Genomic DNA, 72,089 nt, shown 5'->3' with positions numbered 1-72,089 from the left:
GAAGATTTCCACTTCCATCAAAATACATCCTCATACAGTATTGTTGTTGAAGTGTATAGTGATCTTCTGGTTCTGCTCATTTCACTCAGCAACAGTTGATTTAAGTCTCTCCAAGCCTCTCTGTATTCGTACTGCTAGTCATTTCTTACAGAGCAATAATATTACATAACCTTCATATACCATAATTTACCCAACCATTCTCCAATTAATGGACATCCATTCAACTTCCAGTTTCTAGCCACAACAAAAAGAGCTGCCCCAAACATTTTGGCACATACAGGTCCCTTTCCACTCTTTAGGATTTCTTTGGGATATAATCCCAATAACAGCAATGCTGGGTCAAAGGGTATGAACAGTTTGATAACTTTTTGGGCATAGTTTCAAATTGCTCTCCAGAATGGCTGGATTCTTTCACAACTCCACTAGCAATGTATTAGTGTCCCAGGTTTCCCACATCCTCTCCAACATTCATCCTTATTTGTTCCTGTCATCTTAGCCAATCTGACAGGTGTGTAGTGGTATCTCAGAGTTGTCTTAATTTGCATTTCTCTGATCAGTAATGATTTGGAACACTCTTTCATGTGAGTGGATATAGTTTCAATTTCTTCATCTGAAAATTGTCTGTTCATATCCTTTGACCATTTATCAATTGGAGAATGGTTCGGTTTCTTATAAATTAGGGTCAGTTCTATATATATTTTGGAAATGAGACCTTTGTCAGAACTTTTAACTTTAAAAATATTTTCCCAATTTGTTACTTCCCTTCTAATCTTGTTTGCATTAGTATTATTTGTACAGAAACTTTTTAGTTTGATGTAATCGAAATCTTCTATTTTGTGATCAATAATGATCTCTAGTTCTCCTCTGGTCATAAATTCCTTCCTCCTCCACAGGTCTGAGAGGTAGACTATCTTCTGTTCCTCTAATCTATTTATTATCTCCCTCTTTATGCCTAAATCATGGACCCATTTTGATCTTATCTTGGTATATGGTGTTAAGTGTGGATCCATATTTAATTTCTGCCATATTAATTTCCATTTTTCCCAACAGTTTTTTCCAAATAATGAATTTTTATCCCTAATATTGGTATCTTTGGATTTGTCAAAGATTAGATTGCTATAGATGTACCCTTTTTTGTCCTTTGTATCTAATCTCTTCCACTGATCGACTGGTCTGTTTCTTAGGAATACCAAATGTTTTTGGTGACTGCTGCTATATAATATACTTTTAGATCAGGTACACTTAGACCACCTTCCTCTGGGTTTTTTTTTTTCATTAGATCCCTTGCAATTCTCGACCTTTTATTCTTCCATATGAATTTTATTGTTATTTTTTCTAGGTCATTGAAATAGTTTCTTGGGAGTCTGATTGGTATAGCACTAAATAAATAGATTAGTTTGGGGAGTTTTGTCATCTTTATTATATTCGCTCGGCCTATCCAAGAGCACTGAATGTCTTTCCAATTATTTAAATCTGACGTTACTTTTGTGGCAAGTGTTTTGTAATTTTTCTCATATAATTCCTGACTTTTCTTTGGTAGATGGATTCCCAAATACTTTATACTCTCAACATTTGTTTGGAATGGAATTTCTCTTTGTATCTCTTGCTGTTGCATTTTGTTAGTGATATATAAAAATGCCGAGGATTTATGTGGATTTATTTTGTATCCTGCCACTTTGCTGAAATTTTGAATTATTTCTAATAGCTTTTTAGCAGAGTCTTTGGAGTTCTCTAAGTATACCATCATGTCATCTGCAAAAAGTGATAGTTTGATTTCGTCATTTCCTACTCTAATTCCTTGAATCTCTTTCTTGGCTCTTATTGCCGAGGCTAGCGTTTCTACTACTATATTGAATAGTAATGGTGATAGTGGGCAAACTTGTTTCACTCCTGATCTTACTGGGAAAGGTTGTAGTTTATTTCTATTGTATATTATGCTTACTGACGGTCTTAAATATATGCTCCTGATTATTCCAAGTAATAGTCCATTTATTCCTATACTCTCAAGAGTTTTTAGTAGGAATGGATGTTGGATTTTGTCAAATGCTTTTTCTGCATCTATTCAGATGATCATATGGTACTTATTAATTTTATTATTAATATGGTCAATTATATTAATAGTTTTCCTAATATTAAGCCAGCCCTGCATTCCTGTTATGAATCCTACTTGATCATAGTGTATTGTCCTAGGGATGATTTTCTGAAGTCTTTTTGCTAATATCTTATTTAAGATTTTAGTATCAATATTCATTAAGGAAATTGGTCTATAATTTTCTTTCTCAGTTTTCGCTCTACCTGGTTTAGGTATCAGTACCATGTCTGTGTCATAAAAGGAGTTTTGTAGGACTCCTTCATCCCCTATTTTTTCAAATAATTTATATAACATTGGGGCTAATTGTTCTTTAAATGTTTGATAGAATTCACATGTGAATCCATCTGGTCCTGGGGATTTTTTCCTGGGGAGTTGATTACTAGCTTGTTCTATTTCTTTTTCTGAAATGGCACTATTTAAGCAATTTATTTCCTCCTCTGTTAATCTAGGGAGCCTATATTTTTGGAGGAAGTCATCTACTTCAATTAAGTTATCAAATTTATTGGCATAAAGTTGGGCAAAGTAACTCCTTATTATTTCTCTAATTTCCTCTTCATTGGTGGAAAGATCCCCCTTTTCATTTGTAAGACTAACAATTTGATTTTCCTCTTTCTTTTTTCTGATCAGATTTACCAAAGGTTTATCTATTTTATTGGCTTTTTCATAAAACCAACTCTTGGTTTTATTTATTAATTCAATAGTTTTTTTTACTTTCAATATTATTGATTTCTCCTTTTAATTTTTGTATTTCAAGTTTAGTTTTTGTTTGGGGGTTTTTAATTTGGTCTTTTACTAGCCTTTTAAGTTGCAATCCCAATTCGTTAATCTTCTCTTTCTATATTTTCTTCAAATAAGCCTCTAAAGATATAAAATTTCCCCTTACTACTGCTTTAGCTGCATCCCACAGATATTGGTATGATATCTCATCATTGTCATTATCTTGGGTGAAATTATTAATTGTTTCTATAATTTGCTCTTTCACCCAGTCATTCTTTAAGATGAGATTATTCAGTTTTCAATTGCTTTTTGGTCTATTTATCCCTAACTTTTTACTGAATGTAGCTTTTATTGCATTTTGGTCTGAGAAGAAGGCATTTATTATTTCTGCCTTCCTACATTTAATTTTGAGATCTTTATGTCCTAATATATGGTCAATTTTTGTATAGGATCCATGAACTGCTGAGAATAAAGTATATTCCTTTCTATTGCCATTCAGTTTTCTCCAAAGTTCTATTATACCTAGTTTTTCTAATGTTCTATTTACTTTTTTAATTTCTTTCTTGTTTGTTTTGTGGTTTGATTTGTCTAAATCTGAGAGTGCTAGGTTGAGATCTCCAACTATTATGGTTTTACTGTCTATTTCTTCTTGCAACTCTCTTAACTTTTCTTTTAGAAAGTTAGATGCTATACCACTTGGTGCATATATGTTTAGTATCGATATGGCTTCATTATTTATGCTACCTTTCAGCAGTATATAGATTCCTTCCTTATTTCTTTTAATTAGATCAACTTCTGTTTTGCTTGATCTGAGATAAGGATGGCTACCCCTGTTTATTTGGCTTTACCTGAAGCAAAATACATTCTGCTCCAACCTTTTACCTTTACTCTGTATGTATCTCCCTGCTTTAAGTGTGTTTCCTATAAACAACATATTGTAGGGTTCAGATTTTTGATCCAATCTGCTATCTGTCTCCGTTTGATGGGATCGTTCATCCCATTCACATTTACAGTTAAAATTACTAATTCTGTATTTCCTGCCATCATATTATCCCTAGATTATGCTTTTTCCCTTGATCCCCCTGATCCCCCTCCCCAATATTTAATTTACAGACCTCCCTTGTGAAGCGCAACCCTCCCTTTTTTTTAGTATCCCTACCTCCCTCCAAGTCCCTTCACTTATTCTCCTTTTCCTTTTCCCTTTTCCTCTCCCCCCTTTTAATGAGGTGAAAGAAAATTCTTTGAAAAACAAATATGTTAATTATTTACTCTTTGAGCCTCTCCTGATGAGAGTAAGATTCACACAATGATTCTCCCCCTTACTAAATTCCCTCAGATAGGGTGTATTTTCTATGCCTCTTCCTGGGATGTAGTTTCCCTCTTTTTATCATTCCTTCCCCTTTTTCTGAAATGACCTCCTTCCCTTTACTACACCCCCCTTTTTTTCTTTTATATCAGTAAAATCAAATTATCCTTGAGTACTTTTTATATACCCACAACAGAGTTACAGTTCTCAAAGGTTCTGTGTACGTTTTTCTGTTTCTCTTCAGTCTTGTGGATGTAGATCAAATTTTTTGTTTAAGTCTGGTTTTTTTCTTAGAAACATATAGTATTCCTCTATTTTATTGAATGACCATCTTCTTCCATGGAAAAAGATGCTAAACTTAGCTGGGTAGTTCATTCTTGGTTGTAGTCCTTGATCTTTTGCGTTACGGAATATCAGGTTCCAGGCCCTTCTATCTTTTAATGTGGAGGCAGCCAGATCTTGAGTGACCCTTATTATGGCACCTTGGTATTTAAATTATTTTTTTCTAGCTGCTTGCAGGATTTTCTCCTTTGTGTAGTAATTCTGCAGCTTAGCCACTGTATTCTGTGATGTTCTTTTTAAGGGTCTATTTCAGAAGGAGTTCGATGAATTCTTTCCACATCTACTTTCCCTTCTGTTTCTATTATCTCTGGACAGTTCTCTTTGATATTTTCCTGTAAAATAGAATCTAGGCTCTTTTTTTGGTCATAGTTTTCGGGAAGTCCAATGATCCGCAGATTATCTCTACTAGATCTATTTTCCAGGTCTATAGATTTTCCCAGTAAGTATTTGACATTGTTCTCCAGCTTCTCATTTTTTTTTTTTGTTTGACTGATTCTTGTGTTCTCTGTGAATCATTCATTCCTATTTGTTCCATCCTGACTTTTAAGGAGTTCTTTTCTTCTTTCACAGTTTTTAGTTCTTTTTGTAAATGCCCAATTTCATTTTTAAATGAATTATTTTGCTCTATTTATTTTTTTTTCCATTTCCCTAATTTTTTTTGAGAATTATTTTCTTTTTCCAATTCAGAAATTCTATTTTCTTGAGACTTTTTTATCTTTTCCAATTCAGAAATCCTACTTTCCTGTGATTTTTTAACCTTTTCTAATTCATAAATTTTGTTTCCCTGCATCTCCTGTGAATTTTTTTATTTTTTCCAACTCCAACTTCAGGACGTTGTTATTCTCTATCATAGCTTCCCTTTCCTTTCCCCATTTTTTTTAAAACTCTCTTAACTTTTTAATAGTCTCTTCTAGGAGAGAGTTATGTGATGGGGGGACAGGAATCGTTCCCCTTTAGGTTGTTATCTGCTGAATCTTTGCTGTTAACTTCCTCGGGGTTGGATACCCGTTCTTTCTCTGTGTAGAAGGAATCTATGGTTTTTCTGGCTTTTTTGTTCATATTTAAAAAATCTTTTGGGGTCTGTCCCTGGGGTAGGAAATTATTTATTTACTTCTTTACCAGCTTCCTCCCAGACCGGATGGATGCAGCGGCTCTTGGGCCTGAGCTAAGATAGAGCTCTGGGAGAGAGTTCCCCACCCCCTCCCTGGAAGTGCCTCAGAGGTGACTAGCACTGCTGTGCCTTGAGGGCGTTGTGTTCTAGCGGCTTCCCTGACTTTTGAGATTGAAGTAAAGAAGGCACAAAGCCCAGCCTGTGCTTCCTGGTGGGGCGTGGATGTCTGCAGCAGGTGACGTGAAAAGCCCATGCGCTCAAACTGGAAGTGTCTGCCAGAAACCGTGGCCCCTAGTTCAAAGGTTCCACTTCTCTGCGACTTCTGGAGCTGAGTTCCACACCCTTCAGCTGAGCTAGGCAGTGTGTGTTGCCTTGGGCCCTATCTGCCCTTGTCAATCTCTTAACTAGTCTTAGGTGTGAGCTGAGGCCACACCCCCCAGTGCAGAGATCTGCTGAGTCACCCCCAGGACCTGGGAAAATCTAATCTATCTGAATTTTTAAAGTGTTTAGATTTCCCTTCTGAACTGCTATATTATAAGCAGAGAAGAGCTAACAGCCTGTGCCAGATTCCTTTATCTCAGTGGCTTCTCTGATCCCAGAGCCCTTCCCAGCACAATCGGCGCAGTATGCTAGCACCCAGCCGTCTGTGCTGGCCTCTCTTCTTCCTCCCCTGGGGACTGACCTTTTCTGTTGAAACTCCAGATTCTCTTCAGCTGGTAAGTCGTGCTTCCAGTCCTTGTGGTATCTATCAGTCCAGCGCTATTTCTGAGGCTGATTTATCTAATTGGTTGTGAGGGAGTAAGGACGTTCACAGAGTCGTGTGTTTCTTCTCCGCCATCTTGGCTCTGCCCCCAATAGAATAATTTTTAAAGGCTTGTCATTTTTCTTATTTATAATGAATTCAAATATTTTACATAAACACATAAATATATATATATGCATATATATATGTATATGACTCGTTAAGAAAACAAATTACATTTTACTATATCTAAATTTCATACTCGACATATTTGTTTTCCACTCATATTTGAAAACGCTAAATTTATTGGAAGAAGCAGAAAGTTGCAGATTGAGAGATTTTAAATTACACTGAATCTCTGTGAAAATTGACAGTGAAGTAGAATGTCGATAAACTTATACAGGAATATCAACTTCTTGAAAGACTTTTTGAAAATTATCCATATATTGTACAAAACAAAGAAGGCTAAGTCAGTATTTTTTTTATTATTATATCTTTTTTATTTACAAGATATATGTATGGGTTATTTTTTAGCATTGACAGTTGCAAAACCTTTTATTCCAACTTTTTTCCCTCCTTTACCCCACTGCCTCCCTCACATGATAGATTGACCAATAAATGTTAAATATGTTAAAGTATAAGTTAAATACAATATATGTATACATGTTCCATACAGTTATTTTGCTAAGTCAGTATTCTAATTAGAAATAAAATAAGGGGAAAAAAAAAGAAGTTTACTAAAGGTAATAAACAATCAAGTGATATAAGCATTTGATATCTAATTAGAAATAAAATAAGGAAAATACATTTACTAAAAGGAATAAGTAATTAAGTGACATAATCTAGGAAAACATAAACATAGAAAAGAAGAATATTTTATGCTTTAAAAGTATGGCTGTTATTATGTGAAAAGACTGTGTTGTGTGTGTGGAGAGGATAAGTGTGTGTATTTAGAGAGTGATCATGCTTGCAAACAAATGTCACTAAGCTTATATAGGTACAAATTTATAGAGGATATGAGAAAACTCTCCCTGAGATAATTTGAGACCTAGTCTATTTCAATAAATGCCTGTCTAATTAGCATAAGGCTCCAACATTTTTTTTTTCTATTGCATCTAGACCTTCCATTTTTTATAATGGCCAGGTCTAGATAAATGAACTATATATAATCAATCATTTGTCTAATAGGATATGAAAAAAGAGGATGATTATTACTTTAAAGATCTTTCCTTCGATTATTACATTTAGAAATAAATCACCCAAGTAGTTGAGGCAAAATGGCACAGTGTTAAGAAATGGTATGCCTGAATTCTCTTCCATACAACTATATAGCACTAAAAAATGCCCGAGACAAAAATATTGATTAAAAGTCCTTTGTTCAGCCAAGGGACAGGGAAGGAAACAAGTAGATCTACAAACACTATTCTTAAGTAGAGGCAGTAGTTCTTTGTGTGCAGAACATTCCAATATCTAGCTCTCAGGTACACTAAGATAAATGGAGGTTCCAGCATATGGACACATGATTGTTGGCAACTAATATCTTTGCTGCTTATTATAATGATGTGGGTCCCAAAACCAGGATAAGATGAGAAGGCCACCTATTAAATGGCAGCAGTGTTCCTGTTCAGGGATGTTCTGGGTAGTATACTAAAAAAAGAGGAAGTTAAAATTCAATAAGAGCAATGGTGTGGTTCAGACTCAAGGCACAAATCAGGGTTTCTATTCCAGAATATAGTTCTGCATTCAGAGAAATAAGCAGGTTAGGAATTCTAGACAAAAGGAGACCCTACAATTCAGCTACTTTGAACTAATATAGCTTTTTAGCATATCAACAAGACTGAATTCAATTTCCTGTTTTTCAGACCCAAAATGAAATTAGGAGCAAGTAGAGATTAAAATAAGGGCACAGCAATCAAGTTTTGCCTTGAATCACATCCTTCTGTGAGCAACAAATGCTTGTCAGTCATCAGTCTTTTTTTGATATTAACATCTTAATATTCAATACCATAATAAAGCAGCAATAGGGCCAATTAAGATTTTTCTACCAGAATGACTGCAGAACTGGCCCTAACATCAAGACAAAATTGAGTAGTCTGGAAAAAAGAAGTAAACAAATACAAAGGATCCCACAACAAAGAACAATTATGATGGCCAAAAAAATCTTCTGGTGACTTCATGAAGCAAAAAAGAAATATTACAATAAAGACAAAATACTGAAAGAAGAAAAAAAAAAGTTTAAAGTATTTTGTTACGGGGAAAAAATGACAAAGAAAAAACTCACTGACCTGGAAAATAGATGGAGAACAAATATTAGAAATCATTGCATTATCTGATTGTCATGACCAAAATAATGAATCTAGACATCATATTTCAAGAAAATTTAAAATAAAATTGCCAATATCTCTTAATACTAGGAGGCAAATTGGAAATAGAAAGGCATCCCTGTTCACTTTCTGAAATGGACTTGAAAATGAAAACTCCTATAAGTGAAATTAAGAGTTTTTACATCAAACAAAAAATTACACTATGAAGCCACCAAAACAAAAATTAGGTAACATGCAGCAACTGTCATAATCACCCATGATCTAGCAACTATTATTAAAAAAAAAAAAAAAAAAAAAACTCAAAGCACAGTACAATACAGGGCAAAGGATAATAGAGGATAGCCAGGAATGCATTTCTGTTTTCTCATCTGGGAATATCATTTTGGAATTCTTCTAACTTTCCTACCAGACCCTACCCACTCACTCTTTCCTTCTTTACTCATCTTTCTTTTTTTTTTTTTTACAACAATTAACATAATGCTCGGCTCATAGTAAATTAAAAAATGCTTATTGTCCTGCTAACCTGACCAAGTCAAATTGTATATAATGCTATATGGGAAAAAATAAACTTTATGTGATATTGAGGATGTGCAATTATTCCTGATGAAAACACCAGACCTGGGTATTAATTTTTAATTTTAAATAGTGGAGGGAGAAGAAATATAAAAAGGTAAAAATAATGAACAATTGTGAGCTAACAAAGAAAAACATACTTACATTCAAATCTAGGGAGATGATCCATATGTCCCCTTAGAATCTGTCATCAGCAAAAGTTATAAAGGCAGTCCTACTAGATAAGATCTGGAAGTTTTTCTTCCTGATAGCCTTAAGAAGAGAAATAAGGAAAAGAAATACACTGGAACTGGGGAGAAAAGAAAAAAAAATATTAGAGGAAATTGTTTCATATAATCAGGATATGAAAGTAGACATCTATATAAAGAAGAGGAACAGAGGAGCAACTGACATTTGAATCTTACATTTGAAATGATCAAAAATAAGAGAAAAACACAAACATAACTAGATAAAGACATATCTTTAACTCAGTATGTAAATAGCTGAGAAAGGAGAGAAGTGGGTAGATTTAATTTTAAAAGAATACTATTATTTGTCATAGGAAAATTTATTATAAGAAAAATAAATCTAAAGAGAATAAAACTTTAGTTCTTTGCTGTGTTAAACAATATGAGTCTGAGAGAATGCTATAAATTGGGGGATAGATGAATAAACTATGCCATATATGTAATATAATGCTATAATGCTGATCTCTTATCATCACAAAAAGTTCATCAGGATGAGATAACACAAAGGTCAGAAAATGTACTGACAGGTCAAAATACATGGAAGTAGCATTATTCTGAAAAAATGTCACTGCTCTGATTCAGTGTCTAGAGAGCCATACAAGATAAGCAGATCTAGGGAGAAGTGAAGTTTGAAAATTCTAGTATAGACAAATTTTCAGTCTAGTTATAAAGAACCAGAAAAGAGAGCTGTGACAGAACTAAGCAAAAGTCTTTTAATCATATATAGATTAAAAAAAAAAAAACATATAAACACTTTTAAGAACACAACTTTTGAATTTAATATGTCAGTTGTCTACTCTCTCTTCTTTTTTTTTCTTAATACACTTCATTTTTGGATGTCATTTACAGCAGATGTGTAAGTGTTAAATCTGACTGAAGGATGGACAAGCATGCAAGCTAGTGATTAGGAAAACCCATGGTTACATGGATGACATGAAATAGTAATAGCTTCATAAAGCCAAGGAGACAAGGCATAATATGAGGGCTGAAAAAAATGTAAAATGATAAGCTCATCTGAGTACATAAAAGAAAATTTTGAGAATCAAAATCTAATAGCAGGAATACAAAGAAAGATATTCAGAGCCAGGAAAGTCTAAACAAGATTTAAAATAGAAATGAAATTAATGTCATGGAGTTGATACTTATGCATTTTAACTTGGTTCTCCTGCTTTTCAATTTTTAAAATAATGGTGCATGGATATTCTTGTACTACATTGATATTGATGAGAAAAACAAAAACAAAACAAACAAACAAACAAACAAACAAACAAAAAACAAGACTGTGGGTAAGGAATGGCTAACCTCCTTATTCAGTTGCTTTCATCATTATATAGTGCTGTGACCTAGAGTAAAATAGAATTCCACTGCTATTGGTAGTAATCAGTTGGTGTGGGTTTAGGTCTCCTGGGTACCCAACATGTTTAAATAAATGTTTTAATTCTTTAAATTCCCAAGACAAGTTTTTTTTTTTTTTTTTTTTTTTTTTTTTTTTGTAACACTGTAAGAAAATATGAACTAATATTTTAAAATACATTGTTTGATTATATGAAGGTTTTGTTATTTGTTCAGAAAGATTATATTACTATATACTATTTATTTTTGTTAGAATTGCTGATTTTGTTAGAATTCCCATAATAATGAAAAATGTTCGAATGAGTTATGAATATCATTCTCCCATATAGGAATGTAAACAGATAAATCTTATTAAGTCTCTCTTTCCTGATTACATCCTTATGCTTCTTCTGAGTCTTGTATTTGAAAACCAAATGTTCTAGTCAGTCCTTACAAATACTGGACTGTCCTTTATTTCATTGAATATCCACTTTTCCCCTGAAGAATTTTATTCAGTTTTCCTGGGTAAGTAATTGATTTCAAATTAGCTCCTTTCTTCTCTGGAATATCTTATTCCAAGCCCTTTAACCTATTAAATCTTGTGCTATTCTGACTGTGGCTTCACCATACTGGAATTGTTAATTTCTGGATACTTGCAATATATTCTGCTTGATCTGGAATTCCAGAATTTGGATATAATATTCCTGGAAGTTTTCCTCTTGCGATCTCTTTCAGGAGATGATTAATGGATTATTTCAATGCTATGGTCTGTGATTAACCACAAGCACTCTTTTCAGTCCTGACACTCTGAAGGTCCTCACTCCACTGTGACTGTAAATTCTAATGTACTAGTGCTCCCTGTTGTCCATGGAACTGTGAGCTAGGACTGCATCCCATATCTGAGTATGGGAAAAGCAACAGAATACTACCTTAGTGCTAAGAAACAGATCTTCTGTTTGATCTCCTTACCATCTGTAACCTTAGATCTCCAAAATCTGTTCCTGGTTTGCTGGGGCTGGAGCTCTACAGACATAACATGCACTAGACTGTGCTCCCCTCTCACCCTACTGTGACAAATCTTTTCTAGCCACTTTCTAAATTATCTTTGGTATCTGTGGCTCAAGAGGACTAGAAACCATCACTACTACCACTAATTCAGAGATGTCAGGAACTTTTCCTGTTTGCTAAGCCTGAGGCTGTGCTGGCTCAGTCTGAACTTCTATTCTCCACTCTAATTTAGTATTTATTTTTTAAGTTTCTTTTTTTTCTAGCTTTCTTTTTAGTTGTATGTCCAATTCTTTAATCTCCTCTATCTCTATTTAATTCATATGATCATTTAGATATATAAAAGTTTTCCTAAAAACTGCTTTGGCTGCATTATATAATTTTTTTATGTTGTCTCATTACTGTCATTCTCTTAAATGAAGTTAGAGACTGTTCATATGATTTGTCATTTGACTCACTCATTTTTACGATTAGATTATTTAAATCTAATTGTTTTTAGTCTATCTTTCCCTGGACTCTATTTGATGTAATTTTTATTGCATCATTATCTGAAAAATATAAATTTACTATTTCTGCCTTTTTGCATTTGATTGTGAGACTTTTTTATGCCTTAATAAATGGTCAGTTTTGTTTTTTCTTTAAGAACCATATATTACTGAGAAAAAGATACATTCCTTTTTGTTCTCATTAAAATTATTCCAGACAGCATGGACCCACACTTAACACCATACACCAAGATAAGATCAAAATGGGTCCATGATTTAGGCATAAAGAATGAGATCATAAATAAATTAGAAGAACATAGGATAGTTTACCTCTCAGACTTGTAGAAGAGGAAGGAATTTGTGACCAAAGAACTAGAGATCATTATTGATCACAAAATAGAAAATTTTGATTACATCAAATTAAAAAAAAAAAAAAAAACTTTGTACAAACAAAACTAATGCAAACAAGATTAGAAGGGAAGCAACAGTTAAAGGTTCTGATGAAGGCCTCATTTCCAAAATATATAGAGAATTGACTCTAATTTAAAAGAAATCAAGCTATTCTCCATTTGATAAATGGTCAAAGATTATGAACAGACAATTTTCAGATAATGAAATTGAAATTATTTCCACTCATATGAAAGAGTGTTCCAAATTACTATTCTTCAGAGAAATGCAAATTAAGACAACTCTGAGATACCACTACACACCTGTCAGATTGACTAAGATGACAGGGAAAATAATCATGAATATTGGAGGGGATGTAGGAAAACTGGGACACTGATGCATTGTTGGTGGAGTTGTGAAAGAATCTGGCCATTCTGGAGAGCAATTTGGAACTATGCCCAAAAAGTTATCAAACTGTGCATATCCTTTGAACCAGCAGTGCTATTACTGGGCTTATATCCCATAGAAATACTACAGAAGGGAAAGGGATCTGTATGTGCCAAAATGTTTGCGGCAGCCCTTTTTGTAGTGGCTAGAAACTGGAAAATGAATGGATGTCCATCAACTGGAGAATGGTTGGGTAAATTGTGGTATATGAATGTTATGGAATATTATTGTTCTGTAAGAAATGACTAGCAGTATGAATACAAAGAGCCTTGGAGAGACTTAACATGAACTAAGTGAATTGAGCCGAACCAGGAGACCATTATACACTTCAACAATTATATGAAAATGTATTCTGATGAAAATGGATATTTTCAACAAAGAGAAGATCTAATTCCATTCCAACTGATCAATGATGGACAAAATCAGCCACACACAGAAAAGGAACACTGGGAAATAATAAACTTTTTGCACTTTTGTTTTTCTTCCCATGTTCTTTTTGCCTTCTGAATCCAATTCTTCTTGTGCAACAAGAGAACTGTTCTTCTTTGCACACATATATTGTATCTAGGATATGCTATAACATAATTAACATATATAAGACTGCTTGCAATCTAGGGGAGTGGGGTGGAGGGAGGGAAGGGAAAAGTCAGAACAGAAGTAAGTACAAGTGATAATGTTGTAAAAAATTACCCAGGCATATGTTCTGTCAATAAAAACTTATAATAAAAATTATTCCAGACATCTATCATAGCTAGATTTTTTATAATTTTCTTCACTTCCTTTGCTTCTTTCTTGTTTAGTTTGGGGTTAGATGTATTTAATTCTAAAAGAGCAAGTTTGAAGTTCCCTACCTATCTAGTTTTTCTATTTCTTCCTGTAACTGACTTAATTTCTCCTCTAAGTATTTTGATGCTATACCACTTGGTGCATTTATGTTTAATATTAATATTACTTTATAATCTATGGTACATTTTAGCGTAGTCCAGTTTCCTTCCTTGTCTCTTTTAATTAGATCTATATTTGCCTTTGATTTCTCTGAGATTCAAGATCACTACCTGCCTTTGTTTTTTTTTTTTTTTTTTTTTTTACTTCAGCTGAAACATAATGCATTCTGTTTTCATCTTTTACCTTTGCTCTACATGTATTTCTCTACTTCAAATATGTTTCTTTTAGACAATATATTGTAGGATTCTGTTTTTTAATCCCATTCACATAGTTATGAATAAGAGTTGTTTATATTCCTCCATCCTATTTTCTCCCCTGTTTATACTTCTTTCTCTTTTTTCACCCTGTACATGCTCACCAGTGTTTTATATTTGACTACCCACTACATCAATCTTCCCTCTCTTCTGTTATTCCTCCTCCCTTTTCTTATCTTGTTCCCAAATTGCTTCTCCTCTCCCTTCTATCCAGCTCCTCTTTTTATTTACTCTTTCTACTCCCATTTCCTTAAAAAATACAATGAATTAATCTTTCCAACTGAGTATGTATGTTTGGCTCTTTGAGCCAAATCTGATGAGATTAAGCTTCAAAAAAATGCTTATCTTCTTTCTTTCATTCTAGTGTAATAGATCATTCATGCCTCTTAAAATGATCATATTTAGCTCCTTTTATCTCCCTTTCCTTTTTATTTCAGAACAATCTTTTTTTTTTTCCACTTGGGTGAGAAAGCATTGGGAAAAAAGCAAACCAAGAGAGAACATTGATAGCCCCTGAATCAGCTAAAGTTACAATGGCAGGAGCAGCAGGGGCAACAGCAGGAGTAGCAGATTCTGGAGGTCTCAGCCCACAAACTAGTTGATCATCAGATCATCACACAATCTTCTTGTTCCTGTGTATAATGTTTTCCTGTTTCTTTTTGTTTCACTCATAATCAGTTCATGTAAACTTGCCAGATTTCTAAAATCAGCCTGTTTCATCATTTTTTGTAGAACAATAATATTCAATTATTTCATATACCATAACTTATCCATTTCTCAACTAATGGACATTTACTCATTTTCCAATTCTTTGCCACCACAGAAAGAGCTGCTACAAACATTTTTGCACTTGTGGGCCCTTTTTTCTTGTTTATGATTTCTTTGTGATACAGGCCCAGTGGTGGCATTATTAAATCAAAGAGTATGTTCTATTTCATAGCCCTGTGGAAATAATTATTTGCTCTACAAAATGGCTGGGTAAGTTCACAACTCCACTAACAATGCATTAGTGTATCAGTTTTCCCACATTCCTTTTGATATTTATCACTACCTTTTCCTGTCATCTTAGTCAATCTGATGAGTGTGAGATGATGTCAGAATCATTATAATATGTATTTCTCCAATCAATAGTGATTTAGAGGGCTTTTCATGTAACTATAGATGGCTTTAATTTGTTTAACAATTGTCTGTTTATATACTTTCACCATTTATCAATTGGGGAATTACTTTTATTCTTCTATAGTTGAGTCAGATTTTATGTATTTTGGAAATGATTCTTTTATCTGAAGCACTTACTGTAATTTGCCCCTCTAACTTTCTGTTTTCCTTCCAATTTTGGCTATATTGGTTTTATTTGTGCAATAAACTTTTAAAATTTAATGTAATCAAAATCATCCATTTTGTATTTCATAATATTCTCTATTTTTTCTTTGGTCATAAATTCCTCTCTTCTTCAAAGATCTGACAGATAAACTACCCCTTGCTCTACTTATTTGCTTATAGTAACATCATTTATGCCTACATCAGATGCCCATTTTGACCTCATTTTGGTATGAGGTGTGAGATATAGATCTATGCTGAATTTCTGAAATATTATTTTCTAGAATCCCCAGTAATTTTTGTCAAATTGTAATTTCTTATTCTAGAAGCTGGAGTCTTTTCATTTATCAAAAATAGATTATGATAGTCATCATTTTTTCTGCACTTAATCTATTCCACTGATCTACTACTTTATTTTTTAGCCAGTTCAACATGATTTTGATGAGTGATGCTTTATAAGAGTTTAAGTCTGGTATTGCTAGGCCACCAACCATCCTTTGATTTTTTTTTCATGAATTCCTTTCTTATTCTTGACATTTGAATTTTCCACATGAATTTTATTATTTTTTTTCTAGATCTAAAGAATAATTTTTGGTAGCTTGAATGGTATGTAAATATATAATACCATTAGCTTCTACTAAAAAGATCTCATCCTTAATATGTTGATGTTTTAAGCTGATCAGAAACAGAAAAATATAAAAATGTAAGGATACACACATACACACACACACACACACATACACACACACATACATACATACATACACACACACATACACACACACATATAGATAGTAGATAGATAGATAGATAGATAGATAGTAGATAGATAAAAGCTAGATAGGCAAATAGTTATAGGTATTCTATATATAGATGTGATATGACAAGATATATATGTATGATATGATACTAAGAAGCATCTGAGAGTTTTAAAAATACAAACCTTTAATTATAATAATAAGAAAAGTGTGAGATGGAAGGTTTAAGTAACTTGGCAATGGAAGCAAAGGCATTAAGTACTAGAACTGAGATAAGAACTCAGGTCTTTCACTTCATTTTTCTTTGACTAATCAGTTCCCTTCTTTTTTCCTTGACTGATATGAAAGCTAGGTCCCTACAATTTTCTCTTAAACATTCCTTCAAATTCCCTAGAATCCTTCTTTGAATATGAAGGAGAAAACACTAGAAGATATGAAATTTGAATTGGCTTAAATTTTTGAAAATAAAATCACTAACATAGTCTTATTCTCTTCAATATTATTGTAAATTAAAATGTCAAAATGTAAATTCAAAAATTTGCCCCACTTTGTATGATTGGGGTTTCTGATTCCTTGATCTATCTTTAAAGAAAATCTATGAGAAGGAAGAATTTTCTTCCCATCTTAGGCCCAATAGTGCTGGACCTAAGACAAAAATTATTAAGTTCCCACAGTAACTTTTAGCGAGCCAATAACTAGATTATTATACAGATGATACAATAGATATAAATTTAGTTTTCTTTGTATGTCTTTGTGCCTGTCTTTGTGTCTCTTTCTCTTTGTGTTTTATATTACCCCCTTAGAACAGGAGCTCATTTTTATTACAAATCATATATTTGACTGTTTTATTTATGCCTCAATAATTAATCCTCTGACTGTAACAAACAATAAATGTGTACACTGACAGAAGATTCAGTCATTTTGATGCTTTGTTCACATCTCCAAGTTAAAACAAAGTAGTTAACATTTTAATATAATTATTATTATTTTACAAAAAATGACATATATTTATGTATTGCTGTAAGCTTAAATATATTTGTTTTCAATAGAAAAATACTATTCACTTGAAGAGTAAAGTAATGAATCTTTTTTCAAGCTTCAACATTACAACTTCTTTAATGTGCCACAATAAGCAAGCTCCTTTAACTCTTTAGACATAAATTTTCTCATTCTTTTACTTACTTACTTTAAACATCCAGTGTAATGGATTTTATTTTAATTTTTATAGATTTTTATTTTCAAAACACATGCAACAAGCTTTTAATATCCACCCTCATGAAACCCTGAACTTCAATATTTTTCCCTCCCTTGCAAGTAATGCAAAATATGTTAAACATGTGCAATTTTTCCATACATGTAAAATTATCATGATGCACAAAAAAATGAGATAAAAGGAAAAAAAAAGAAAGAAAACAAAATATAAGCAAACAGCAACAACAACAAAAAAGTGAAAATACTATTTTGTGATCCACACTAAGTCCCTACATACTTTCTCTGGTTGCAGATAGCTCTCTCCATCACAATACCATTGGGATTGCCTTGAATCACCTTGTCTTTGGAAAAAAACACTTTCATCAGAATTGATCGTTACATAATTCTGCTGTTGTTGTGTACAATGTTCTCTTGGTTCTACTCACTTTACTTAGCATCAGTTCATGTAAGTCTCTCCAGTTGTCTCCAAAATCATCATTTCTCATAAAACAATAATATTCCATAATATCCTTATACCACAACTTATTCAGTCATTCTCCAAATGATGATAATACACTCAGTTTTCAGGTAATTGTCACTATACAAGAGGCTGCTACAAACATTTTTGCATATAGGACATTTTCTCCTTTTTATGATCTCTTTGGAATACAAGAATACTTCTGGATCAAAAGTTATGCACAGTTTGATAGTCCTTTGGTCATGGTTCCATATAGCTTTCCAGAATGATTGGATCAGTTCATAACTCCACCAACAATGTATTAGTGTCCCAGGTTTCCCACAGCTCTTCCAACATTCATCAGTATCTTTACCTGTCATCTTAGGCAATCTGAGAGGCATTTAGTGGTACTTCAAAGAGATTACTTTGAATTTCTCTGATTAATAGTGATTTAGAGCATTTTTTCATATGAATAGAAATTGTTTTAATTTCTTCATATGAAATTGTCTGTTCATATCCTCTGACCATTTAGCAGTTGGAGAATGGCTTGTATTCATATACATTTGAATCAATTTTGTACATGTTTTAGAAATGTGTCCTTGGATAGAAAAATGTTTTCCTACTTCACTGTTTCTGTTGTAATTTTGTCTGCATTGGTTTAGTTTTTATAAAATCTTTTTAACTAAATATAATAAAAAGTGAAATTCCATCTGGTCCTGGGGATTTTTTCTTAGAGAGTTGGTTAATAGCTTGTGTTAGTTCTTTTTCTGAAATGGGACTATTTAGACTATTTACTTCTTCCCCTGTTAATCTCGGCAAGCTATATTTTTGAAGGTAATCTTCCATTTCATTTAATTTGTTGAATTTATTGGCATAAAGTGGGAAAAAGTATCTCCTAACTATTGTGCTAATTTCCTCTTCATTAGTGGTGAGTTCTCCGTTTTCATTTTTAAGACTAACAATTTGCTTTTCCTCTTTCCTTTTTTTAATCAGATTTACTAAGGTTTGTCTATTTTCTTGTTTTTTTCACAGAACCAAGTCTTAGTTGTATTCATTAATTATATATATATATATATATATATATATGTATATATATATATATATATATATATAATTTTAACTTTCAATTTTATTAATCTCACCTTTTATTTTTATAATTTCAAGTTTCATGTTTGTCTGGGGTTTTTTAATGACACAGACATGGTACTGATACCTAAACCAGGTAGGCTAAAAACAGAGAAAGAAAATTATAGACCAACCTTCCTAATGACTATTGATGTTAAAATCTTAAATAAAATATTAGCAAAAAGACTATAGAAAATCATCCCCAGGATAATATAATATAACCAAGTGGGATTTAAAACAGGAATGCAGGGCTGGTTCAATATTAGGAAAACTATTAGCATAATCAATTATATCAATAACCAAATTAACAAAAAAACATATGATCATTTCAATAGATGCAGAAAAAGCAGTTGATAAAATACAACACTTAGTACTACTAAAAGGACTTGAGAATATAGGAATAAATGGACTATTCCTTAAAATAATAAGGAGCATATGTTTAAAACCATCAGTAAACATCATATATAATGGCGATTAACTGGAACCTTTCCCAGTAAGATCAGGAGTGAAACAATGTTGCCCACTATTACCATTATTTTTAATATTGTACTAGAAACACTAGCCTCGGCAATAAGAGCTGAGAAAGAGATTCAAGGAATTAGAGTAGGTAATGAGGAAATCAAACTATCACTCTGTGACGATGATATGATGTTATACTTAGAGAACCCCAAAGACTCTGCTAAAAAGCTATTAGAAATAATTCAGAATTTTAGCAAAGTTGCAGGATACAAAATAAATCCTCAGCATTTTTATACATTACCAACACAATCCAACAGCAAGAGATACAAAGAGAAATTCTATTCAAAATAACTCGATACTATAAAATATTTGGGAATATATATACCAAAGGAAAGTCAGGAATTATATGAGCAAAATTACAAAACACTTACCACAAAAATAAAGGCAGATTTAAATAATTGAAAAAATATTAAGTGTTTTTGGACAGGCCGAGCGAATATAATCAAGATGACAATGCTCCCTAAACTAATCTATTTATTTAGTGCTATACCAATCAGACTCCTAAGAAACTATTTTAATTACCTAGAAAAAATAACAACAAAATTCATATGGAAGAACAAAAGGCCGAGAATTTAAAGGGAATTAATGAAAAAAAAAAAAAAAATCAAATGAAGATGGCCTTGCTGTACCTGATCTAGAACTATATTATAAAGCATCAGTCACCAAAACCATTTGGTATTGGCTAAGAAATAGACTAGTTGATCAGTGGAATAAGTTAGGTTCACAGGACAAGTGGAATAAGTTAGGTTCACAGGACAAGATAGTGAATAAAAACAGCAATCTAGTGTTTGACAAACCCAAAGATCCCAACTTTTGAGATAAGAATTAATTATTTGACAAAAACTGCTGGGAAAACAGGAAATTAATATGGCAGAAACCAGGCATGGACCCCACATACTAAGATAAAATCAAAATGGGTCCATGATTTAGGCATAAAGAATGAGATCATAAATAAATTAGAGGAGCATAGGATAGTTTACCTCTCAAACTTGTGGAAGAGGAAGGAATTTGTGACCAAAGGATTATTGATCACAAAATAGAAGATTTTGATTATATCAAATTAAAAAGCTGTTGTACAAACAAAACTAATGCAAACAAGATTAGAAGAGAAGTAACAAATTGGGAAAACATTTTACAGTTAAAGATTCTGATAAAGTCCTCATCTCGAAAATACATTTATAAGAAATCAAGCCATTCTCAAATTGATAAATGGTCAAAGGATACGAACAGACAATTTTCAGATGATGAAATTGAAACTATTTCCACTCATATGAAAAAGTGTTCCAAATCACTATTGATCAGAAAAATGCAAATTAAGATAACTCTGAGACACACCTGTCAGATTGGCTTAAGATGACAGGAAAAGATAATGATGGATGTTGTAGGAGATGTGGGAAAACTGGGACACTGACACATTGTTGGTGGAGTTGTGAAAGAACCCAACCATTCTGGAGAGCAATCTGGAATTATGCCCAAAAAGTTATCAAATTGTGTATACCCTTTGGTCCAGCAGTGTTACTACTGGCCTTATATCCCAAGGAAATACTAAAGAAAGGAAAGGGACTGTATGTGCGAAAATGTTTGTGGCAGCCCTTTTTGATCCATGAGATGAGAGAGTGTTATGCCCAAGGAGGTACAAAGCAGCAGATCAGTAAAGAGAAGTATGACAATGACAACTAGGCTCAAGAGTGGCCCAAGTGTTCAACCCATTTATTAAAGTCATACTCAAGGAGATAATAAGCCAAAGAGGTTGGATGCCAATGAGGTAGGATGTCACCACTGAGGTGGGAAGTCAACAAGGTAAAACATCACAATTCTAGTTAACAATTAAATATCAATGAGGTAGGTTGTCATAATTCTAGTTACATTTATCACAATTCTAGAGCAATTCTAGTTTTCACAGGTGCACATAAGCAAAGTCATGTCTCAATAACAATGGCAGGTGGGTGTGTTGGTTTTTCGCCCACTAATTTAAAAGCATAGTCCTTCAATAGAAAGCATAGGGCAAAGCCTCTCCCCAGGCCACCATATGGCAAGTATCCATGGGAGTAGCAAGCAGGCCCATTGTCCATTTACAGTCTTTATATTGCATATCACCCAAGACAGTCCATTTCAGCTGCAATACTGGAGCTGTGTCTGCTGTCTCTGTTGTCACAGTCATGGGGGACATTGCTGTGATCAGCATCTGAAGAGCTGCTGACATCTAGCTGGTCCCTCTGGGCTATTGTGTGGTCCTACTCTTGGATCCCCAGTTCACAAATGTCTCTGGTGGGGATCAACTCCTCTGCTGCTGGATCTGTACCTAGGAAAGAATGTACCCGGGGCCCCAAACCTTGGCCCAGTTTGGGCCTTTCCAAATGCAATCCAGGCCTTTCCACATCACAGTGGAAGGAAAGTTCTTATAAAAAAGATGAACAAAAGTCAGACAAAAGTCAAGTCTGCCACTTAGCTGAACTTTCTGTGTATGCCCGAAGTGCATTGCTAAGGTAAAATGCAAAGGATTTAAAAATGTAAAACCAAAATAACTTAAAATATAAAATCAAAATAACTTAGTAATGTAAAATCAAAATACTTTAAAGATATAAAATCAAAAGTGTTTAAAAATGTAAAATCAAAATTTAAAAATTGCAAGCAATCACATGTATGTATTGCCACATCTTGTGCATATCCCAAAATTCCCTTCTCTTGTTTAGAAGAGAAGATCTTGGGGATATAGTCTGTGCAGTAATGACTTTACTAGTAGGATTTTAAGAAATGCCAATGGAATGGGCAAAGTCAAATTCAATGCAAAAACATCTAAAGGCAAAATATCTGTAAGCCAATCCATAAACTGTCTTAAATGCATGTGAAATTTCTACAATGGAAAAATGGTTGATCACATGTCTAGCTGCTTCTCCAGATTGGAACGAAACCATAATGTCCATTGGTCTTAAAACATTAAATTTCAAACCATAAGGGTTTTGTCCTATAGAAAGTATAGGAGAGTGAAAAGAAAGATAAGTTGTGTAGCCTTCGGCCATGATACTAACTTCCTCTTTAGTTATCCCAATTTGCAAATATAAGACTCTAGCAGCCTGATTGTAAAAGATATGATTTCAAAGTCCACTCTGAAAATGGACATGTAGGGTATATATATCTGAGTGCTTTCTCACTCACTCTCGAAGTTCTTAAAAGAGCTGATACCTTTTCAGTGGTCTGCCATTCATACAGTTAATTAAAAAAGAACACTTGGCTATATCCCTGAATTCTTTTGCCTAAAATCAAAGTTTGAGTTTCTGATACTGAATTGTACTTCAGGAGTGTGAATCAATAAATATGATATTACTTTTCCTCCTGGGTCAAAGATCACACACTGTCTATTTATTCTAGTGATTAAAACAGCAATTTTCCAAATCATTCTAAAAATAAACACTGTTTTATAAGTACTCATAGGGGGTTGGGAAATCAAGCCCCCCTGTGGAAGTAGAATATCCACAAGGTAACAAAAGAGGAGTTCCAACTCTCCAAAGACTATCCTAGAAGTTTAATAAGTATAAAACTCCACTCTCTGCAAGAGAAAAAAACTGCAAGGTCTTATCTTTGTAAGGTTTCTTAGAAATTAACTGAACTGTATTTTTAAATTTTTTCAGAATATTACAGTCAGTACATCATAATTCCTTTTTGCCTTGGACCATAAAGCCTACTCCTGTATTTTGAAATGAAGACACAGGAGTTTTGAATGGATTAATGGGCAGTGCTGATGATATTATTGCCCTTCCTTTTCCTCCTCCTCTTTCTCCCTTGGCCCACGAAGGTGGGACAGAGAGAAGTGGGTCAGGAATTGGAAAATTCCCCAAAGGCTGATTTAAAATCCAACCCGAGCTTTGCACATAAAAAGAATTAAACCTCTTCTCAATGGAAGAGTAATCAATAAATTCCTTAAAACAAAAATGCAAGAGGTAAACCAACAAAAATGCTAAGAAGAATGTCTCCAACTGAAGTCCATGTGTTTCGTTTATTTCCCTCCTTAGCTTCAGCCACTGGTTTTTGTAGTAACCTAGCTTTTTCTTCTTTCTCTATCTCAACTTGTAATTTAACATGCAATTCTAGCAACTCTTTTTTAATTGGTTGTTGTTCTATATTTAACTCAACTTCTAGTTGTTACATTTTATACCCTATACTGTCATACAAACACATTAGCTCTAGGTTGCTCCCTCTCTGAGCTATATTTAATAGGTGTGGGAGTAGCCTTCTTGGAGCTTGATTACAAGCTTCCTGCTGTTCTTCAGTGGTGATCTTTGTTAAAAGATCTTCCATCTGGCTCTTTAAACTATTTATATAAGCATTATGTTCAGCTGTATCCTTGAGCCTGATCCTGGAGTTACCTGGATCCATATTGCCTCTCTTCCTTCCCTTGTAGGCAGCGTTTCTACCGGATCTTTCAGAATCTTAATTCTGAATATTAAATATTAATTTTCAAAACCTGATAATTTATGATGCCCCACGTTCAGGCGCCATTTGTAACATGCCCTCCTAGCAAAGTACCTTTGACAACTCTACCTGGATAGCGTCCTCTTGAGGCCTTCAAAGGTCTCTGTCCATGATTTCTTGAATGTATAGTTTAATAACCGGTAGTGCACTCAAGAACAGCCATGTGTAATCTTAAAAGCCTTTATTGTACCTACTCACATAATGCCCTGACTTGTTAGTTCCCTAGTTAACACCTGGTCTGAAGACCCACGTGTTCACTACCAAACTTCTTACCTCTCGGCTATCCATCAGCTTGGGTTGGTTCTGCTACCCCAGGCTAGGGAGTCAGTTTAAAGAGAGCGACTGCTGCCTGCAGTGGGCTTATAAAGGGCCTGTGAGGTCTCACACACACAGCCAATCAGCAAGAGAGCCGTCACCCATTACAAAGCTATCTCAAAATGGCCAGGATCCCACCCACAGGGCAGTCCTATATCCACAGGGAATACTTCTGGGCCATTCAAAACTCCTGTTGTGCTGTGGTGCCACCCATTTAAAGGACTCTTACAATTCCCTTCTCTTGTTTTGCGGGAACCACATCCTTACACTAGTTTCCAATTTTCTCAGCAAATTTTTCAAATAGTGAGGTCTTATCCCCAAAAAAGATTCCAAAACTGGTCTATCAAGCTCTAAATTACTGTAAGCATTGATTATTTTATATTATGAACTTAATCTATTTCACTGATAAAATACTCTATTTCTTAGCCAGTACTAAATGATTCTGATGACCCCTGCTTTAGAATATAGTTTTACTTCTGGTACAGTGAGGACACTTTAATTTGCAATTTTTTTCATTAATTCCCTTGAAATATTTAAAAAATATATATTTGTTCTTAAATGAACTTTGATATTATTTTTTTTCTAGCTCTTTAAAACAATTTCTTTAGAGTTTGATTGGTATGACACTGAATAAGTAACATATAGGTAGAATTATTATTTTTATTGTATTAGCTTGGTCTACCAATGAGCACTTGATATTCTTAAAATTGATTAAATCTGACTTTATTTGTGTAGAAAGTGTTTGGTAATTGTGTTTATATAGTTCCTGACTTTGTCTTGGCAGGTAGACTTCAAAATATTTTATGTTATGTACAATTATTTTAAATGGAATTTATTTTTGTATTTCTTGCTGCTGCACTTTGTTGGTAACATGTAGAAATGCTAATGATTTTTGTGGATTTATTTTGTATCCTGAAACTTTGCTAAAGTTGTTAATTATTTCTAGCAGTTTTTTAGTTGATTCTCTACAATTCTCTAAATATATCATCATATCATCTTCAAAATTAGATAACTTTGTTTTCTCATTACTTACTGTAATTCCTTTAATTTCTTTTTCTTCTCATTTCTAAAGCTAACATTTCTAATACAATATAAGATAGTAATGGTGATAATGGGCAATCTTGTTTCACCACTGACTTTATTAGGAATAATTTTGATTCATCCTCATTATATATAGTGCTTGCTGCTGTAAATAGATGCTACTGATCATTTTAAGGAAAACTCAATTTATTCCTATATTCTCTTGTGTTTGTAATTGGTATGGGTGTTTGATTTTGTCAAATGCTTTTTCTGCATTTATTGAGACAATCATATGAATTATTTGTGTTTGCTTATTGATATAGCTAATAGTTTTCCTAATATTTAACCAGTCCTGCATTCCTGGTATTTCCTATTTGGTCATGTTTTATTATCCTGGTGATAACTTGCTGAAATCTATTTGCTAATATTTTATTTAAGATTTTTGCATCAATATTTATTAGGGAAATTTATCTATAATCTTCTTTCTCTCTTTTGTCAACACTATATCTTTATCATAAAAAGAATTTGTTAGGACTCCTTCTTTCCCTATTTTTTTTTTCCAAATAGTTTGTAAAGCATTGGAGTTAATTGTTCTTTGAATGTTTGGTAGAATTCACATGAAAATCCATCTGGCCCTGGATTTTTTTTTTTTTTTCCTGAGGCAATTGAGGTTAAGTGATTTGCCCAGGCTCACACAACTAGGAAATGTCTAGTGTCTGAGACCAGATTTGAATTCAGGCCTTTCTGATTTCAGGGCTGGTACTTTATCTACTGTTACATTTAGCTGCCCCAAGATTTTTTCTTACGGAGTTGATAAATACCTTGCTTGGTTTCTTTTTCTGAAATAGGACTATTCAATTGATTTATTTCCTTCTAAAAATTATCTATATTTTTGTAAGTCTTCATCCATTTCAATTAGATTATAAGATTTATTTGCATTCAATTAGGCAAAATAGCTCCTAATTATTACTCTAATTTCTTCTGCATTTGGTAGACATTTCACCCTTTTCATTTTTGATGCTAAGAATTTTAATTTTTTCTTTTTTTTATCATATTAACTAAATTTTATCTATTTTGTTGTTTTTTTCATGATATCAACTCTTTGTTTTATTAGTTCAGTAGTTTTCTTACTTTTAATTTTATTAATCTCCCCTTTTATTTTCAGAATTTTAAATTTGATATTTAATTGGGGGTTTTTAATTTGTTCTTTTTCTAGCTTTTTTATTTGCATGCCCAATTTATTGATCTTCTCTTTCTTTATTTTAGTAAGCATATAAAGAAATAAAACTTCCTCTAAGAACTGTTTTGGCATCCCATACATTTTGGTGTTTTTGCATTATCATTCCCATGGATGAAAGTATCAATTGTGTTTTGATTAGTTTTTTTCACCTACTCATTCTTCCTGGCAATTACATATAATTTTTATTGCATCATGATCTGAAAAAGATGCATTTAATATATCTGCCTTTCTTCATTTGCTTTTGATGTTTTTATGCTTGAATACATTATCAATTTTTGTGTAGGTTTCATGAATGACCAAGAAAAAATAGTACGTTTTCTCCAAAGGTATATGAATTTTTAAAAATTTCTATTTACCTTTCTAAATTATTTCTTATTTATTTTGTAGTCAATTTATCTAGGTCTGATAGAACAAGGTTGAGATTTTCATTTCTGACCACTACAACCCTCAAACAACCCTGTTCTTTTACAGCCCCTCATTCCTATCTTATACATTTGTTCTTCTATTTCTGTTCTCCTTTCTATTAGCCTCTTCATTTTCTTTCCTCTCTTATTCCCTATAGGGTGAAACAATTTTTTTTTCTAAAAAATTTACATGTCTGATATTCTCTCTTTGAACCAAATGCATTGAGATTAAGATTCACACAATACTCACCCTTCTCCCTTCTTTCCTTAAATTGTAATAGTTCTTTTTTTGCTTCTTTATGAAATGCAATTAATCCCATTTTGCCTCCCATTTCCTCTTTTCCAGTAAATCACTTTTCTACCTCTAATTTTTTTATAGCATCACAATGAAGTAAAATTATTGTTTAATCCTCTAAGTATACCCCTAACAGAAATACAGTTCTCAATAGTGAAACATCATCTTCCTATATAGGTGTGTAAACTTTTTTTAACTTTTAAAAGAAACCCAGTTATTTCATTTTTTTTCTTTTCTTTTTAATTTTTCATGATTTTCTACAATTCTGTGTTTGAAAATAATATTTTCTGTTCAGGTCTGGTTTTTTCATTTAAAATAAATTAAATTTGCCTATGCCATTGAATGTCCATCTTTTTCTCTGAAAGATAACATTCAGTTTTGCTGGATAGTTTTTAGCTTTTTTAGTGTAGTGTAGTCAAGTAGTGTAGCTTTTTGGCTACAAGGCTGGTTTCTTTACTCTACAGAATATCATGTTTTAGGCCCTTTGATCTTTTAAATTAGAAGCTAAGTCCTGGTAATTTTGACTGTGGTTTCTTGATATTTGAATTGTTTCTTTCTGCTTGCCTGCAATGTTTTTTCATTTATCTGATTAATTCTGAAATTTAGCTATGATATTTCTTGGAATTTACATTTTAGTGTCTCTTTTAGGAGGTAAATGGTCTTTTTCAAAGGCTATTTTACCCTCTGTTTCTAGCTATCATGGTAGTTTTCCTTGAGGATTTCTTGAAAGATGATGTCTGGGCTATTTTTCTTATTGGGTTTTCAAAAAGTCCAATAGTACATTACCTGTTTTGTATCTCTTTTCCAAATCAGTTGTTTTTTCAATGAGATATTTTAAATTTTCTTTTCATTTTTTTTTTACTTCTTTGGTTTTGTTTGACAGACTCTTCATGTTTTATTAAGTCATTTACTTCCATCTTTTCAATTCTATTTTTAGTTATTTTTGTCAATAAGCTTTTTTAAATCACATTTTGCATTTGGCCAATTGAACTTTTAAATGAGTTGGTTGTTTTTTTTTCATTTAATCAACTCTGTTTTTCAAAGAGTAGTTTTCTTTTTCCATTTTATCAAATCAGTTTTATAAAGAAATATGTGTTTTTTTCTCATTTCTCTTTATTTTGAAAGTTTTCTTCAGAAAATTTCTGTTTCTTTTTTCTAAATTCTCCTGCAAAGTTCTTATTTTCTTTCTCCATTTTTTTCTAGGTCTCTTTTAAGATTCTTTTTGAATTCTTCTAAGATTGTCTTGTGATATAGAGACTAACTCATATCATATTTTTGGGCTCCATCCAGAGACATTTTGTTTTTAGTGTCTTAAGGATTTGAGGTCTATTCTTCCCTGTCTCCATAAAAGCTATTTATGGTCAGAACTCTTTTTGCTTTTTTGTTCATTTTTAAAGTTTGACTTCTGCTCTTAGGGCAATAGGGACATTGTCTCAGGTTTCCTTTACAGGCAACAGAAGTTTTACTCTGCTCTGGGGCCAGTGCTGCTGACTTCCTTCCAGTGCTTATGGCCAAATCCACTTTGTGCTGAGGTTTAGGAGCTCTCTATTTGCCTTCTGTTTTACTGGAAGTCTCAAAGTTAATTCATCAGCTGACCTGCTTGTTCCTGAACCAGGACAGAATATTTTGGTTAAATAAAAATATTTATTTATATTATATGTGATGTATTATTAAATTAAAATAATAAACAATAATGATTATATTGAATAACAAATCATGTCAGTAATGGGGAAAAAAACCCAAAGAAACAATGTTTCCCTTGTGTGCAGAGGCCCCTTTGCCCTGGATTCTTGGCTACACCATCCCTCAACTGCCTCCTCCCCCACCTCCCATTGAAACATACCTTTTCTGAAACATACCTTTGAATATTTTCAGCTAGAAATTTGTTTCACTCTAAATATTTGTGAGTTCTGTCACTACAAAAACAATTCAGAGGTTGACCTGGTGTTGATCTGATAGAAACTAGGAAAAGCTCAGACAAAGACCTGTCCATTCTCCCCCTCTCCAATTTCTTCATTTATAAAATGAGAAATTTGTATTAGATTATTTCAAAGGTGTAATCTAACTCTAAAATTGTACAATTATAAATTAAGTTGAGGAAACATAGTTTCTTTGGTTTTTTTTCCCCCATTACTGACATGATTTGTTATCCAATATAATCATTATTGTTTATTATTTTAATTTAATAATACATCACATATAACATACATTATATGCAAGATAGTATATCTGATGATGAGCTAAGCAGTGAGAGCAAAAGGGAGCATGTAAACAAGTAAAGGTCTTCATGCTCTTAATTATAATACATATAGACATGTAGATATAAATATAGATATATTCCTTTTTCTTTTTTTCAAGTTCATCTTTTTGTTAATTACTTTTGGAAATAGAGCAATACACATGCCATTTAAGATCTACCTAGAGGGTAATTTGTGGGAAAGTAGTTTTCTGAAATCAGGAAGAAAAAGCACACAATGCCAATTTTTTATATACTGTCTGCCACATTACTGAAATAAAATTCAATTTTGCATGAGCAAATTGAATTAACTCCAATATTTCAAGCACACTCCACTTATTTTACTTGATTGCAATAATCTTGTTGTTCAGATGAGTGGAAATAATCCCAAACCTCTCATAGTTGATTAATTCAAATCGCTTGGCCTTTTTAGCATTTCCTGTTCAAATACATGGTCACCAACCAAATTGTTCAGGGCCATGACCATACCACATGCTGAAAGACAAAATGGTCAATTAGACGATAGTAATCTAATTGCAGGTGCATTTATTTCAAACTTCTTGCAACTAAGCCAAGAGGACTTTCCAAATCTATGCTTAACTGCACTCTTTAAACTGTTTGTACCTTTTTCTTCCCTGAAGAGATGAAACAAATTTTCTGAGTAATCCTTGAGATCAAGGACTTATTCTATCTTTGTACAAAATGTTCTACACTTCAGAGAACTATTATGTATGTTATTACACAAATGGAAGGAATGGAATGATATGAGGATAGTATCAATTAACAAATATGAGAATTAACTATTTTTGAAATGAAGTAAAATTATCTTTAAAGGTTTTATGGAAAGTGGGAAGAGCAGAACTAGGAGTGCAGAGACCTGGGTTTTAGTTTTGGCTTTCTCACTTTGTAATGCCTCAGTTTGAGGTAAGAAATGTTATATCTTTGACCTTCAGTATCTTCATATATAAAATGAGCTGTATTGCCTAAATGTTTTCCATGGATCCTTACAGCTGTAAAATTCTATAAAACTTAACTTGTCCTACAGATATTATGCTATATTGCAGTTTGGAAAGTGGAACATTGCCTTTGCCACTGCTATAGTTATTCTCCACTTCCACCACTAATTTTATTTTTGCTATATTTTTCTGATTCAAACGTCTCAGAAAAGCCCTTTGTCTATTCCATGTCTCTTTAATCTTCTAACTTGTTCACAGCAATTATTCAATAAAAAATAAAATAATGCAGAAAAATTAATTTTAATTCACTTAGTTTTTGCTCTCTGAGAGAGGGAGATGACAACAGAAAGACAGGATATCTTGACGGACATAGTTTACATTTCTCTCAGTTCAAAATGAAATCAGAATATTTGATTATAAGTACATATCTTCAGGAGTTTAAAGAGTTGTAAGATAACTTTATTTTTATTGCTTTCCTTTTTAATGTAATATAAGGTTCTGGGGGGTTGAGATATTTCATAAAATTTGTGTCTCTGAATCTTTAGCACAACTGGGCTAAGTATATTACAAGTCCTTTTTAAAAAATTCCATTTAGAAAAGAGAATTCTGCAGAGATGGTAGAGTAAGTCAGAAAATCCACAGTTCTCAAGATTTCCCCAACATACAAGACAAAATAGCATTTCAAGACAACTGTAGAACAAAAAAATAAATAAATAAATAAAGTTGGAGCAAAAAAAGTGATCCTCCTTGGACAACCAGAGAAGAACTGAAGAAAAAAATTTAGGGCAAAGGTTTAGCCTATTTCCAGGCTAATTCCACTTCAATAGCAAGAGGCCAGCCCTTAGGTTAGGTAGGTTACAAGGTAACTACAAGGTAATCTCCCGTTCCTTCCCCCAGCCATGATTTTTTTTTTTTTTAATCTCTTAGAATATTGGTGGAGTATTGGTCATTTGAGTGAGAAGACTGAGGGAAACTGTTCATTAGGGAAACTGAGCCTACAGGTGCTATTTTGATGTTATCCTAGGTGAGAAAGGGCCATCACAACCTTGGTAAGTGAAGAAGCAGTGGAAAACTAGAAACCAAAAACTTTGCCTTCCTCTAAGTGCTGGCTCTGGAGCACTTAGAAAAAAGCAGAGATTTTGGTTTCCAGTTTCAGGTCAGAGGAGACAATTGACAAAGAACCTGAGGAAAAAACAAAACAAAACAAACAGTAACAAAAAGGCAAAGAAGAAAGAACCTAATGATAAAAAAACCTGGATAGAAAGAAAGATGAGTTCATTTTCAGAGGAAGATACTGAAGTAAAAACAAAAAAACAAACAAACAAACAAAACAAAACAAAACAAAAAAACAAACAAAAAAAAACCTTCTGGTAATCTGCCCCCCACCAAAATTAGAAGGATTCAAATAAGACTTTAAACAATTGAGAGACTGAGGGGAAAAAAAAAAAAAAAAAAAAAAAAAAAAAAAAAAAAAAACAAAAGAAGATTATACAAAGAAAGTCAACCAACTAGAAGAGATCCAGAAAATGCAGAATTTTAAGGAAGAAAATGACTCTTTGAAGACTAGAATTAAGCAAGTTGGGAAGCTAGCAAAATTAAAAAGTACCAAGTTATAATAAAGCAAAATACAGTAGTACCTCAGCATTCTAATTCTGTATTCAATACATTTTTAAGTGAAAAGATTCTTCAGCATTAAAGGCTTCCTGGCACTTGTCACAACTGTTGTCTTGGTGGAGCAGTAAGGATGTGAAGCAAAGTGCCCAGCCCCCAATACCTCTGCTACTGCCCTTGACTGTGGACAGCTCCTCCCCAGGGAAGTCATGGTACACAGGACTGTCAGTTTGGAGTCTAAGATGCTGAGGTTGTGCACATCAGTAGTCCGCTCCTATAGCTTAGTCTCCTATATCTTAAAACAACAGTACTAGAAGAAGCACAGACCTGCCTTTGTTCTCAGCAGGAGGAGAAAGCAACAGGAGCAGAAGAAACAGCATTGATTTGTGCAGCAAGGAAGGGACTCCCAGGACAGTTGGTGACTCTGAGGCCTGGGTAATGGTTATTAGAACACTGAGAGGCTGAGAGGCAGAAAGTGTGGGACTAAAGTTTCTGACTTCACATGTAGGCTGCCCCTGCCATGCTATACACAAAGAAATTCTGGTCTGCTTGGAGTGGGGAGAGAGTATAAAGATCTTAGATTAACAGAAATGGGATAAAGGGGGATAGGTTTAGAGAGAGAGATTAAGGAGCAATAATTGGAAGAGTGGATAAGTTTAAGAGGATAAGGGAAGGAGGCTTGGAGGAAGATAGGTAAAGTAATAAAAGGGCAAGGTAGAAGTAAAGTAGAAGAGTCAGAAAGGATAGGGAACAAGATAAGTATCAATATAAAATAAAGATCAATAGAATTTATTAAACAAAAAACAGAGGAGTAATAATTATTTAATGCAAAATTAAAGCTAAGACATATTTAATCAAAAAAATAAAATAGGGAAACTACATTATAAACAAGACATATTTGGTCAATGTTGTTTAGAATTCAAAATAAATGGATAGTATAAGGTTGAAATAGTATTGGGGTATGGAAAGTGATGAGTTGATATTGTTAGACTTGGACTTATGAAGGAAGATGTTATCTACTTTCAGAGAAACAGAGGACAAAGAAGAATAATATACTCATACATAGATTCATATGAATGTATTTGTATTTAAATGTGTATTATTATAGATATCTGTAATTATAGGTACCTATGTATATTTATCTATGTGTATGTGTGCATGTATGTGCAGTGTATGCATATGTATATTTGTGTGTGTATATGCATCTATTGCTTACATATGTGCATGTGTTTGGGAGCATATGTATGCATATGCATATATAGATTTTCCTACATACAAGCACCTCTGTATAGGTGCATGCATACACACATGTATATGCATGTGCCTTTACTTGTGGGTTGTATATGTACATATTCATGTGTATGAATATATGCATATACTTGCATGCTTAATTGTGGTCTTCTTGGGTAAGGAATGAGAAAGAGGGAAAAAAGAATAAAGTAAAACTGGACAGCAGAGAAAAAAGAAAACAAGACAGCTCTATAAACAACATATATTATTTATTATATAGGCTTTCTTGAAGTGGAAATTTATTGCTTTATATTTTGAATCCTTTTATGTTTTGCTGTGTGCATTACAGTGTTTTTTTTTCTATTTTCTATGTAAGTTTAAAATAAAAAAGAAAAATAAGCAAAAAAATCCTATTTTAATTAAGTTAAATGTTCAAATTAATCTCTTGTTGAAAACTGAGTTCCTTTCAGCCAGCCAGATTTCCATTCAGTATAATACTTAAGTTGATTCTAGCTATGCAGCTGGAGAAAAATCAAAATCCATTCAAAGATTTCTTAAATGTGTGTGTGTGTGTGTGTGTGTGTGTGTGTGTGTGTATGTATTCTGGATCCCTTGGGAATTTAATGAAATTTGTGGACTTTTTCTTAAAAAATAATATTTTTAATCAATGAAATGATTACAAAGGCAATCAATTATACTGAAATAGAAATATCATTAAAAATGCCAAATCCACAGAACCTAGATTCAATATCCTTGATGTAGTGTACAATCTTTTATCTTCCTGTTATGATTCCTCTGTTAACAGTGAAATGGTAGAGTACAGACAGAATAGAGGGAACCTACCATGAATAATTGCAGTTCACATACTGAAATTCTCATAAGAATCTCCTGTCATCTTGAGGTGACCTCTTCTTTACTGTATATGTCTTTCCTCTGAAACAATTCATGTGGACTTTCATAGTTGTGGAAGTAAATGGTGGCCCCACCCCAATACTCACTTTCTCTCCAATTGTATTGGTTCATCAACATTGTCCTTCTTTCCTATGAAGATTTTTAATATATGCCTTGAGTACTCTCCTTAATCACTGCCTGATGCCAATTCAATTCTCTCTAAAGACCAGAGATTCCATGTACTTAAGTTGGGTTGAAAATAGTCAAACTTCCTTGTCAGGATGTTTTGGAAATAAGCGCTATTGATGAATTATCTCACTGTGTAAATAACTCACTTTTCAGTTTGTGATATATATTTTATGTCAATGTAAGGACTTGACAATAACGTGGATTTTTATATTGATGCCTTCTGTGTATTTGCCATCTGTACTATAGAACTAAAGACTTTTTGGAAAGGGGATATATATACATATATATGTATATATATCCTAGGTTCTTACTAAGTGCTAATGCTAATGACCTAATGAGATAATAGGTTCTTATTAAGTGCTAAGTCAGTATTTAACAATTCTCTAGTTCCAGCCTTTAAGGGGAGTTTTACCCTTTTGAACTTCTGGGGAGGAGCTTACATGTTTAAGAGGAGCAAGTTCATTGGTAGAAGTAATTTTCCCACAAGCCCTTGCATTCTCACACACCCATTCCCTGGGAGGATAAAAGAAGACACCATTGAGAAAGGAGTGAGTCGAGTCTGGGCCAGAGTTGGGACGGCAGCATGGAGAAGCAGTTCTGGATTGGGTCAAGGAGAAGATGTCCTGTGGATTCGCAAGTCCAGCAATCCCATACTTTTGGAGGGGAAGAAGAAGACAGAGAAAAAGATTCACAGAAAAAAGAATCCTACTCCCAGAGAAGGATAACAACTAAGAGACAATCAGAACTTTACATTTTGGCGTCCACAATGTGGGCCAAGGAGTTTTGCTTATCCTGACAAGGACTGATTCTGAGCTCTTCAGAGGAAGCTAGCCTGGGCCTTCACATTTTGGTGCTCGAACAGGGACCAACAAGATCCTGATTCCAGTGGAAAAGCCTCAGATGCAGATTTCAGTGGAAAACTCTCTGACACAAAGGTGTAACAAGGAAATTTTGTTAAATTTTTGTTAAACTTTGTTTAACTTTGTTAAACAGCTAAAGTCGAATTTGAGTGAAATGGGGCAAATGCCTTCTGTTCAAGGAAAATGTTTGGAAAGCATTATCAAAGATATGAAAAGCCAAGGATTGTTATAATTTTGGAGGAGATTACTGAACTTTTAAAAACTGTGCAGGTCATAAGTCCTTGTTTTTCTCTGGGAAAAAAAAAAAAAATGGATCCAGATGAGTGGAAATTAGTAGGAGAGCAATTAGGTGAACACTACAATTCCAAACCAAACTCAATTTCCAAAGATTCACTTCATACCTACAATTTAATCCAAATGGCTTTAAAAATTGTTATTCTAAAGGAAAAGAAGAAGGAGCAAAATGGGGAGGTGTCAACTAAACTAGGTGAAAAGAATGAATCAGAGAACAATGAAGTTAAGTACAATTCTGAGCAACAGGAGCATTTCCCATCTCCTCCCTCAATTAACCCTTCAGGGGTTGAGCAACAGAATCACCTGTTAAGCAGCCTATGACAAGATTAGGAAAAGCACTGGTGGGGGGGCTGAGCCAAGATGGAGGATAAGATACACGTGATTTTGTGAGCTCCCTTCTTCCCTCAATACCAATTAGTTAAATCAGCCTAAAAATAACGCTGGACTGATAGAAACCACAAGGACTGGAAGCATGACTTACCAGCTGAAGAGAATATGGAGTTTCAACAGGAAAGGTCAGTTCCCAGGGGAGGAAGAATAAAGGCCATCACAGACGGTTGGGTGCTGGCACACTGCGCCGATCATGCTGGGGAGGGCTCTGGGATCAGAGAAGCCACTGAGATAGAAGAATCTGGCACAGGCTGTTAGCTCTTCTCTACTTATAAAACAGCAGTTCAGAAGAGAAATCAAGCCACTTTAAAATTTAAAGCCAGAGATTGGATCTTCCCAATCCTGGAGGTGACTCAGCAGATCTCAGCACTGAGGGTGTGGCCGACTTAAGCTGTCCAGGCTTTCACCTGGAGGTAGTTAAGAGATTGAAAAGTGGGCGGTAACTCATAGTGCCTTGCTTGGCTGGAGGCTGTGGAATTCAGCCCTGGAAAGTCCCAGAGAAGCAGAACCTTTGAAATAAGGACCGCGGTTTCTGAGCAGACACTTCCAGTTTGAGTGCAGGGGCTTTTCACATTAGCTGCTGTCATCCTCACCCCACCAAGATGCATAGGCTGGGCTTTGTGTCGCCTTTACTGTTCAGGCTTAAACCTCAGGGAAGCCGCTAGGACACAGCGCCCTCACAGCACAGCCCTGCTAATCACCTATGAGGCACTTCCAGGGAAGGGGTGGGGAACTCTCTCTCAGAGCTCTCTCTTAGCTCAGGCATGGGAGTCGGTGAATCCATCTGGTCTGGGAGGAAGCTGGTAAAGAAATAAATAAATAATTTCCTACCCAAGGGACAGACCCCAAAAGATTTTTTAAGTATGAGTAAAAAGCAAAAAAGAACCATTGATTCCTTCTACAGAGAGAAAGAGCGGGTATCCAACCCCGAAGAAGTTAACAGCAGAGAGTCAGCAGATAACAGACTAAAGGGGAATGATTCCTGCCCCCCAACACATAACTCTCTCCTAGAAGAGACTATCAAAAAATTAAGAGAGTTTGAAGAAAAATAGGGAAAGGAAAGAGAAGCTATGAAATTGGAGTTGGAAAAAATAAAGAATTCACAGGAGATTCAGGGAAACAAAATTTGTAAATTAGAAAAGGTTAAAAAATCACACGAAAATAGGATTTCTGAATTGGAAAAGGCAAAAAAGTCTCAAGAAAATAGGATTTCTGAATTGGAAAAATAAAATAATTCTCTAAAAAAAATTAGGTAAATGGAAAAAAAATTCAATAGAACAAAATAATTCATTTAAAAATGAAATTGGGCATTTACAAAAAGAACTAAAAACTGTGAATGAAGAAAATAACTCCTTAAAATTCAGGATGGAACAAATAAAAATGAATGATTCATTCAGAACCCAAGAATCAGTCAAACAAAACAAAACAAAACAAAAAAAAAAAAAAAAAAAAGAAAAGCTGGAGAATAACATCAAATACTTACTGGGAAAATCTACAGATCTGGAAAATAGATCTAGGAGAGATAATCTGCGGATCATTGGACTTCCCGAAAACTATGACCAGAAAAAGAGCCTAGATTCTATGTTACAGGAAATTATCAAAGAGAACTGTCCAGAGATAATAGAAACAGAAGGGAAAGTAGATGTCGAAAGAATTAATTGAAGTCCTTCTGAAATATACCCTAAAAAAAGAACACCACAGAACATTGTGGCTAAGCTGCAGAATTACCACACAAAGGAGAAAATCTTGCAAGCAGCTAGAAAAAAACAGTTTAAATACCAAGGTGCCACAATAAGGGTCATACAAGATCTGGCTGCCTCCACATTAAAAGATAGAAGGAAAAGCATTGGTTAAAGCTAAGAGAGAATAACAGTATATAAGTGATTTTATACATACATATCCTGTGTTTGAAGAGATTTACTCTGTAGGTCAAAAAAGGAGAAGATATGCACCTTTAGATTTGAATAAAATTAAAGATTTGAAAACAGGTTGTACTCTTTATGGGGCTACATCAGTTTATGTTAAAATGTTACTAGATGGTTTGTCTTATGAAGTCCTAATCCCAAATGATTGGAAAACCATAGCAAGGATATATCTAGAACCTGGAAAAAACTTATTGTGGCTTGTGGAGTTTCATGAATTATGTAAAATCCAAGTCAGATGCAATGTGGAAATAAGAATTAACACACAATTCACTTTTGAGCACTTAGCTGGTGACAGCCGGAACTAGAGAATTGTTAAGTACCGACTTAGCACTTAGTAAGAACCTAATATCTCATTATCTCATTAGCACTTAATAAGAACCTAACATATATATATATATATATAGATAGATAGATAGATAGATAGATAGATAGATAGATAGATATAGATAGTTAGATAGATATAGATATAGATATAGATATAGATATAGATATAGATATAGATATAGATATAGATATAGATATAGATATAGATATAGATATAGATATAGATACACACACACATACAATGGGAATCAACACAAAAGAACTGTTGTATGAAAATAATCTGAAAATCTTGCTTATATTCTCACATCATAATCTTATATATTTTATCTTCCCTGCATTTTGCTTTTCACAACTTTTTATTCATATTTGCTAGGAACTCCAATTCTATTATTCCTCATTATTTTTAGGCCATTATCTTGATCTAATTTCATTTTGCCAATATTAATTCTAATTCTGCTCTTCATTATCATGTAGACTTTACTTTTTCAGATAATATACTTGGTATAAAATATCAATTATTTATTTCCTATTACCATATTTTTCCTGAAAAGTAATAAAGCAAGAGAAATAAGAACTCATTAGCAGAAATGCATAGTGAAGCAAAGCAATTTTCCATTCTGCCAATTTCTCGCAAAGTGTATCTTGTTCTTCATATATAGTCCTTTACTTCTCTTTTAGGTACAGCCACAATTCTTCATCATTAATCTTCTATATTAATGGTTCATTAGATTTCTTAAGTGTATTAAGCATGTCAATTTATTTTTATAATTTTATAACAGATTTTTTTTCTGGTTCACATTACTTTACCCTCTCTTAATTCATGTATGTTTTTCTGTCTTTCTTTGAAAACAACTTCTTCATTTCTTTCTAATGCCACAATAGCATTACATTACATTACATTTAAATACTATAATTATTTTGGTCAACTTCCAAGTTATTAGTACTATTTTATTTTTATTCTTTGCCACCAAAAAGGCCACCTACCAATATTTTTGTACATAACTCTTCTTTTTATTTTGGTTTATTTAAGTAGAGGCGTAATAATAGTATTTCTGAGTAAAAGGTTATGTATCATTTAGAAAGTTTTGGGGAATATTTCTAAATTGTTTTCTATAACAACTGAACTAACAATCTATTTTCTAGGTTCTTTGGTTTGTTTTTGTTTTGGAGATAATCAAAGTTAAAGGACCAGTCAAGGTTTACTCAGCTAGAAAGTGTCTGAGGGTGAATTTGAACTCAGGTCTTCCTGATACCAGGTTATTGTAGACCCTAGCTGCCTCTCAGTAAATTCTTTTTTTTTATTTATAATTTTTTCACAGTATATATGCATGAGTAATTTTCCTTTTTATAATATTATCCCTTGTATTCATTTTTCCAAATTATCCCCTCCATCCCTCTACTCCCTCCCCTTGATGACAGGTAATCCCATACATTTTACATATGTTACAGTATAACCTAGATACAATATATGTGTGTAAATACCATTTTCTTGTTGCACATTAAGTATTACATACTGAAGGTATAAGTAACCTGGGTAGATAGACAGTAGAGCTAACAATTTACACGAACTTCCCAGTGTTCCTTTTCTGGGTGTAGTTATTTCTGTCCATCATTGATCAACTGGAAGTGAGTTGGATCTTCTTTATGTTGAAGATATCCACTTCCATCAGAATATTTCAAGTGTACAGCAATCTTCTGGTTCTATTCATTTCATTCAGCATCAGTTGATGTAAGTATTTCCAAGCCTGTCTGTATTCCTCCTGCTGCTCATTTCTTACAGAGCACTAATATTCCATAACCTTAATATACCATAATTTACCCAACCATTCTCCAATTGATGGACATGCATTCATCTTCCAGTTTCTAGCTGCCACAAATATTTTTGGACACAAAGATCACAAAAAGAGCTGCCACAAACATTTTGGCACATACAGGTCCTTTTCCACTCTTTAGTATTTCTTTGGGATATAAGCCCAATAGCAGCAATGCTGGATAAAAGGGTATACACAGTTTGATAACTTTTTGGGCATAGTTCCAAATTGTTCTCCAGAATGGCTGGATTCTTTCACAACTCCACCATCAATGTATTAGTGTCCCAGTTTTCCCACATACCCTCCAACATTCATCATTATTTCTTCTTGTCATCTTAGCCAATCTGAAAGGTGTGTAGTGGTATTTCAGAGTTGTCTTAATTTGCATTTCTCTGATAAGAAGTGATTTGGAACACTTTCATATGAGTGGATATAGTTTCAATTTCATCATCTGACAACTGTCTGTTCATATCCTTTGACCATTTATCAATTGGCGAATGGTTTGATTTCTTATAAATTAGGGTCAGTTCTCTATATATTTTGGAAATGAGATCTTTGTCAGAACCTTTAACTTTAAAAATATTTTCCCAATTTGTTACTTCCCTTCTAATCTTGTTTGCACTAGTATTGTTTGCACAGAAACTTTTTAGTTTGATGTAATCAAAATCTTCTATTTTGTGATCAATAATGATCTTCATTCTCCTCTGGTCATAAATTCCTTCCTCCTCCACAGGTCTGAAAGACTTTTCTCTGTTTCTCTAATCTATTTATTATCTCATTCTTTATGCCTAAGTCATGGACCATTTTGATCTTTTTAGGTATATGATGTTGAGTGTGGATCCATATCTAATTTCTGCCATACTAATTTCCAGTTTTCCCAACAGTTTTTTTCCAAATGATGAATTTTTATCCCTAATGTTGGTATCTTTGGATTTGTCAAAGATTAGATTGCTATAGATGTACCCTTTTTTGTCCTTTGTATCTAATCTGTTCCACTGATCGACCGGTCTATTTCGTAGCCAATATCAAATGGTTTTGGTGACTGCTGTTATATAATATAGCTTTAGATCAGGTACACTTAGACTACCTTCATCTGACTTTTTTTTTCATTAGTTCCCTTGCAATTCTCAACCTTTTATTCTTCCATATGAATTTTGTTGTTATTTTTTTCTAGGTCATTAAAATAGTTTCTTGGGAGTCTAATTTGTATACCACTTTATAAATAGATTAGTTTGGGAAGTATTGTCATCTTTATTATATTCGCTCGGCCTATCCAAGGGCACTGAATGTCTTTCTAATTATTTAAACCTGACTTTATTTTTGTGGCAAGTGTTTTGTAATTTTTCTCATATAAATCCTGACTTTTCTTGGGTAGATGGATTCCCAAATACTTTATACTCTCAACATTTGTTTGGAGTGGAATTTCTCTTTCTATCTCTTTTTGTTGGTGATATATAAAAATGCTGAGGATTTATGTGGATTTATTTTGTATCCTGCAACTTTGCTAAAATTCTGAATTATTTCTAATAGCTTTTTAACAGGGTCTTTGGAGTTCCCTAAGTATACCATCATGTCATCTGCAAAGAGTGATAGCTTAATTTCCTCATTTCCTACTCTAATTCCTTGAATCTATTTCTCAGCTCTTATTGCCCAGGCTAGCATTTCTAGTACTATATTGAATAGTAATGGTGATAGTGGACAACCTTTTTTCACTCCTGATCTTACTGGGAAAGGTTGTAGTTTATTTCTATTGCATATTATGCTTACTGATGGTTTTAAATATATGGTCCTGATTATTCTAAGGAATAGTTCATTTATTCCTATACTCTCAAGAGTTTTTAGTAGGAATGGATGTTGGATTTTGTCAAATTCTTTTTCTGCATCTATTGAGATGATCATATGGTTTTTATTAATTTGATTATTAATATGGTCAATTATAATAATAGTTTTCCTAATATTAAACCAGCCCTGCATTCCTGGTATAAATCCTACTTTATCATAGCGTATTATCCTGGGGATGATTTTCTGAAGTCTTTTTGCTAATATCTTATTTAAGATTTTAGCATCAATTTTCATTGATGAAATTGGTCTATAGTTTTCTTTCTCAGTTTTCAATCCACTTGGTTTAGGTATCAGTACCATGTCTGTGTCATAAAAGGAGTTTGGTAGGGCTCCTTCATCCCCTACTTTTTCAAATAGTTTATATAACACTGAGGCTAGTTGTTCATTAAATGTTTGGTAGAATTCACATGTAAATCCATCTGGTCCTGGGGATTTTTTCTTGGGGAGTTGATTAATAGCTTGTTTTATTTCTTTTTCTGAAATGGGACTATTTAAGCAATTTGTCTTCTCCTCTGTTAATCTAGGAAGTCTATATTTTTGGAGAAAGTCATCCATTTCACTTAAGTTATAAGATTTATTGGCATAAAGTTGGGCAAAGTAACTCATTATTTGTCTATTTTCCTCTTAATTGGTGGAAAGATCCCCCTTTTCATTTGTAATACTAACAATTTGATTTTCCTCTTTCCTTTTTCTGATCAGATTTACCAAAGGTTTATCTATTTTATTGGCTTTTTCATAAAACCAACTCTTGGTTTTATTTATTAATTCAATAGGTTTTTTTTTTTTTTACTTTCAATATTATTGATTTCTCCTGTTAATTTTTGTATTTCAAGTTTAATTTTTGGTTGGGGGGGTTTAATTTGGTCTTTTTCTAGCTTTTTAAATTGCAGGCCCAAATTCGTTAATCTTCTCTTTCTCTATTTTGTTCAAATAAGCCACTAAAGATATAAAATTTCCCCTTATTACTGCTTTAGCTGCATGCCACAGATTTTGGTATGATGTCTCATCTTTGTCATTATATTGGGTGAAATTATTAACTGTTTCTATAATTTGCTGTTTCACCCAATCATTCTTTAAGATGAGATTATTCAGTTTCCAATTACTTTTTGGTCTATTTACCCCTAACTTCTTACTGAATGTAGCTTTTATTGCATTGTGATCTGAGAAGAAGGCATTTATTATTTCTGCCTTCCTACATTTAATTTTGAGATCTTTATGTCCTAATATATGGTCAGTTTTTATATAGGTTCCATGAACTGCTGAGAAGAAAGTATATTCCTTTCTATCCCCATTCAATTTTCTCCAAAGGTCTATCATACCTAGTTTTTATAATGTTCTACTTACTTTTTCAAATTTCTTTCTCATTTGTTTTTGGTTTGATTTGTCTAAATCTGAGAGTGCAAGGTTGAGATCTCACACTATTATAGATTTACTGCTTATATCTTATTGCAATTCTCTTAACTTTTCCTTTAGAAAGTTAGATGCTATACCATTTGGTGCATATATGTTTAGTATTGATATGGCTTCATTATTTATGCTACTTTCAGCAGGATATAGTTTCCTTCTTTATCTCTTTTAATTAGATCACTTTCTCCTTTTGCTTGTTCTGAGATAAGGATAGCTACCCCTGCTTTTTTGGCTTTACCTGAAGCATAATAGATTCTGCTCCAACCTTTTACCTTTACTCTGTATGTATCTCCCTGCTTTAAGTGTGCTTCCTGTAAACAACATATTGTAGGGTTCTGATTTTTGATCCTTTCTGCTATCCATGTCCATTTGATGGGAGAGTTCATCCCATTCACATTTACAGTTAAAATTACTAATTCTGTATTTCCTGCCATCATATTATCCCCAGATTTTGCTTTTTCCCTTAACCTCTCTGAACCCCTTCTTCGATATTTAATTTATACACACCACTTGTGACGTGCAGCCCTCCCTTTTTTTAGTATCCCTCCCCCCTCTTGCCAAATCCCTTCCCTTTTCTTTTACCCTTCCCTTATTTCCCTTTTCCTTTTCCCTTTTCCTCTCACCCCTTTTAATGAGGTGAGAGAGAATTCTCTGAAAAACAAATATGTCAATTATTTACTCTTTGAGCCTCTTGTGATGAGATTAAGATTCACACAATGTTTCTCCCCCCCTCTACATTCCCTCAGATATGGTATATTTTCTATGCCTCTTCCTGGGATGTAGTTTCCCTCTTTTTATCACTCCTTCCCCTTTTTCTGATACTACCCCCTTCCCTTTACTACACCCCCCCTTTTTTTATATCTGTAAAATCAAATTATGCAGGCGGACTTTCTATATATCCACAACAGAGATACAGTTCTCAAGGGTTCTATGTACCTTTTTCTGTTTCTCTTCAGTCTTGTGGATGTAGATCAAATTTTTTGTTTAAGTCTGTTTTTTTTTCTTAGAAACCTATAGAATTCCTCTATTTCATTGAATGACCATCTTCTTCCATGGAAAAAAATGCTAAACTTAGATGGGTAATTTATTTTGGTTGCAATCCTTGATCTTTTGCTTTTCGGAATATCAGGTTCCAGGCCCTTTGATCTTTTAATGTGGAGGCAGCCAGATCTTGAGTGACCCTTATTGTGGCACCTTGGTATTTAAATTGTTTTTTTCTAGCTGCTTGCAAGATTTTCTCCTTTGTGTGGTAATTCTGCAGCTTAGCCACAATGTTCCATGGTGTTCTTTTTTTAGGGTCTTTTTCAGAAGGAGTTCGATGAATTCTTTCAATGACTATTTTCCGTTCCGTTTCTATTATCTCTGGACAGTTCTCTTTGATGATTTCCTGTAAAATAGAATCTAGGCTCTTTTTTTAGTCATAGTTTTCGGGAAGTCCAATGATCCTCAGATTATCTCTCCTAGATCTATTTTCCAGGTCTATAGATTTTGCCAGTAAATATTTGACATTATTCTCCAGCTTTTCATTTATTTTGTTTTTGTTTTGTTTGACTGATTCTTGGGTTCTCAATGAATCATTCATTTCTATTTGTTCTGTCCTGATTTTTAAGGAGTTATTTTCTTCATTCACATTTTTTAGTTCTTTTTGTATATGCCGAATTGAATTTTTAAATGAATTATTTTGCTCTTTTGATTTTTTCCATTTCCCTAATTTTTTTAGAGTGTTATTTTCTTTTTTCCAATTCAGAAATCCTACTTTCTTGAGACTTTTTATCTTTTCCAATTCAAAAATCATACTTTCTTGAGAATTTTTATCTTTTTGCAATTCAGAAATCCTCCTTTCCTGTTATTTTTTAACCTTTTCTAATCCATAAATTTTGTTTCCCTCCACCTCCTGTGAATTCTTTATTTTTTCATCGGAATGTTGTTATTCTCTATCATAGCTTCTCTTTCCTTTCCCCATTTTTCTTCAAACTCCCTAAATTTTTTAATAGTCTCTTCTAGGAGAGAGTTATGTGATGAGGGGCAGGTATCATTCCCCTTTAGAGTGTTAAATGCTGACTCTCTGCTGTTAACTTCCTCTGAGTTGGATATCTGCTCTTTCTCTGTGTATAAGGAATCAATTAAGCTTTTTACTCATGGTTAAAAATCATTTGGTGTCTGTCCTTGGGCTAAGAAGTGTATTTATTTATTTCTTTACCAGCTTCCTCCCAGACTGGATGGATGCAGCAGCTCCTGTGTCTCAGCTAAGAGATAGCTCTGGGGAAGGGTTCCCCTCCCCCTCCCTGGAAGTGCCTCAGAGGTGATTAGTAAGACTGCACTGTGAGGGTTGCCCAGTGAAGGACCCCGCTGTGTGTCCTGGTGACTTTCCTGAGGTTTAAGACTGAACAGTAAAGGCGACACAAAGCCCAGCCAATGAATCCCTTGGGGTGCAGATATCAGCAGCTGATGTCAAAAGCTCTTCCGCTCAAACTGGAAGTGTCTGCCCAGAAACCGAAGTCCCTATTTCAAAGGTTCCATTTCTCTGGGACTTCTGTGGCTGAGTTCCACAGCCTCAGGCCAAGCTCAGCACTATGTGGATTAGAAATTGCCTCAGGATGTGTCCCTGCTGTTCAGGCTCTTAAGTATCCCACAGTGAAGCCCTGGACAACAGAAAGTGGCTGCACAGTTGTGCCGAGGTCACTTCTGGATTGGGGTGGTTCTAGGATCTGGCTTTATATTTTAAAGTAGCTTGATTTCTCTTCTGAACTGCTATTTTATAAGTAGAGAAGAGCTAACAGCCTGTGCCAGATTCCTCTATCTTAGTGGCTTCTCTGATCTCAGAGTTCTCCCCAGCCCAATTGGCACAGTGTGCTAGTACCCAGCCTTCTGTGCTGGCCTCTCTTCTTCCTCCCCTTGGAACTGACCTTTTCTGTTTAAACTCCAGATTCTCTTCAGCTGGTACGTTGTGCTTCCAATCTTGTGGTTTCTATCAGTCCAGCATTATTTTTGAGGCTGATTTAACTAATTGGTAGTGAAGGAAGAAGGGAGCTTACAAATTCACATGTATCTTCTCCACCTACTTGGTGCCACCCCTGCCCCTAAATTTTCATAGTTTCTGGCTCATAGTATCCTTTTAGCACAATATGTGCCATGTAGAAGATCTTTAATAAATGCTATTTAATAAACTAAAATACATTGTTGTACAATGGATGGTTCCCTAAATATGAAGTTTTCATCTCAGTTCAGTAACCTTTGTAACTTTGGGCAAATTAATAAATATTTCTACACTTTTTTTCCCCCTGGAGAAGATAAATTTGCTACTATTGATATTTTTGAGGGATAGCAAAGGAGAAAATCTTCTTAAAGATCAAATTCATTTTATATGCCATGTACTCTTTCTTCTTCACATGTGGGTTAGAAGTCCCATACGTGGTTTTATCTTGTAATATAATAAAAAAGAATCTTGAATTTAGAATAATATTAAGTCAGTAAGATAGTACTACTTGCTGAAATAGAAATGATGAGAACCTTAGGGAAAATGCTTGCTGTTTGAATCTATTATAAACTAGGTAAGGAAATTCAGGCAGAGTTGAAAAGAACCCTACACTTTAGGAGAATACAGAATTGACCTCATGGCCTATAATTACACACAAGAAAAACTATGATAATATTTTAATTAACTGCTTGCATTTTTTATTTTTACAAGGGAATGGACAAAGGTGGTTTATACAGAAGTGAATGTAATAAAAAAGAATAGACAAAAATTATATTTTCTAATTTTTCTAGAGAAATGAAGTCTAAAAAGGTAAAAAAAAAAAAAAAAACATATTGTGGAGTTATACAATGAAATTGATACAAATGTACAGGAAAGTCATTAGCAAATATTTAAAATTTATTTCACTTCCAAAACACTTTATTGTCTATTAAAATTGTCTAACTTCAACTAATTACTCACTTAAACATGTGAGACATTATTTTTAGAACTGTACGATTGCTTTCAAGTTTTGTTATTGATTCTTGTTTACATTTCCAGTACAAAAAGAAATATTAAAAAAAATAATTCTTAACATTTCTTAATATCATTTTATGTTTTCTCAATGACATAAAAATAGCATGTAAATCTCCTTGTACCAATTGCCTTTCCTTGAAAAGGGAACCAATTTGATATAAATTGCACATGTTCAACCATAAAATATGTATTGCCATTTTTCCTTATTGCCAAAAATTTTATTTTAGGAAATAATACTTCAATTTGTATTGACTTAAGTATATTATCTATAGGTAGATAGCATTTTTCATCATAAGTAGTTCAGAATTATGTTGAATCATTACCTTGTTTACTGTAGCTGTCATTCACAGTTGAACATCATACAAAAAAGATGTTACTTCTAGTTCTGCTCACTTCACTTGGCATATATATCTTTTAGGGATTTTTTTTTCTGAAATCATTGGGCTTATCATTTCTTATAGCACTTCTTACAGTAGTTCTTATAGCAGATCAGACACTCCACAACTGATGAATTCTTTGCCACCAGAAAGAGCTGCTATAAATATTTTTGTACAAATCTGTCCTCTTACTTTGTTTTTATTTTTTGGGGATATAGAACACTACAGTAGTGGTATTATTTAGTAAAAGGATATACAAACCTTTGGGTATAGTTCCACATAACTCTCTATCTGTTAATTTTGGATTTTTCCAATCATACATTATTGTTCAAATTTTTCTCATCCTTTCCTAAATTTCCAGATGTCCTAGAAATTTTTGTCAAATAGAGATTTTGCTCCAAATTTTGGATATTTAGACTTCTCAAGCAACATATGGTCATATCTATTGTATGTTATATATATATATATATATATATATATATATAATCTATTCCACTGATCTAGGACTTTTTTGCTTAGCCAGAAGCATATTGATTTGGTGATTGTTGTTTTGTAATACAGCTTGAGATCTGCTACTACAAAGCCATTAACAGGATGAAAAATAAGCCGAAAAAAAAGTAGAACCACTGTTTGAGTAAAATGGAGTAATAATAACATGAAAAAGAAGGCAGAATTAATCAGTGATGATTTTGATAATTTGGTTAAAGATGATAATATTTATAAAAGAACAGAAAGAATGAATAATTAGGAAAGGAAACTTAAGAAAAGTAGAGAATCCAGTTAGTCATACAGCAAATATTAATGAAATACCTACTATGTGTCAGGCAATCTGCAAAATCGTTGGAATTGAAATATAAGCAGTTTACAATCTAATTCTGGAATACAATACAATAAAAGAAACTAAGAACCTGAGATAGCAAGGTAATCTTGAATTCATCACTCTAACCTATTTTTCATCACCTCCCTTCTCCATGTTAAAGCTGTTGTCAAGATTTCACCTTTGCAACATATCTCAAATACATTGACTTTATTCTTCCACTGCCAGCACTCTAGTGCTAGCCCTCTATCTTTCATCTTGAGTACTGTAATAGTTTGCTGGTAGAATCCCCTGTCTCATGTCTTTACCCATTTGTATCAATTCTACATTTAATCACTGAAGTGATTTTTCAAAAGAACAAGTCTTAGCATATGAACATATCCAACACATCTTCTGCCTTTATATTGGAAAACAACAATATTGTCCCTGAAAGCCCTTTGAACACCGAGTCCATGAATTTATCAGTTTGATTCTTACCTAGTCAGAAACTCAATATGATTTTCCATCAACTTTAACTAATTATGTCTCTTTCACAATCTAGTTATAAAATGTTTTTCTCATTCCATGTCTCCATACTTTTTTCAACTGATTTTCGATTTTCCCTTTAATATCTAAGCCTCTATTTCTTCCTCTTTTATCATCCTGGGCTTGACTTCATAGTTAATCAGCTCAACAGTTATTATTAGGAGGTTAACATTTATTCAATCTGAGAGAATAACAGTTAATTTAACCAGGACTTTATTTCAAAATGTTAGATGGGAGGGGGTAAAATGAGAAGATATTCTGACATTTCATAATAACTCCACTCATTCCAAATGTACTTTCACTGATTTCACATTGTGGAAGTTAAATTAATTATTTTCAAAAACATAATTTCACTTAACTTTTTGTCTGGAAAGGTACCAATCTATTTGGTAGTGGCTTACTGACCATAGATCTAGAGACAAAGAAATACTTGGAAGGACATATAGTCCAGTTTTCTTAATTTACAGATCAGGAACCTGAGGTTTATGATATTGTCTTGTCCCCAGTCAAAAAGGAGGTAAATATTAGTGATAGTTATTTGAATTTGATACTAACTCCAGAACAATTTTCTTTTAACTAAGTAAACACTCCCCACTGATAATTTTGGATGTCCATACATCCTGTTCTTATTTCCCTTTGTCACAATCATCTGTTCCTCTCTATTGGGGCTCTTCCTACATTTCTTATACATTTCCATTAGGGGCACCTCGTATGTTTCTTTTAGTATTGTTTTAAAGCTAAATTAACAGGAGGAAAAATAAGCTGAAACAAAAATAGAACAACTCTTTGAGTAAAATAGAGTGATAAACATGAAAAAGAAGGCAGTATTAATCAGTGATGATTTTGATAATTTGATTAAAGATGATAATATTTATAAGAGAAAAGAACAGAAATAATGAATAATTAGGAAAGGAAACTTAAGAAAAGTAGAGAAGCCAGTTAGTCATACAGCAAATATAGCTACATAGTTATATAGATTAATAGATGAAATAAAAATTCACTCTTGGTACAGTTACCCTTTTTTCCTTCTCTCTCTTATTGGCATAGTCTTTGTCAAGGAGAGAGAAAACCTCAACAATTCCCCCTCCATGGCAAGAAATATATTTCTATTCTTTGGACATAAGAAATAAAATAATTAAATACCAGATAGTTTCTTTTCATTTACCACTAGTCCTGTCAACTCTGCCAACAACAACAACAACAACAACAACAACAACAATCCTTGTCTAACTAGCAGCAGGATTTCCCATTGCTTTCTAGTTTCATGAGAATTCTTATCACAAATTTCAAGTTTGAGATGAAATATTCTTTCCTGTCTTTATTTTTGATAGCTGGCAGAAGTATTTTCTATGCAAGAGTCCTATCCCTCCAGCTGCCCCTATAGAGAACGAAGTCCTTTAAAAGCTCCCTATTTTGTTCTTTTAAGTGCTTTGGATGAAATTATTCAAGTCTTCCATTAAGGGTCAAACTTTTCTGTAATTTGCCTCTTCCTCAACTAAAAGTTCCTAAGCACAAAGGTAACTAATAAATAGTGTTATTTCCTCAAATTATTAATGAGAGCATATAAAGAGTGAACATTCTAGTTGTTATGTATAGGCATAAAAATACACCCACACTCACCATCTACCCACCCACACCACTATTTCAAGAGCCATCAAGGTCCACAATTAAAATGACAAGTCAGGATGAAATTTATTTAGTTTGGGAAAGGTACTTGATTCCAGGGACAAATTTGCCATTTACATTCTGTGGAAAATTCTCATTGGATGTGACAATTCTCCAAGCAAGAATATAAGTGAGAATAGTCATTCATAGAATCACTCTGCTCTTACTCAGAGAAGAGGGAAGTCTCTTCCTGAGTGAAACAGGAACATGATCCTACATTTTTTTAAATAATATTAGCCCTTGCATTCATTTTTCCAAATTATCCCCTCCCTCCCCGTGATGACAGGTAATCCCATACATTTTACATGTGTTACAATATAACCTAGATACAATATATGTGTGTAAATACCATTTTCTTGTTGCACGTTAAGTATTCGATTCTGAAGGTATAAGTAACCTGGGTAGATAGACAGTAGTGCTAACAATATACATTCACTTCCCAGTGTTCCTTCTCTGGGTATAGTTATTTCTGTCCATCATTGATCAACTGGAAGTGAGTTGGATCTTCTTTATGTTGAAGATATCCACTTCCATCAGAATACCTCTTCATACAGCATTGAAGTGTACAGTGATCTTCTGGTTCTGTTCATTTCACTCAGCATCAGTTGATGTAAGTCTCTCCAAGCCTCTCTGTATTCCTCCTGCTGGTCTTTTCTTAAAGAGCAATAATATTCCATAACCTTCATATACCATAATTTACCCAAGCATTCTCCAATTGATGGGCACATGATCCTAGATTTTTAAAAGCCAATTTGTGTCCTGCAAATTGCATATGTGAAAAGAATGTTTAGTTTGTTCCTTTTAAATTTTTTTCCAGATTCTCAGAGAACTAGTTATATGTTATCTTTATGTATCTGAGGAGGGGATTGAGTTAAGGTCAACTGATGTGTTGGGGATTTAGTATTACAAAAACAGAAGTAATCATAAATAGCCCACTGAGTTTCCTGTTAATTACTGAAATATGCTTCCTCCTACTGGTCAAGCTTTTGTCAAAATATACAGGTACAAAAAATCCAGGTACATAAGATGACAAATACAATTAGATTCAATTAAATGTGTCATATTATAAGGCATTGAAGTAGTATTTTTCCATAGTTTTCTAAAGAGAACAATTCTTTGTACACAATTTACATTTTCCTGTTCTTATTTGGCCTATAATTTTCCTTTACTTTTTTCTTCCTGGAGTTAGTATTAATTACCCAGTGAATTTCTGTTTTAATAAAGGTTACTTCTCTCTTTGACTTTACCTTGTAAAGTATTAAGCAAAACTATAAAGTTATTGTTATAATAATTATTATTAATCTTAGAGTGTCACTGAAGCTTTCAATTATTTTAAGATTTTAATATATAATAATTCCATTTTAAGTATTACTTAAGATTGAAAATATTTGAGAATAATAAGATTATGTCCAATGGATAGAAGATAAGTGATGCAAATCTTTGAGCATCATTTCAGGCCAAAATCATGGCCAATTAATAATTATTTATAGCAATTAATCTTAGAAGTAAATCATAATTATCTTAAATTAATAGAAATAATTTTGTAATTGCATGGGGCTACGGGAATAAATATAACTTTTCCATTAATTCTTTACTTTTAATTTTAAATTATAATAATATTAATACAAAAAAGTTATTTTAAAATAAGATGAGTGATGACATCTTATCTTTACTTTCATTTTGCATTGCTACTTCTCATTATAACCAGGTTTTAAATATTTTTTCAAAGAATGATTTCTAACCAAAAGATATAAATATCAATAATTTCACAAGAATGCCATTTTCATTTTACAAATGAGAAAAATGAATCCAAGAAATGTTAATCACTTTTGTGACTGAATGGAGAACTGATACGAGAATTAAAAAAAAAAACTTGACACAGAAGCATCCATCAGAAGTAATTTAAGCCAGATTTTGCAATAGAAAAGCTGGGACCTGATCCTAACTCTTCTGCCATTTCCTTTTCTAGATTATTTTATACATAAGGAAACTGAGATAACCAAATTTAAGCCATTTGTCCAAGGTCACACTCCTAGTAAGTATCTGAAATGCAGTTTGAACTCAGGTCTTCCTGACTCCAGTCCTGATATTCTATCTGCTGCACCACATAACTGGCCCAAAAATATATATTATTGATTATTTATTAGCCATGAAATATCATGACTATTTGATTTCTTCTTTTTTATAGATAATAGGTAATGGTATAATGTGAAAGAAAACTCTAGTGGATTACTTTGACACACTAAACACGTAGATAGTATGCTTTGTAATACTCCATAGATCTCCTCTGCCATATTCATTCATTTTTTCAATAAATATTTGTTAATTGTTTACTATGTGCTATTGTGCTAGATACAAAATGAGGCAAAAGGTAAATAATCCCAGTTCTCAAGAAAGTAAAAATCTAATCTGATAGGTACCAAGCAGGCCCATATATACAAAGCAAGCTCAAAACAAGATGAATAATCCAGCCACTCTGGAGAGCAACTTGGAAGTGTGCTCAAACCCCTATCAAACTGTGCATACCCTTTGATCCAGCAATATTATTACTGGGTTTATATCCCAAAGAGATTTACATCCCAAAGAGATTTTAAAGAAGGGAAAGACACATGTGTGTGCAAGAATGTTTGTGGCAACCCTCTTTGTAGTGTCCAGAAACTGGAAACTGAGTGGATGCCCATCAGTTGGAGAATGGCTGAATAAATTGTGGTATATGAATTATGGAATATAATTTTTCTGTAAGAAATGACCAGAAAGGCCTAGTGAGACCTACATGAACTGATGCTGAGAGAAATGAGCAGGACCAGGAGATCATTATATACTTAGACAACAATACTATATGATGATCAATTCTGATGGACATGGCCCTCTTCAATAATGAGATGAACCAAATCAGTTCCAATAGGGCAGTAATGAATTGAACCAGCTACATCCAGCAAAAGAATTCTGGGAGATAACTATGAACCATTACATAGAATTTCCAGTCCCTCTAATTTTATCCGCCTGCATTTTGGATTTCCTTCACAGGCTAATTGTACACTATTTCAAAGTCTGATTCTTTTTGTACAGCAAAATAACTGTTTGGACACGTATACATATATTGTATTTAACATACACTTTAACATATTTAACATGTATTGGTCAACCTGCCATCTGGGGAAGGAGTAGGAGGAAGGAGGGGAAAAGTTGGAACAAAAGGTTTTGCTGATAAATTACCTATGCATATATCTTGTAAATAAAAAGCTACAATAAAAAAGAAAGAAAGAAATAACCTTAAAATAAATAATAAAATAAAATGTGAAATATTAAAGAATTATATAAAACAAAAAGATGAATAAGAAATAATTAAAGTGGGAAAGCACATGCTTAGACTTGTTCTTTTGAAAAGTCACTTTAATGGTTGAATGTAGAATTGATCAGAATGGGTAAAGTTATGAAACAGGAGATTCCACCAGCAAGCATGTAATCATGATGAGAGATGATGAGGGCTAGCACCAGAGTATTGGCAGTGGAAGAGTAAAGTCAGCATATTTGAGATATATTGCAAAGGTGAAATCTTGACAACAGCTTAGACATGAAGAAGGGAGGTGGTGAAAAATAGTGAGGTTAAAGAGTGATGAATTCAAGATTAATCCTAGAATGCAAATCAGAAGGAATGAGAGCATGCTGTTGGCCACTATGATAATAGGAAAGATCAGAAGTGGGGAGGATTTAGGGGGAAAGATAATGTGATTGTTTTAGACATACTGAGTTTAAGATATCTACTGGGCATCCAAATTGAGATATCTGAAAGATTTTTGTAGATGCAAAGATCATCTGAAAGTGTGACACAATAAAGATAGAAATGAAAGTTAAAGGCATGGAAGTTTATGAGATCAACAAATGAAGCAGTATAGAAGGAACAGAGAAGAATATCTAGGACAGAATCCTGAGGAACATCTATGATTTGATGTGATATGGAGAATGATCCAACAAAAGAGACAGAGAAGAATTCAGGTAGGCAAAAAGAAAACAAGGAGAGTAGTATCCTGAAAAACTAGAGAGAACATAGTAGAAAGAAACAAAACTGAATTATATTGTCAAAGGCTGGATTTGGCAACAATTGTTATTCAGTCTTTTCAATCTTCTTAGTCTCTTCACTACCCTTTTTGTATTTTTCTTGTCAAAGATACTGAAGAGGTTTGAATTCCCTTCTCCATATCATTTTGCAGATGAGTAACTGACTTGCCCAGGGCCACATAGCTAGTAAATGTCTAAGGATGGTTTAGATAATTAGTAACTTTGGAGAGAGCATTTTGGTGAATAGATAAAAGCAGAAAACAGGTTGTAAGGTTGAAGAAAACATGGAGAAGAGAAAAAATGAACATATCTATTGTAAGCAGCCTTTTTGAGAAATTTAGTTTCAATGTATAGAAGATATAAAGAACAATGTTTAATGGAAATGGAATGACTAAGAGTTATTTTGTTTTGTTTTTTCCTAGGATGGGGAGACATGAACATATAGAAAATGAGCACAGAAAGTAGGAGAGGTTAAAAAAAAGTAAAAGAATTGGTATGACAGAGAGGGCAATCTATTTGAGTGGATAAGATAGAAAGGCATTGCATAAACAGGTAGTGTGCTTAGGCTTGTTCAAGAATAAAGCCATTTCATCACATAAAATAGGAGTGAAAGAGGAGAAAGTAGAAAAGGATACCTGAGTGATAGGAAATTAAGATGAGGAGAAAGAAGGGAATAGATGGACAATTGCATAATTTTCATATTCCTGTAAGATATGAAGCAAAATTATTATTCACTTAGAAGATGGATAGAGGAGGAACCATAACAAGTTTGAAGAGATTTGAAAAATGTATTATGGAGAATGAGATAGTGAATTGATTTAAAAAAGGGAGATTTATAGCAAGATTGCCTAAGAACAATAAGAGCCCAGTTGATGTTGTCTAATACAAATTTGCAGTGGAATCAATTAGAATAGTTTTGTTCTTTTCTCCAACTTTATTTGGCAGTATGTGTTAAAAACAAAAGTAGAAAATGGTGGAAGTGGAAAAGTTGCAGGATATAAAATAAACCAACATAAATCATAACCATTTCTATATATTACTTTCAAAGCCCAGAAGCAAGAGATAGAAAGAAAAATTCCATTTAAAATAATGTAGAAAAAATATTTGAGTGTTTACCTACCAAGACAGACCTGGGAACTATATGAACACAATTAACAAATATTTCTCATACAAATAAAGTCAAACAATTGGAAAAATATCAATTACTCATGGGTAAGCTGAGTTAATATAATAAAAATGACAATTCTGCCTAAAGTTGTCTACTTTTTCGGTGCCATATCAAACTTCCAAAAATGTATTTTAAAGAAATACAAAAAATAATAACAAAATTCATCTGGAAGAATAAAGCATCAAGAATATAAAGGGAATTAATGAAAAAAAAAAAAAAAGTATTGTGGCTTAGCAGTACCAGCCCTTTGCACACAGGTGCAGTACCAGACTGCTATTTTTAGCAGTCATCAAAACCACTTGGTAAGAAAGAGAGTAATGTATCTGTGGAATAGATTAGTAACACATGGCACAATAATCAAAGCCTATTGTAAGCTAGTATTTGATAAATCTCTAAACTCCAGCTTCTGGGGTAAGAACTCAGTATTTCACAAAAAATTGTTGGGAAAACTGAAAAATAATGTACCAGAAACTCAATATAAACCTGTATCTCACACCCTATACCAACATAAGTTCAAAATGGGTGCATAATTTGGGCATAAATGGAGATATCATAAGCTAATTAGGAGAGCAAGGAATAACTTACCTATCATATCTTTAGAGAAGGGAAGAATTTATGACCAAAAGATAACTGTAGACTATCATGAAAGGCAAAATGAACAACTTTGATTATTTTAATCTAAAAAGTTTTTGCACAAACAAAACTAAAAGAAACAAAATTAAAGGGAAGTACAAAGCTGGGGGAAAAATTGCAGTCAATATTTCTGAAAAAAGTCTCATTTTTTTAACTTTTTTTATTATTATATATTTTTATAATATTATCCCTTGTATTCATTTTTCCAAATTACCCCCCCTCCCTCTACTCCCTCCCCCCGATGACAGGCAATCCCATACATTTTACATGTGTTACAATATAACCTAGATACAATACATGTGTGTAAATACCATTTTCTTGTTGCACAATAAGCATTAGATTCTGAAGGTACATGTAACCTGGGCAGACAGATATTAGTGCTAACAATTTACATTCACTTCCCAGTGTTTCTTCTCTGGGTGTAGCTACCTCTGTCCATCATTGATCAACTGGAAGTGAGTTGGCTCTTCTTTATGTTGAAGATTTCCACTTCCATCAGAATACATCCTCATACAGTATTGTTGTTGAAGTGTACAGTGATCTTCTGGTTCTGCTCATTTCATTCAGTATCAGTTGATGTAAGTCTCTCCAAGCCTCTCTGTATTCCTCCTGCTGGTCATTTCTTACAGAGCAATAAATAGTATTCCATAACCTTCATATACAATAATTTACCCAACCATTCTCCAACTGATGGACATCCATTCATCTTCCAGTTTCTAGCTACAACAAAAAGAGCTGCCACAAACATTTTGGCACATATATGTCTCTTTCTGCTCTTTAGTATTTCTTTGGGATATAAGCCCAGTAGTAGTACTGCTGGGTCAAAGGGTATGCACAGTTTGATAACTTTTTGGGCATAGTTCCAAATTAAAAAGTCTCATTTCTAAAAAAAAAAAATATAAGGAACTGTGTAAAATAAGAATCCAAATCATTCCCAAATTGAAAAATGGGCAAAAGATATGAACAATTTTCAAATGATGATATTAAAGCTATCTATAGTCCTATGAAAAAATGATTTAAAACACTATTGATTACAGAAAAGTAAATTAAAACAACTCTGAGGTACCATCTCACACCTCTCAGATTGGATAAGATGACAGGAAAAGATACTGATAAACACTGGAAGGGATGTGGGAAAACTGGGACACTAATGCATTGTTAGTGGAGTTGTGCACTGATCCAACCATTCTGGAGAGCAATGTGGAGCTATCACCAAATGGATATCAAACTGAGCATACACTTTGACCCAGCAATATCACTACTTGGTCTATACCCCAAGGAAATCTTGAAGAAGGGAAAAGGACCCACATGTACAAAAATGTTTGTAGCAGTTTTTAGTGGTAACAAAGAAATGAAAAATGAATAGATGCTCATTAATTGGGGAATGGCTGACCAAGTTGTGATATATGTAGGTAAGGGAATATTATTGTTCTATAAAAAATGAGCAAGCTGATTTTAGAAAGATCTGGAAAGATTTACATGAACTGATGCTGAACAAAACAAGTAGAACCAGAAATATATTGTACAAAGTAATAACAAGAACATGTGAGGATCAACCTTGAGAGACTTGGTTCTTCTCAATGGTTTCATGATCCAAGGCAAACCCAATAGGCTCTGGATAGAAAATATCATTTGCATACAGAAAAAAATATCCATGGAGATTGAACACAAATCAACACACTTCTTTCTGTGTTTTTTTTTTTCTTCCTCTCCCATGGTTTTTCCCTTTTGTTTTTATTTTTTTTCTGACCACATGATTCACAAAGCAATATATATTAAAAAGTAAATTTAAAAAACAGAAAAACAAAAGAAAAAGAAAATTAGTTACTAGCTATAACAAACAAAAATCATATTTAAAAAATTTACTGTTTCAAGAGATAGGAAATAACTTATTGCTGATGGGGAAGTCATTCCTAGATCTGCTATTTGTCTATAGTCATGACACTAACTAAAGATGAAAAGTAATATTAAGTAATATTGAAGTAAAGTAATATTAAAAATTAAACAAAATAGTGGAAGTGATTCAAATGTGAGCCTTGTCTGGGCACATTTAACAATATGATTAGGAGCTTAGTGATTAAAGAGAGAAAATCTGTATGGAGTTGAATTGGTTCACCAAGAGTTCAAGATGCAGAAAAAAGAGCAAATGGATAATGGAGAGTACATGACCTCGGAGAGAGGGATTAAGAATGTGAAGACTACTGAGAGGATAAAGATTAAAGTTATGGAAGAGAGGAAAAGAGAAAAGGTAGGCATAGATAGCTAGGGGAGAAAGAGAGAGAGAGAGAGAGAGAGAGAGAGAGAGAGAGAGAGAGAGAGAGAGAGAGAGAGAGAGAGAGAGAGAGAGAGAGAGGCAGACAGAGAGAGAGGCAGACAGAGAGACAGAGAGACAGAGACAGAGAAGGACGGAGGGAGAGAAAAAGCAACTAGACTAAGGCAAGATTAGGGAAATTCATAACTGTTGAAAACTGAAATGGTACTTTTGCAGGTGATTGTAAAATTGAGAGTATGAACTGTTTTGTGTATGATTGAAGTACACTGGAGGAGTAGTTTGTGATAATAGAGGAGGTTGAGGAATTGAATAATTAAGATGTTTGTTGAGTAGTCAATATGTTGTGTAAAAGCCCCTTATATGAGGGCAGGAGTTGGGGAGAAGAGAAACATGTAAGCCAGGCTTTGAACTCATTGAAGAAGGAAGCAAGGTGAGCTAGAAGCCCCCAGATAATTGCCACCATATAAATTAAAGGCCTAAAGATTATAGTCCTTCTTGTGTTTTTTTTTTTTCCTTCATAAAACTTATGAAAATCAATGAAGTACATTCTTATTATAAGTTAAGGGCATGAAATATGCTAGTAAATTTACATCCTGAAAATGCATTCTTACCAATTTAGTTGTGATCTTTGACCTTTTTGCTATTCCAAATTTTTAATGAATGGTATTAGTAGCCCTTCCCCACAGGAGTTTTAGCCTGCAAAAAAGTAGGGAATCATCTAGTCTATCAAAATTCAGAGGTCTGAAAAGGTCAAGTAATGAGGTACACCAAAATCAATCTCAGAATACATTAAAATGAACAATCTGTTATCTCACACTTTTGACAATATATAGTGCATCTTTCAAAATTACAAAGAAATTCAATGACAGGGAGAAGTATAAAAAGACTTTAATTACTCTACAACCTTGGATGCAACACAGTTTATCGAAAGCCACAGTAAGCCTATATGTTTATGTTTCCCTAATAATATTATATATTCCTTTGATTAACTATTATTTATATGTAATTGCAGCTGTCAAAATTGATTATTTTAATTCATTAAATTCATTTTTTGTATTTTTGTTTTATGTTTCATGGATTAATAATTAGATTGGTCCATCTTTGGATGTTGATGATAACCTGTATTTATGTGTTTGTTGCAATATTGAAATATTTCTCTAAAAAATGAAGCTATCACCACCACTTTTAATTTGAAATATATCATTCCTTTAAGAAAAAGGAATGTAATTCATTAATAGTGTATGGAAATGGTTAGATTAATGCTCACCATAAAAGTCCTAGTCAGGATAAATCACAAATTAGTTAATCACTACATATTGACTATAGTGTTGAGCATTAAAATATGCAAATGAAATATTTAGTACTAAATTCAAGGCTCACATTATCTACTATAGTTCCAACACATATTTTCCTTGAATTAACATTTTTTCATGTTCTTTACAATTTTTATTCTTCTATTCCTTCCTTTTTTCATTGCTTTCTCCTCCCTTATTTCTTCCTCTCTGCTTCCATTCCTTCTTTCAATCTTCCTTGCTTCCTTCTTTAAACATATTTTTCTTAATTTAACCTCTCATTTTCTTTGCCCCTTCTTTTTCCTCTTCCCTTCTTCTTTCACTCTTTTCACTCCTTCATTCTTTTATTTCTTCATTTTCTGTCCTCCATTTGCTCTTACCTCCCTTCCCCAAATTGTCATTAAATGCCTAGGGTTTACAAGTAAAGTATTGTATAAAGAGTGTTAGAGTTAAATCAGTAGATTTGGCTTGACTATCAATTCTGCATCTTATGCAATGATTTTCATATTATTTTGAGCCTGTCTGGTCATTTGTAAATAGATTGTATCACATTACATGACCTTCCCAATTCTAAAAATCTGATAATATTCTATCTGTTCAGTGACATACCAATCAAACTGCCAAAGAATTATTTTATAAAACTAGAAAAAAAATTCATCTGGAAGACCAAAAAGTCAACTAAATCAAGAGAATTAATGAGAAAAAAATACATAGGATCATTTCTTAGCAGTACCAGTCCTAAAACTATATTTTAAAGGTGCAGTCATCAAAACCATTTGGTCCTGGCTAAGAAATAGAATGGTGGATTAATGGAATAGGTTAGATATGCATAACATGATAATTGATGACTATAGTAATACAGAATTTGATAAACCTCCAAACTCCAGCTTTTAGAATAAGAATAGAGTATTTCACAAAAATTGTTGGCAAAACTTAATAAATAATATCAGAAACTTGACATACACCTACATCTCATAACTCATACCAAGATAAGGTCAAAATTAGTACATGATTTGGTGTACAGAGTGATATATTAATGAATTAGGAGAGCAAGAGATAATTTACCTATCAGATCTTTGGAGATATGAGGAATTTATGATGAAAGAAGAATTAGATAGCATCATGAATGGCAAAAAGGACAACTTTAATAACACTAAATTAAAAAGTTTTTTTCACAAACAAAATCAACAGAAACAAGATTAAAGGAGAAATACAAAGTTGGGAAAAAATATTTACAGCCAATATTTCTGTAAAAGATCTCATGTCTACAAAATATAAAGACCTGTGTCAAATTTATAATACTAGTCATTCCTCAATTGAAAAATGGTCAAAGGATATGAACAGAAAATTTTCAGATTATGAAATTAAAGTCATCTATAATCATCTGAAAAAATGTTCTAAATTACTTTTAAATAGAGAAATACAAATTAAAACAACTCTGAGGAACTACCTGAGACCTCTCAGATTGATTAAGATGACAAGAAAAGACAATGATAAATGTTGGAGGGGATATGGGGAAACTGGGGCACTAACATATTGTTGGTGGAGTTGTGAACTGATGCCATTGTGAAAAACAGTTTGGTGAGGACTATCAAAGGGCTATCAAACTATGAATATTCTTTGACCCAGCAGTGACACAATTGGGTCTGTACCACAAGGAAATTATGAAGGAGAAAAATGGACCTGCAGCTGCAAAAATGTTTGTAGCAGCTCTTTCTGAGTTAGCAAAGTTAGATGATCATCATCTGGGGAATGACTGAATAAGGTGTGATATATGAGGGTGAGAGAATATTATTATTTTATAAAAAATGATGAAAAAGCTAATTTTAGAAAAGTCTGTAAAAATTTACATGAACTAATGCTGAGCAAAACAAGCAGAACCAGGAATACATTGTGCATAATAACAGCAAGAATATGTGATGATCAATTCTGAAAAATGTGGTTCTTCTCAAAGCTTCACTGATCCAAGGCTAATCCAATTGATTTTGGATATAAAACACCATATGCATCCAGAAAAAGAACTAAAAAGATTTGATTCAAATAACACATAGTATGTTCACTTCTTTCTGGTTTTTTCCTCTCCTTTGTTTTTTTGTTTTGTTTTGTTTTGTTTTTTTACTTTTGTTCTGATTTTTCTCTCCTACCATGATCCATAAAGCAATGTATATTAAACTAAATAATTAAACTTAAAATACAAAACAAAAATCTCTGACTATATTAATCTAAAATAATTTTTTAAAATGCTTAGTCAATCTCTTTTTCTCCCTCATATACTCTCTTAAGGCTCTCTTAAGACTCTCCCTCAAAAACTCTCTTAAAGAGTCTTTAAGATGAGTGTTCTCATCTTATTGGATAAGATTTATTCAAAAGAGGAAAAATGGGACTCATTAAGTATCATTAATAGTATTTCCCTCTCCATCTACACTAAAGCTCTTCCTTCCCTCTAATTATTACACTTAGCAGAAGTCATAATTATTTTGCCTGTCAATCAGCCTCTCAATTTGAACTCAGCAAAGAAAGATAAAATATTGAGGACATATAAGGGCCTGTATGCTTCCCATGCAACTGATATAAGGAACTAATAATACACTACTCTTAATTATTCTTTTGCAATTTTTTTCAGTAGTGTAACCAGAATAGAGAATTTCAATATATATATTTTGGGGTACAATACAGATGAGTTTTGAGTTACACTCAGGGATGGATTGTTAACTTTCTGTAACACTACCTTGGCTCACTGGAATAGTGAGATCTCTCCTGATCTGCTAGATACCTCTAAATTCAAACTTTCATATGTCTAAGACTGGGAGGTAAAATGGGGTCAAATTCACAGTAAATCAGGGATGTCTAACCACAAGCAGTGCCAATAGAATATTATCTGTAGAGTATAGAGATTCAATCATTCCTTTCTATTTCTGTAGCTAGGCCCCTGAGGCAATTTATGTGTCATTTTTTTTTTCACTTCAGCTCCTTTTTGACAAGTTTTTGCCTGACTATTTTTTCCTTATACTTTCAACTTCTGAAATGGCATTCTTCTTACTCATAGGGTCTTTTCTCTGTAGTTTTGTTCTTAAAGAAATGAACTAATGCAACTGTTGCTGGTTTAATCCTGAAGGAAATTCTGATGACTTTTTTGTCAGGTTGCTTTTATAAGATTTCACACCCACAATGATTCCCTTTAGGTTTTTTTTTTTTTTTTTTTTTTTGCATAGATGGGTAAAAAAAAATGATTTAGATCTTTATTATTTGACAAATTACAATCTGTTTCAAATGGCAAATTATTAATACATGGAAACCTTTTTCAACTGAATTTTACTGGTTGTATATAAATCATATGTTTCTTTGTAAAGCTCTAATTTCAAAACAGTAACCTTAATACTATCCACACCACTTTTCACAAACCTTGCTTCTTATTCTCTATATAATTGAAGCACAACCAACATTTTCTATTGATAGAAATCATTGTCAGAGAATGTCTAATCATCATTCATCATCCATGTTTCAAAGTACAGTAGTGTCACTGAAACTACATAGGGACATTCTTAGACAAAATGACAAAGGAAGAGAAGTTTTATTTCATTAACCCATCCTACTTCTCATTTTATATATGTGTGTATGTGTGTGTGTGTGTGTGCATATATATGTAAATATATATATATATATATATTTTTTTTTTTTTTCTTTTCTTGATACTTTGTCCCTGTCCAACATACCAAGATACCTTATGTTGTCTACATCCTTTTCTTGCTCTTAGAAAAGACCTTACAGTAGAGCAAGAAACAATCAATTAAAGATATTTTTGTATAGTCTTTTTTTTTTTTTTACTTTGGCAAGAAGCAGAGGAAGTTTGATGAAGAATTATGTATTTTCAGTATCTTTTAATTAATTTAAGCTATATGTATTATGTGCTTACTTTCTATGGAGCTCTGAATTGAATTTTCATGGTGGCCAAAAGTTTTTGTGATATATGATGTTTATGCTCATGAAGTCTATTTTTATATATATTTATATACAAGTTAGGGACTTATCACAAATGATATTAATAAATAGATAAGTTTATTATTTCAAATTCCTCAAAAGGGAAGAGAATGTGTTCTAATTTCAATAAGTAAGTGAAACTAACATCAAATCCTGGTTATGCATATGCATGTAGGATATAGAAATTATTATGAAAAGCATGGTTCATGACCTTGTAGATTAAAAGAAAAGCATTGGAAAAAACAAAACAAACAAACAAAAAAAAAAAGAGGTGATTCCATTCCAAACTTATTCCTTTATATGAAATACTTATAAGATTCATACATTTGGAAATACCATGGACATCATTTATCTTAATTTTACAATTAATATAAAATGCCTTTAATTTGGGTTAGATGTTAAGATTATCTAGTGTGTTAAGAAATAGTTAAATAAAAGCAGCTAAAATTCATAGTAGATACAGCACTGTCCCTAGAATAAGGAGAACCTGAGTTCAAAGTTGGTCTTAGTCATTTAACACTGACTAGCCGAGTGATCACAGGCAAGTCACTTAACCCCAATTGCCTCAATAATAATAACACAATAATAATAAAAAGAAATGATTAAATGATCAGAGCCTACATTAGTAATTAGTATTAAGTTTAAAGAGGGTCCACCTACATTCTCTTTAAGAAAAATTTCATATTCGTCACATTTCTAAAAGATCTATGATTTCTTTTTTCTTTCCTCTTTTTATTATGTTCTCTTATCCTTTAATACCTTGATGCAGTGCTACAAGTCATCTTCATCTACAGATATTTTAAAACTTTTTAAAAATTTAAATATTTTTACAATGTTTCATTTTCCCTGCAAATTAAGGAGTTGTTCTGCTTCCCCCTTCAATTTTATTCTAAAAGTTTAAGCATTGGTAATAGTGTCCAAGACAAAAATAAAAATCACTTATATTGTTTGTCCTTCATTTTCAAAGAGGAAGCAAATATCTTGACCTTTGCATGAACTGGATTTAAGTGGCACAAAGTTGTCAGCCTAACTCTCTTTTGCAGAATCATTGAAGTACAGGTATAAGAAAAAAAGTTAAGATGACTGGTGATGGTGCAAGATACAGGAGATAACCATCTTTGAAGTCTGACCAAGAGTATCCAATTCAGTTGTCTTCATGGCTGTTAAAGTAAATTATTCTCATCTACCTATTCCACCCAGGGAAGAATTCACATGGATGAAGTAGACATCATCCTAGTTCGATGACTAATTTGAAGATCTTTAGTTACCTCAACCTGCTTTAGCCTATTTGCCAAGATGGTTTTACCAGAGTGTAGATATGAAGCATGCTACTGTTTATTCTAACTGTAATGGTCTCTGGTTTGGTTTTCTTGGGGTCTCTGGAGCAGCCTTCATTTCAATTCAGTAATCACCACAAGGACAGCCAGGTTTTAAAGTTCAAATCATTTATTATCTCCTTGCCTGATGCTGGGCAGCTTTCTGAAGAGCCTTTCAGACCAGCTTTGGTCTCAGTGGGGGAAGCAGTAGGATAGGCCAGCCACCAAGAGCCTGACTAAAGTTGAAATGAATTTCTTTCTCCATGGCTCCAAGAATTCTTAGTGCACTTGTCTTCCATGGCTCTCAGTCCCTGCTTATATGTTCCAATTATATTGTGGTGGAGAAGTCTTCTTTAAATATTTGTCCCATTTTAACTGAGGCACTAGTTTAGCCCTTTACAAAGTCTCCTTCTTGTACTCACGCTAATTTGTGAATCACATATGAAGGTTCTTGGTCCCACGTTCAGGTGCCAAAATGTAATGTTCTCTGGTTTAGTTTTCTTGGAGTCTTTGGGAGCAGCCTTCCTTTCAGTTCAGTAATCACAAGAACAGCCAGGTATTAGATTCCAAATCCTTTATTATCTTCTTGCCTGATGCTGGGCAGCTTTCTGAGAGCCTTTCAGACCAGCCTTGGTCTCAGTGGGGGAAGCAGGAGGACAGGCCAGCCACCAAGAGCCTGACTGAAGATGAAATGAATTTCTGTCTCCTTCATTTCAAGAACTTCTAGTTCACTTGTCCTCTGTGTCTCTCAGTCCCTGTTTATATGCTCCACAGTGAAAATAAACCAATCATTAAATCACTAGGAAACCATTATTTGTTGTAAGATTAAATTAAGAGTAAATCAAATTACTGAACCATGCTAAACTAGATAACCATTGTCTCATCAATTCCACTTAGTACCTTGTAAGAAGTCCAGAGTTCTGGCCTATAACACTGCCCATTGGTAAGGATGAGGTGCACTCCAAAAGTGGATAAACAACCCTGAAAAGGGTTTAGAAAGCCTTTTATAACAGAAATATTAGTCTTCCTTCAACATTCCCTCCCCTATACTACACACATACTTTAGTTATGTCTTTAAAGTATTATTCCCAGTCCTTTGATTTTCTACCAAATAGTTAGTCTGGAAATTTAAAGAACTACTATATAAATCTGCATAGAAAGTTTTCATTTCTCTAATTGTAGCATTCTTATGTTTTTATTTGTTTGCTTATAATTTTGGTGTAATTTGAAACTAGTTGATATTTTGAATCCTGCTCTTCCAGGTTTTTTACTAATCCCTTGCTTTGCTTTATCAATTTAACTTTAGTTACTTCCTCTTACTAATTATTTTCCTCTTGTACTTCTCCTTTCTGTTTGAAACTGTCAGCTAAATTCTTTCTTCTTCTTCTTTACTTAGGTTAGGCCATTCTAATTCTCTTCCTTCCCCTAATATCTAATACTTTCTATTCTGATTTTTCTACACCTTCAGTTGTACATATTCTGCTTCCACATGAATCTTTCTCTTCCTTCTCCCATTTCAACTTCTCAAGGTCTTCTAAACTTTCCATACTTAAATTTAATCTCTATCTCTACTTGAAATTATCAAGCCCTCTAAATCTTCTTGATAAGTCCTTCTCTTTATTTTTTCTTTCATCTTTTTTGCTAAGTCTCCTCTCCAACCTTTCCTAGCTGAAGACAATATACAATCAAGAATCATGTAGATAATATACAATTCTAAGCATCATGAAAGAGTATTATGTCTGTATCCCAAAGAGATTATAAAAAGGAAAAGAACCCATTTGCACCAAAAAAACATTTGTATCAGTCCTTTTTTTAATGGCAAAGAACTGAAACTGATTGATATCCATCATTTGGGGAGTAGCTGAATAAGTTAAGGTATATGAATGTAATGGAATCTGTAAGAAATGATTAGCAGGTTGATTTTAGAGAGACTTACATGAACTGATGCTGAATAAAGAGAGTAGAACAAGAAGATCATTGTACACAGAACTACAAGATTATGTGATGATCAACATCACTTGGCTCATTTCAACAATGAGATGATTCAGGCCAATTCTGATAGACTTGTAATGGAAAGAGCCAGCTATACCCTGAGAGAGGATTATGAGAACTGAATGTAGATCACAACAGTATTTTTGAACCTTTTTTGTTGTTATTATTCCCTTTTTCATTTATTTCCCTTTTGGTTTGATTTTTCTTGTGCCGCGTGATAAATGTGGAAATCTGTTTAGAAGAATTGCATATGTTTAACCTATATTGGATTAGTTTCTGTCTAGGTGAGAGAAGAGGTGGGAATGGAGGGAGAAAAATTTGAAACACATGTTTTTGCAAGGTTAAGTATTGAAAATTATATGTTATATATTCTGGGTGAAGAAAAGCTATTAAAAAAAAAAAAAAAGCATCATGAAAAAGTATTAAGATGTAACTTGTTTAAAAAAGACCAAGATAGGGGACAGCTAGATGGTGCATATATAGAACACCATCCCCGAATTCAGGAGGATCTGAATTCAAATCCAGTCTTAGACAACTTAATATGTCCTAACTACATGACTCTGGGCAAGTCACTTAACCCCAATTGCCTCAGCAAAAAGAAAAAAAGAAAAAAAAAAAAAAGATAGAGGAAAGCATACAATGAATCCTAAAAATTATTTTATTTGCATATCAGTATATTAACTGATTGACCAGGTAATTAATAATAGGATTTAGAGTAGGCAAACACTTTTTTTCAAACTTGATTTTCTCCAATTATTAAGTTTTGATTTATGTTGTTTTTGAGAGAAGATTCTTAACACTGTAAAATATACAAGTAAAGTTTGAAATCTAGCTATTATAATAGCACATTAACAGCTTCTTTCTTTCCTGCTTCTTGTTTATCCTATCTGTAATCCACTCTTCATATCACTGCCTGAGTAATTGGCCTAATTTTGTAATAATGTAATACCATGATTAAGTTTGTTTTCTAACTAAAAAAGCTACAGTTAAAAACTTAACTCTTTCATGCAACATACTTTGTCTAAAGATATCAATACACAGTATGGGAAGATTAGCCTCCTTGTTTCAGAAACAAGGCATTCTATCTCTCTGCCTTATGTATTTTCTCTAGCTGTCCCCTATGTACAGAAAACTAAACCTCTTTATCTCTCTCAACTGGCTTCTTGGAGTTCCTTTTAAGCCTTCCTTCACTTCTCAATTCTAATGCCTTTCTGTTCTTAATGACTTCCTATTTAAAGATATATTCTTTATAAATGTGTTTGTTTGTTGTTTCTCCCATTAGACTGTGGGCCCCTGGAAAACAGGAACTATATTTTCCCCCACCACTAACTCCCCCCACCCTAGGCCTTTCTGTATCTTAAGTACATATTTATTAACTGTTTACTACTGGATAAATTGGGTCAGTCTGAGATAACCACTAAAATTAAGGCATGCTAGTAAAAATGTCTTGGAGGAATCCAGAATTTGGAAATAGGCAAAAGACTATAGGATAGACATAGGGGACAGTCAGTGGAAATGCTTAGAACAAAGAAATAGAATGTCTTAAATAAGGAACCACAAGGAGGCCAATTAATCAAGTGAATGTTAAAAGGAGTAAATAATATAAAGGCTGATAACATTGGGCAAAACAAGGTATAAATCAAATCCCAATTAGCCAAGTAGAATTTTGGGGGGAAAAAAAAAATTAGAATGCCAGAAGTGCTCAGCTCCTAAATTAGGTGTATTTTTAATCAGATAAGATCAATTCAATTCAATCCATAAATGTGGGGAAAATTGTTTTGGATGGGGGAGAAAGGGAATTAAAACATCTCTTAAAAAATCTTAGATTGAAAAAGGGTATTTTTTACAAATAGCACAATGTATATAAAAAAGTAAATATTTTGTAATACATTCATTTAAAATGTATGTGTTGAATTCCATGAATTAGTTTAAAAACAGTTGTGCTTGGGGCAGCTAGTTGGTGCAGTGGTTTAGAGTATCAGCCCTGAGTTCAAATCTGACCTCAGACACTTGACACTTCCTAGCTGCATGATCCTGGGCAAGTCACTTAACCCCAACTGCTTTAGACCAAAAAAAAAAATAAATAAATGAATGAATGAATGAATGAATGAATAGATAGATAGATAGATAGATAGATAGATAGATAGATAGATAAATGAATAAGTAAGTAAATAAATAAATAATATTGTGCTTGTCCATGTGTCTTTCTGAATTTTCTTTCTTTTTTAGATGGTGGAATCAAAGAAGAAACTTACCCAACTATCCTACAAACCACTCCAAATTCCTTTAAATAATAACTCTGAACAACAAACACCCAAAAAGAAAGAGTAGAATGTTCTCCAGCTGAAGGGAATTCACGAGGTGACAGTCTGGTGTGCAATCCCAGCCCAGCATGCACAAGCACATTTTTGACCAAGTTCCAGGTCCAGCATGAGCAAAGCAGGACATATTGCTTTAGCACATTAGATTTTACAGCTACAATGTGAGCTAATCACTCTTAAAAGCTTCAGGGCAGAAAAGAGTGCTTGTTCAGGTATCTAGAAGGATCCCTCTGAAGCCTGGGAAAATGTACCCTTTACTCTAAAAACAGAGCCCTACTTTAACAAAGAGTCAAAAGCCAAGTAATAGACTACAAAAATGAACAGAAAAGAGAAAAAAAGTTCCTGACTATTGAAAGTTATTGTGGTGAAAAGGAAGATCAAAACACACACTTAGAACAAGATTACAAAGTCAAAACTGCTATATCCAAAGCCTCCGAGAAAAATAAGAATGGGGCTCAGGCCATGGAAGAGCTCAAAAGATATTTTGAAAATTAAGTAAGAGACATACAGAAAAAAATAGGAAAAGAATTGAGAGTGGTGCAAAAGGTAATTCAAAAAGCTAATGAGGAGAAAAATACCTTAAAAAGCAAACCAATTGGGAAAGGATATATAAAAGCACACTTAGGAAAATAATTTGTTAAAAAGTAGAATTGAGGAAATGAAAGCTAATGACTTTATAAGAAATTGAGATACAATAAATCACCCCCCCCAAAAAAAAATAGGAGAAAATGTGAAATATCTCCTTGGGGGGGGGGGGAAACTGTTGTGGGAAAATGGATCCAGGAGAGTTAATTTAAATAGCTTTACCTGAAAATGAAAGAAAGAACCTACACATCATCTTTCAAAAAATTATCAAGGAAAATTGTTGTGATATTCTAGAACCATAAGGTAAACTAGAAATTGAAAAAAAAAAATTTTTTTTTCAATCATTTTCTGAAAGTAATTACAAAAAGAAAATTTCAGGAATATTATTGTCAAATTCCAGAACCCCCAGGTCAAGTAAAATATATAGCAAACATCCAGAAAGAAATAATCCAAGTACAGTAAAGCCTGTCATGATAATACAACATTTAGCAGCTTCTACATTTAAGTACTAGAGGCCTTGGAATATTATACTCTGGAGAGCAATGGAGCTAGAATTACAATCAAGAATCACCCACCTAACAAAACTAAGTATAGAAAGGAATAAAATAGAGGATTTCCAAATATTAATAATGAAAAGACCAAAACTGAATGTAAATTTTGAATTTCAAATATAGGACTCTGGAAAATTATTAGGAAGTAATTAAGAAAGTGATCTCATAAGGACTTCATAAGGTTTATATGTTTGCATTCTTTCATAGGAGGAGGGCGCTTGTCACTCAAAACTTTCTCATTATTTTGGCTGTAATAAAGGGATATATATATATATATACATACATATATATATATATATGTACATATATATATGTGTATATATATATATGTACATATATATATATATATATGTACATATATATATGTGTATTATATATATGTACATATATATATATATATATATATATATTTAGCATAGGTTTGAGTTAAATATGAAGTGATAATAGCTTTTTAAAAAATGATAAAATTAAAGGGTGAGAGAGAAACACACCGGGAAAAAGGTAAAGGGAAAAGTGGATTAGTACAAATTATCTGCCATAAAAAAGAAGAATAAAAAGTTTTTATAGTGAAGGGGAAGAAGAGAATGAGAAGGTAAGTGAGTGAATCTTATTCTCATCAGAATTGGCTCAACTAGAAAATAACATACATAATCAATAGGGGTTTAGAAATCTCTTACCCTGCAGGAAAATAGGAAAATAGCCATTCCCCAATTGACAAATAACCAAAAGATTATATGTACCCAAAGGGTTATAAATTCAGGAATATCCTTTTACTTAACAACATTATTACTAGGCATAAATACTGAAAGATATTTAAAAAAAAGAACTTTACCTATATGTATAAAAATATTCATATCATCTCTCTGCTCAAGACAAAAATAAAAATTAGAAATTGAGGAGATAGAGGGGGAAATATTAAATAAATGAATTTCTTTCTGTTGTCTTGTTTTTCTTGTTTCAATGACCTTGTCTTTTTGACTATTATTATTACTACTCCACCCTCCTGAGATTAAAGACTTAAAGGTTTTCCCACAGTTAAACATAAAACTGTAACAAAAATAAAAATCACACAGTGACCAAGGACAAAATTGTATGTCTCTGCTCAACCTCTTTCTGTCAGGAAGTGACTAATAAGTTTCTTTCTAGTTAACTAGGAGACATAATTCATCATTGCACTT

The sequence above is a fragment of the Sminthopsis crassicaudata genome, chromosome 1 (genome assembly GCF_048593235.1).
Source record: "Sminthopsis crassicaudata isolate SCR6 chromosome 1, ASM4859323v1, whole genome shotgun sequence".
Lineage (NCBI taxonomy): Eukaryota > Metazoa > Chordata > Mammalia > Dasyuromorphia > Dasyuridae > Sminthopsis > Sminthopsis crassicaudata.
Note: the sequence above shows the minus strand (reverse complement) of the source record.